The 72,089-nt window shown below is 53.5% G+C and overlaps 1 protein-coding gene across 2 annotated transcripts; it reads right to left on the reverse strand.

Annotated features, from left to right (window-relative positions):
- Positions 1 to 7,133: 7,133 nt before the first annotated feature.
- MUC1 (mucin 1, cell surface associated) lies at positions 7,134 to 40,667 on the reverse strand. Of its 2 annotated transcripts, none has more exons than XM_069949215.1 (7): positions 40,570 to 40,667; positions 16,545 to 18,385; positions 16,376 to 16,449; positions 16,005 to 16,141; positions 15,768 to 15,886; positions 15,418 to 15,549; positions 7,134 to 9,996 (listed from the first exon to the last, which is right to left on the reverse strand). In XM_069949215.1, the coding sequence occupies exons 1-7, from the start codon at positions 40,613 to 40,615 to the stop codon at positions 9,928 to 9,930; spliced, it is 2,418 nt and encodes an 805-aa protein (XP_069805316.1). In that variant the 5' UTR covers positions 40,616 to 40,667; the 3' UTR covers positions 7,134 to 9,927. The 2 variants fall into 2 exon arrangements, with proteins under 2 accessions (XP_069805316.1, XP_069805317.1); XM_069949216.1 differs by lacking the exon at positions 40,570 to 40,667 and adding an exon at positions 36,177 to 36,270.
- Between the last annotated feature and the right edge of the window lie 31,422 nt (positions 40,668 to 72,089).

Below are 72,089 nucleotides of genomic sequence, written 5' to 3' on the forward strand. Positions count from 1 at the left end.
CCCCCATGTTACCTCCTGACCTCACACATCACCCCCCCATGTTACCTCCTGACCTCACACATCACCCCCCCATGTTACCTCCTGACCTCACACATCACCCCCCCATGTTACCTCCTGACCTCACACATCACCCCCCCCATGTTACCTCCTGACCTCACACATCACCCCCCATGTTACCTCCTGACCTCACACATCACCTGCCCCATGTTACCTCCTGACCTCACACATCACCTGCCCCATGTTACCTCCTGACCTCACACATCACCCCCCCCCATGTTACCTCCTGACCTCACCCCCCCCCCATGTTACCTCCTGACCTCACACATCACCCCCCCATGTTACCTCCTGACCTCACACATCACCCCCCCATGTTACCTCCTGACCTCACACATCACCCCCCCATGTTACCTCCTGACCTCACACATCACCCCCCCATGTTACCTCCTGACCTCACACATCACCCCCCATGTTACCTCCTGACCTCACACCTCACCCCCCATGTTACCTCCTGACCTCACACATCACCCCCCATGTTACCTCCTGACCTCACACATCACCCCCCATGTTACCTCCTGACCTCACACATCACCTGCCCCATGTTACCTCCTGACCTCACACATCACCTGCCCCCATGTTACCTCCTGACCTCACACCCCCCCATGTTACCTCCTGACCTCACGCATCACCTGCCCCATGTTACCTCCTGACCTCACACCCCCCCATGTTACCTCCTGACCTCACACATCACCTGCCCCATGTTACCTCCTGACCTCACACATCACCCCCCCATGTTACCTCCTGACCTCACACATCACCCCCCCCATGTTACCTCCTGACCTCACACATCACCTGCCCCATGTTACCTCCTGACCTCACACCCCCCCATGTTACCTCCTGACCTCACACATCACCTGCCCCCATGTTACCTCCTGACCTCACACATCACCTGCCCCCATGTTACCTCCTGACCTCACACATCACCTGCCCCATGTTACCTCCTGACCTCACACCCCCCATGTTACCTCCTGACCTCACACATCACCTGCCCCATGTTACCTCCTGACCTCACACATCACCTGCCCCATGTTACCTCCTGACCTCACACATCACCCCCCCATGTTACCTTCTGACCTCACACATCACCCCCCCCCCATGTTACCTCCTGACCTCACACATCACCCCCCCCCCATGTTACCTCCTGACCTCACACATCACCTGCCCCATGTTACCTCCTGACCTCACACATCACCTGCCCCATGTTACCTCCTGACCTCACACATCACCCCCCCATGTTACCTCCTGACCTCACACATCACCTGCCCCATGTTACCTTCTGACCCCCCCCCCCCCCATGTTACCTCCTGACCTCACACATCACCTGCCCCATGTTACCTTCTGACCTCATACATCACCTGCCCCATGTTACCTTCTGACCTCATACATCAGAGGAGATGCTCGGCCGGCGCCCCCTGCAGGCTGGGAGGAGCACAGACTGAGGCAAAGCTCTCACCTCCTGTTTGGCGGGTCCCTGGCCACATGCAGCCCACTACTGCCCTAACGGTACGGCCTGGGGGAGGAGCCTGCGGGAGTGACCTGGGGGAGGAGCCTGCGGGAGTGACCTGGGGGAGGAGCCTGCGGGAGTGACCTGGGGGAGGAGCCTGCGGGGGTGGCCTGGGGAAGGAGCCTGCGGGAGTGACCTGGGGGAGGAGCCTGCGGGAGTGACCTGGGGAGGAGCCTGCTGGGGTGGCCTGGGGGAGGAGCCTGCGGGGGTTGCCTGGGGGAGGGGCCTGAAGGAGTGGCCTGGGGGAGAAGCCTGCGGGAAGGGCCAGGGGGAGGAGCCTGCGGGAAGGGCCGGGGGAGGAGCCTGTAGGAGGGGCCTGGGGGAGGAGCCTGTGGGGGTGACATGGGGGAAGAGCCTGTGGGGGTGACCTGGGGGAGGAGCGTGCGGGAGTGGCCTGGTGGAGGGGCCTGTAGGAGGGGCCAGGGGAAGGAGCCTGCGGGAAGGGCCAGGGGGAGGAGCCTGCATGAAGAGCCGGGGGAGGAGCCTGTAGGAGGGGCCTGGGGGAGGAGCCTGTGGGGGTGACCTGGGGGAGGAGCCTGTGGGGGTGACCTGGGGGAGGAGCCTGCGGGGGTGGCCTGGGGGAGGGGCCTGAAGGAGTGGCCTGGGGGAGAAGCCTGCGGGAAGGGCCAGGGGGAGGAGCCTGCGGGAAGGGCCGGGGGAGGAGCCTGTAGGAGGGGCCTGGGGGAGGAGCCTGTGGGGGTGACATGGGGGAGGAGCCTGTGGGGGTGACCTGGGGGAGGAGCGTGCGGGAGTGGCCTGGGGGAGGGGCCTGTAGGAGGGGCCAGGGGGAGGAGCCTGCGGGAAGGGCCAGGGGGAGGAGCCTGCATGAAGAGCCGGGGGAGGAGCCTGTAGGAGGGGCCTGGGGGAGGAGCCTGTGGGGGTGACCTGGGGGAGGAGCCTGTGGGGGTGACCTGGGGGAGGAGCCTGTGGGGGTGACCTGGGGCAGGAGCCTGCGGGAGTGGCCTGGGGGAGGAGCCTGCGGGAAGGGCTTAGGCCCTGCAGAGGGGAGATCAGTACATACAGTGGTCTGGAACTGGGCAAACCTCCGGGATAGAAACACAGACAGGTATACACAGGGGACAGGTGTACACAGGGGACGGGTGTACACAGGGGACGGGTGTACCCAGGGGACAGGTGTACGCAGGGGACAGGTATACGCATGAGACAGGTATACACAGGGAACAGGTCTATCACAGGGACAGATAAACCCAGGTAATAGGTATACACAGGAAACCCGTATACAGAGGGGACAGGTGTATACAGGGGTCTGATATACCCAGGGGACAGGTATACCCAGAGGACAGCCATACACAGGGGACAGGTATATGCTGGGGACAGATGTACACAGGGGAGAGGTATACGCAGGAGACAGGTGTATACAGGGGACAGGTGTGCTAAGAGGACATGTATACGCACCTCTGTTCCCCCACCTCTGAGGTCAGCAGCCGGTGTAATGTTGCTGCTGTTACCCCTCCTGCCGGTGTAATATTACTGCTGTTCTTTCTCTTCCTCCTGCAGGTGTAATATTACTGCTGTTACTCCTCCTCTTACCGGTGTAATGTTACTGCTGTTACCCCTCCTGCCAGGGTAATGTTACTGCTGTTACTCCTCCTCCTGCCGGTGTAATGTTACTGCTGTTACCCCTCCTGCCAGGGTAATGTTACTGCTGTTACTCCTCCTCCTGCCAGGGTAATGTTACTGCTGTTACCCCTCATGCCGGTGTAATGTTACTGCTGTTACCCCTCCTGCCGGTGTAATGTTACTGCTGTTACTCCTCCTGCCGGTGTAATGTTACTGCTGTTACTCCTCCTGCCGGTGTAATGTTACTGCTGTTACTCCTCCTGCCGGTGTAATGTTACTGCTGTTACCCCTCCTACCGGTGTAATATTACTGCTGTTACTCCTCCTCCTGCCGGTGTAATGTTACTGTTCTTTCTCTTCCTCCTTCCAGTATAATGTTACTGCTGTTACCCCTCCTGCCGGTGTAAAGTTACTGCTGTTACCCCTCCTGTCGGTGTAATGTTACTGCTGTTACTCCTCCTCCTGCTGGTGTAATGTTACTGATGTTACCCCTCCTGCCAGGGTAATGTTACTGCTGTTACTCCTCCTCCTGCTGACGGTATGTAACTGCTCTTACTCCTCCTGCTGGTGTAATGTTACTGCTGTTACTCCTCCTCCTGCCGGTGTAATATTACTGCTGTTACTCCTCCTCCTGCCAGTATAATGTTGCTGCTGTTACCCCTCCTGCCGGTGTAATGTTACTGCTGTTACCCCTCCTGCCGGTGTAATATTACTGCTGTTACTCCTCCTCCTGCCGGTGTAATATTACTGCTGTTACTCCTCCTGCCGGTGTAATGTTACTGCTGTTACTCCTCCTCCTGCCAGTATAATGTTACTGCTGTTACTCCTCCTCCTGCCGATGTAATGTTACTGCTGTTACTCCTCCTGCCGGTGTAATGTTACTGCTGTTACTCCTCCTGCCGGTGTAATATTACTGTTCTTTCTCTTCCTCCTGCCGGTGTAATGTTACTGCTGTTACTCCTCCTCCTGCCAGTATAATGTTACTGCTGTTACTCCTCCTCCTGCCAGTATAATGTTGCTGCTGTTACCCCTCCTGCCGGTGTAATATTACTGTTCTTTCTCTTCCTCCTGCCGGTGTAATGTTGCTGCTGTTACCCCTCCTCCTGCTGGTGTAATGTTACTGCTGTTACTCCTCCTCCTACCGGTGTAATGTTACTGCTGTTACCCCTCCTCCTGCTGGTGTAATGTTACTGCTGTTACTACTCCTCCTACCGGTGTAATGTTACTGCTGTTACTCCTCCTCCTGCTGGTGTAATATTACTGCTGTTACTCCTCCTCCTGCTGGTGTAATATTACTGCTGTTACTCCTGCCGGTGTAATGTTAATGCTGTTATTCCTGCTGGTGTAATATTACTGCTGTTACTCCTCCTGCCGGTGTAATGTTACTGTTCTTTCTCTTCCTCCTGCCGGTGTAATGTTGCTGCTGTTACCCCTCCTGCCGGTGTAATATTACTGCTGTTACTCCTCCTCCTGCTGGTGTAATGTTACTGATGTTCCCCTCCTGCTGGTGTAATGTTACTGCTGTTACTCCTCCTCCTGCTGACGGTATGTAACTGCTCTTACTCCTCCTCCTGCTGGTGTAATGTTACTGCTGTTACTCCTCCTCCTACCGGTGTAATGTTACTGCTGTTACTCCTCCTCCTGCTGGTGAAATATTACTGCTGTTACTCCTCCTCCTACCGGTGTAATGTTACTGCTGTTACTACTACTCCTACCGGTGTAATGTTACTGCTGTTACTCCTCCTCCTGCTGGTGTAATATTACTGCTGTTACTCCTCCTCCTGCCGGTGTAATATTACTGCTGTTACTCCTGCCGGTGTAATGTTAATGCTGTTACTCCTGCTGGTGTAATGTTACTGCTGTTACGCCTCCTACAGGTTAAATGTTACTACTGTTACTCCTCCTCCTTCTGCTGGTGTAATATTACTGCTGTTACTCCTCCTCCTGTCAATGTAATGTTACTGCTGTTACTTCTCCTCCTGCCGATGTAATGTTACTGCTGTTACTTTTTCTGCTGCCAGTGTAATGTTACTGCTGTTACTCCTTCTGCTGCCAGTGTAATGTTACTGCTGTTACTCCTTCTGCTGCCAGTGTAATGTTACTGATGTTACTCCTCCTCCTACCGGTGTAATGTTACTGCTGTTACTCCTCCTCCTCCTACCCGTGTAATGTTACTGATGTTACCCCTCCTGCCGGTGTAATGTTACTGCTGTTACTCCTCCTTCTGCTGGTGTAATATTACTGCTGTTACTCCTCCTCCTGCCGATGTATTGTTACTGCTGTTACTCCTCCTCCTGCCGATGTAATGTTAGTTCTGTTACTCCTCCTCCTGCCGGTGTAATGTTACTGCTGTTACTCCTCCTGCCGGTGTAATGTTACTGCTGTTACTTCTCCTCCTGTCGGCGTAATGTTACTGATGTTACCCCTCCTGCCGGTGTAATGTTACTGCTGTTACTCCTCCTCCTGCCGGTGTAATGTTACTGCTGTTACTCCTCCTCCTGCCGGTGTAATGTTACTGCTGTTACTTCTCCTCCTGTCGGTGTAATGTTACTGATGTTACCCCTCCTGCCAGTGTAATGTTACTGCTGTTACCCCTCCTGTCGGTGTAATGTTACTGATGTAACCCCTCCTGCCAGTGTAATGTTACTGCTGTTACTCCTCCTCCTGCCGGTGTAATGTTACTGCTGTTACTCCTCCTCCTGCCAGTATAATGTTACTGTGTAATGTTACTGCTGTTACCCCTCCTGTCGGTGTAATGTTTCTGCTGTTACCCCTTCCTTCTGCCAGGGTAATGTTACTGCTGTTACTCCTCCTGCTGGTGTAATGTTACTGCTGTTACCCCTCCTGCCAGGGTAATGTTACTGCTAGGTGTAATATTACTGCTGTTACCCCTCCTGCCAGGGTAATGTTACTGCTGTTACCCCTCCTGTCGGTGTAATGTTACTGCTGTTACTCCTCCTCCTGCCGGTGTAATGTTTCAGCTGTTACCCCTCCTGCCGGTGTAATATTACTGCTGTTACCCCTCCTGCCGGTGTAATGTTACTGCTGTTACCCCTCCTGCCAGGGTAATGTTACTGCTGTTACCCCTCCTGTCGGTGTAATGTTACTGCTGTTACTCCTCCTCCTGCCGGTGTAATGTTTCAGCTGTTACCCCTCCTGTCAGTGTAATGTTACTGCTGTTACTCCTTCTCCTGCCGGTGTAATGTTACTGCTGTTACCCCTCCTGTCAGTGTAATGTTACTGCTGTTACCCCTCCTGCCAGGGTAATGTTACTGCTGTTACCCCTCCTGCCAGGGTAATGTTACTGCTGTTACCCCTCCTGCCAGGGTAATGTTACTGCTGTTACCCCTCCTGTCGGTGTAATGTTTCTGCTGTTACCCCTCCTCCTGCCAGTATAATGTTACTGCTGTTACCCCTCCTGCCAGGGTAATGTTACTGCTGTTACCCCTCCTGTCGGTGTAATGTTACTGCTGTTACTCCTCCTCCTGCCGGTGTAATGTTACTGCTGTTACTCCTCCTCCTGCCGGTGTAATGTTTCTGCTGTTACCCCTCCTGCCAGGGTAATGTTACTGCTGTTACTCCTCCTCCTGCCGGTGTAATGTTTCAGCTGTTACCCCTCCTGTCAGTGTAATGTTACTGCTGTTACTCCTTCTCCTGCCGGTGTAATGTTACTGCTGTTACCCCTCCTCCTGCCAGGGTAATGTTACTGCTGTTACCCCTCCTGCCAGTATAATGTTACTGCTGTTACCCCTCCTGCCAGGGTAATGTTACTGCTGTTACCCCTCCTGTCGGTGTAATGTTACTGCTGTTACTCCTCCTCCTGCCGGTGTAATGTTACTGCTGTTACTCCTCCTCCTGCCGGTGTAATGTTACTGCTGTTACCCCTCCTGTCGGTGTAATGTTACTGGGGCCAGGTCAGAGGAAGGGGGGGAGGGGGACCAGGTCAGATGAGGGGCAGGGCCTGGAGCAGAAGGCATTATACACATGGAAGCTGGAGAGAGCAATATGCTTTATTATCACAAATCATAATTTACATATAAATAGATCATAGTATACATATCTGGAGCAGGCCTCGGCGTATACAGCCAGAGCAGACCTCGGTATATATAGCCAGAGCAGGTATCAGCGCATACAGCCAGAGCCATGTACAGCCGGCGCAGGCCATGTCATGTTTAGCATGTACAGCCGAAGCAGACCACGCTGTGTACAGCCGAAGCAGACCACGCTGTGTACAGCCGAAGCAGACCACGTTGTGTACAGCCGAAGCAGACCACGCCGTATTCAGCATGTACAGCCGGAGCAGACCACGCCGTATTCAGCATGTACAGCCATAGCAGACCACGCCGTGTTCAGCGTGCACAGCCGGAGCAGACCACGCGTGTTCAGCGTGTACAGCCGGAGCAGACCACGCCGTGTTCAGCGTGTACAGCCGGAGCAGACCACGCCGTGTTCAGCGTGTACAGCCGGAGCAGACCACGCCGTGTTCAGCGTGTACAGCCGGAGCAGACCACGCCGTGTTCAGCGTGTACAGCCGGAGCAGACCACGCCGTGTTCAGCGTGTACAGCCGGAGCAGACCACGGCGTGTTCAGCGTGTACAGCCGGAGCAGACCACGGCGTGTTCAGCGTGTACAGCCGGAGCAGACCACGGCGTGTTCAGCGTGTACAGCCGGAGCAGACCACGGCGTGTTCAGCGTGTACAGCCGGAGCAGACCACGGCGTGTTCAGCGTGTACAGCCGGAGCAGACCACGGCGTGTTCAGCGTGTACAGCCGGAGCAGATCTTGGCATGCACAGTCAGAGTAGACCTCTATATACGTACAGCCGGAGCAGACCTCGGTATATACAGCCGGAGCAGACCTTGGCGTGCACAGTCGGAAAGACTTCGGTGACTACAGTCAGAGCAGACCTCGGTGTGCTCTGTCGGAGCAGACCTTGGTGAATACAGTCGGAGCAGACCACTAGTCAGTGGAGTGTAAGTGGAGACTTTGGCACCTTGTAGTTGTCAGGGAGGCAAGGACCTTCATTCGCCCACCAGACCTGCAGTGTGGGATCGTCCAGAACCAGCCTCTCTAGTAGGATTTCCCGGGGGCCCTTGAGTATATATGGCTTGCAGTCAGAGTGTTGGCCCAGGTCATGTGACTACACCCTTCAGATGTAGAGGGTCCCATGGTCCCCCGCTCATCCTCTATATATACATATATAAATGGTAAGTGGAGAGGGGGGAGTCACAGAGCTCTTCAGTTGTAACGGAGGTCCACACAGAAGAAGACCACCATTCAGAGAGGAAAGGGCTGGCCTGAGTTGGATGAGAGTTGTAGTAGAATAGGCTTGGGGGGGGGGGGGTCTCCACCATGGTGTGGGGGAAACACTGTGAAGCCAATGACTGATCACACCGGAGGATCCAGAGTGAGCGAGTCAATGCACGTCTGTGAGGGTGTCACTAGACGGAGGGAACATTCCCACTGATCACCGGGGCAGAAGAGCGGTCATTGCACCATCCTCGATCTATATGTCTCCTGGGTAACACCAGTATACAACCCTGCTACACAACAAACCCTCTATATCCAACCCCTGTATACAACAACCCCTCTATATACAGCGTCACAGCCTGGGGGGGGCGCTGTCTGTAGTCAGGGGTCGATGGACCATCATCCAGGATCTGCATCTTATAGTGAGGGTGGGAGTAATGTCATCAGAAGAGTCCAACACTGGGGGGTCTGCACAGGAGACATCATAGGAAGACCAGGAGAGGAGCGGGAGGATGAAGGGCCCAAAACAATGTACAGCAATCAGGTGGGGTACAATGATGAGGAGGCACTGTTAGGTAGGGGCATTATGATGCAGAGGCACTGTTATGTAGGGGCACTATGATGCGGAGGCAATGTTATGTAGGGGCACTGTGATGCAGAGGCACTGTTATGTAGGGGCACTATGATGCAGAGGCACTGTTATGTAGGGGCACTATGATGCGGAGGCACTGTTATGTAGGGGCACTATGATGCAGAGGCACTGTTATGTAGGGGCACTATGATGCGGAGGCACTGTTATGTAGGGGCACTATGATGCGGAGGCACTGTTATGTAGGGGCACTATGATGCGGAGGCACTGTTATGTAGGGGCACTATGATGCGGAGGCACTGTTATGTAGGGGCACTGTGATGAGGAGGTGCTGTTATGTAGGGGCACTGTGATGCGGAGGCACTGTTATGTAGGGACACTGTGATGCGGAGGCACTGTTATGTAGGGGCACTGTGATGCGGAGGCACTGCTATGTAGGGGCACTATGATGCGGAGGCACTGTTATGTAGGGGCACTATGATGCGGAGGCACTGTTATGTAGGGGCACTGTGATGAGGAGGTGCTGTTATGTAGGGGCACTATGATGCGGAGGCACTGTTATGTAGGGGCACTGTGATGCGGAGGCACTGTTATGTAGGGGCACTATGATGCGGAGGCACTGTTATGTAGGGGCACTGTGATGAGGAGGCACTGTTATGTAGGGACACTATGATGCGGAGGCACTGTTATGTAGGGGCACTGTGATGAGGAGGCACTGTTATGTAGGGGCACTATGATGCGGAGGCACTGTTATGTAGGGGCACTACGATGCGGAGGCACTGTTATGTAGGGGCACTATGATGCGGAGGCACTGTTATGTAGGGGCACTGTGATGAGGAGGCACTGTTATGTAGGGGCACTGTGATGTTCGGGTATAACGTGTCCATGTTCATAGGTGGGTGGAGCTGATGTGGCCCACGTCCTGGAGCCCGGCCCCTGCGATACTCTTCACAAGTCGTTGGTCTCTAGGGCTTGGTTGGAGTAGGAGTACTGGTTCTTGGTGCCATTACCTGAGGACTGACCAAAGAAAGAAAAAGGTTAATGTTTGGCACTGATGACATGAGGAACAATGGAGGGTCTGACACTGATGACATGAGGAACAATGGAGGGTCTGATACTAATGACATGAGGAACAATGGAGGGAACTGACACTGATGACATGAGGAACAATGGAGGGAACTGATACTGATGACATGAGGAACAATGGAGGGTCTGACACTGATGACATGAGGAACAATGGAGGAACTGACACTGATGACATGAGGAACAATGGAGGGAACTGATACTGATGACATGAGGAACAATGGAGGCTCTGACAATCATGACATGAGGAACAATGGAGGCTCTGACAATCATGACATGAGGAACAATGGAGGGAACTGACACTGATATGAGGAACAATGGAGGGAACTGACACTGATAACATGAGGAACAATGGAGAGTCTTCACGCTGATGACATGAGGAACAATGGAGGGAACTGATACTAATGACATGAGGAACAATGGAGGGAACTGATACTAATGACATGAGGAACAATGGAGGGAACTGACACTGATGACATGAGGAACAATGGAGGGAACTGATACTGATGACATGAGGAACAATGGAGGGTCTGACACTGATGACATGAGGAACAATGGAGGAACTGACACTGATGACATGAGGAACAATGGAGGGAACTGATACTGATGACATGAGGAACAATGGAGGCTCTGACAATCATGACATGAGGAACAATGGAGGCTCTGACAATCATGACATGAGGAACAATGGAGGGAACTGACACTGATATGAGGAACAATGGAGGGAACTGACACTGATGACATGAGGAACAATGGAGAGTCTTCACGCTGATGACATGAGGAACAATGGAGGGAACTGATACTGATGACATGAGGAACAATGGAGAGTCTTCACGCTGATGACATGAGGAACAATGGAGGGAACTGATACTGATGACATGAGGAACAATGGAGGGAACTGACACTGATGACATGAGGAACAATGGAGGGAACTGACACTGATGACATGAGGAACAATGGAGAGTCTTCACGCTGATGACATGAGGAACAATGGAGGGAACTGATACTGATGACATGAGGAACAATGGAGGGAACTGACACTGATGACATGAGGAACAATGGAGGGAACTGACACTGATGACATGAGGAACAATGGAGGGAACTGACACTGATGACATGAGGAGCAATGGAGAGTCTGACGCTGATGACATGAGGAACAATGGAGGGAAGGGACAGTGATGACATGAGGAACAATGGAGGGAAGGGACAGTGATGACATGAGGAACAATGGAGGGTCTGACACTAATGACATGAGGAACAATGGAGGGTCTGACATGTGATGTTACTTTGGTTTCCACTGTCTTTTATGCTCACAACCTGTGGCTTTTCAGCTGTTAAAATACTATAACGCCGACATCCCACAATCTGTCAGGGCATGCTGGGAGTTGTAGTATTACAACAGCCAGAGAGCCACAGGTTTGGGGTCACTTCTCGCCATTATCTGTATGGGATTCCGTGCACAGGATTTATATTTGCAATGATACCTGGTGCCACTAGATGTCGCTGTGTAGCATAGACTATAATAGAGTGGTGAGACAGGAAGTGAGGCAGACTGTGGCTGAGGCCACATGGAGGCACCAGGACCCTGCTGACTCCCCTTAGAAGCCTTGTGGTGAGTACAGAGGGCCAGAAGCCAGTAAAGGGGCAGGAGCGGCTATAAAGACTGAACTGCTTCTCATCAGTGTGAATGCTAGCCAGCTGCCTGGGAAGCAATGGGAGGGGTGGCCGGTGTTACCCGATGTGGTGTCACTTTGGGGCAGGGGTGGCCGGTGTTACCCGGTGTGGTGTCACTTTGGGGCAGGGGTAGCTGATGTTACCCGGTGTGGTGTCACTTTGGGGCAGGGGTAGCTGATGTTACCTGGTGTGGTGTCACTTTGGGGCAGGGGTGGCTGATGTTACCTGGTGTGGTGTCACTTTGGGGCAGGGGTAGCTGATGTTACCTGGTGTGGTGTCACTTTGGGGCAGGGGTGGCTGATGTTACCTGGTGTGGTGTCACTTTGGGCAGGGGTGGCCGGTGTTACCTGGTGTGGTGTCACTTTGGGGCAGGGGTGGCCGGTGTTACCTGGTGTGGTGTCACTTTGGGGCAGGGGTAGCTGATGTTACCCGGTGTGGTGTCACTTTGGGGCAGGGGTGGCTGATGTTACCCGGTGTGGTGTCACTTTGGGGCAGGGGTAGCTGATGTTACCCGGTGTGGTGTCACTTTGGGGCAGGGGTAGCTGATGTTACCCGGTGTGGTGTCACTTTGGGGCAGGGGTGGCTGATGTTACCCGGTGTTTGCTGAGGTGTTTGCTCTGGAATAATGATACACCAGGCATGATGAGCAAGCATTCTGTGGGTGGTGTGGAGTAATGCTCCTCGGGTGGAGTAATGCTCTTCGGGTGGAGTAATGCTCTGCAGGTTGTGTAATGCTCTGCGGGTGGAGTACTGCTCTGCGGGTGGAGTAATGCTCTGCAGGTTGTGTAATGCTCTGCGGGTGGAGTAATGCTCTGCGGGTGGTGTAATGCTCTGCGGGTGGTGTAATGCTCTGCGGGTGGCTCAGGGATCCTGCTGGAACCAGTCACACTGCCATAAGTACGACCTGCAGGCGAGGAGGAGGGACGGCCCGCTAATAATGTACGACACGGAAATGTTTAGCTAATTGATCAGCGGTCAGGAGGATCTGCCAAGGAAGACGAGGAAAGAACGATGATGGTGCTGATCGCCAGCTCTGGATCAGCGGTATTACACATCAGCATCCCTTTTATCTTCTTCATAGAGGTTAGGGGTTCATCCAGGATGGTGAGGGTTATCATATCAGGTGTGATGAAGGTTGGCCCCACAGGGAGACATGTATGATGTCCGCACCCAGAGGACATGAGGAGAGATGAGGGGGTGAGCGCGGCGGAGAGGGGGTGAGCGCGGCGGGGAGGGGGTGAGCGCGGCGGGGAGGGGGTGAGCGCGGCGGGGAGGGGGTGAGTGCGGTGGAGAGGAGGTGAGTGCGGCGGAGAGGGGGTGAGTGCTGCGGAGAGGGGGTGAGTGCGGCGGAGAGGGGGTGAGCGCGGCGGAGAGGAGAGCTGCAGGACGTTCTAGTGACAAAGCCAACCATTACCCACCCTCACCTTGTTTATAAGCGCAATAAGTAATAGGAACCATAACCAGCGCTCCAGCCAGTGCCGGCCGCTTCACCTTGTCACCTGCCTGTTCTCATGTCCTCCGGGAGCCAAGTCAGAGAATCAATCATTAACCTGGAGCAACAAGCAGAAATGTCCACAGCCAAAAGCTGTCAATACCAGAGAAGACACAGCCCACGAGAGGAGACACAGGCCTAAGAGGAGCCATGGGCCCTGAGAGGAGCCACCTCAGTACATGGAGCCATGGGCCCTGAGAGGAGCCGTCTCTATACATACAGCCAGGGGCCCTGAGAGGAGCCACCTCAGTACATACAGCCATGGGCCCTGAGAGGAGCCACCTCAGTACATACAGCCATGGGCCCTGAGAGGAGCCACCTCAGTACATGGAGCCATGGGCCCTGAGAGGAGCCACCTCAGTATATACAGCCATGGGCCCTGAGAGGAGCCACCTCAGTATATACAGCCATGGGCCCTGAGAGGAGCCACCTCAGTACATGGAGCCATGGGCCCTGAGAGGAGCCACCTCAGTACATACAGCCAGGGGCCCTGAGAGGAGCCACCTCAGTACATGGAGCCATGGGCCCTGAGAGGAGCCGTCTCTATACATACAGCCAGGGGCCCTGAGAGGAGCCACCTCAGTACATGGAGACATGGGCCCTGAGAGGAGCCACCTCAGTACATACAGCCAGGGGCCCTGAGAGGAGCCACCTCAGTACATGGAGCCAGGGGCCCTGAGAGGAGCCGCCTCAGTACATACAGCCATGGGCCCTGAGAGGAGCCACCTCAGTACATGGAGCCAGGGGCCCTGAGAGGAGCCGCCTCAGTACATACAGCCATGGGCCCTGAGAGGAGCCACCTCAGTACATGGAGCCATGGGCCCTGAGAGGAGCCACCTCAGTACATACAGCCATGGGCCCTGAGAGGAGCCGCCTCAGTACATGGAGCCAGGGGCCCTGAGAGGAGCCACCTCTATACATACAGCCATGGGCCCTGAGAGGAGCCACCTCAGTACATGGAGCCATGGGCCCTGAGAGGAGCCGCCTCAGTACATACAGCCATGGGCCCTGAGAGGAGCCGCCTCAGTACATGGAGCCATGGGCCCTGAGAGGAGCCACCTCAGTACATACAGCCATGGGCCCTGAGAGGAGCCGCCTCAGTACATGGAGCCATGGGCCCTGAGAGGAGCCACCTCAGTACATACAGCCATGGGCCCTGAGAGGAGCCGCCTCAGTACATGGAGCCATGGGCCCTGAGAGGAGCCACCTCAGTACATGGAGCCATGGGCCCTGAGAGGAGCCACCTCAGTACATGGAGCCATGGGCCCTGAGAGGAGCCACCTCAGTACATACAGCCATGGGCCCTGAGAGGAGCCGCCTCAGTACATACAGCCATGGGCCCTGAGAGGAGCCACCTCAATACATACAGCCATGGGCCCTGAGAGGAGCCGCCTCAATACATACAGCCATGGGCCCTGAGAGGAGCCGCCTCAGTACATACAGCCATGGGCCCTGAGAGGAGCCACCTCAATACATACAGCCATGGGCCCTGAGAGGAGCCACCTCAATACATGGAGCCATGGGCCCTGAGAGGAGCCGCCTCAGTACATACAGCCATGGGCCCTGAGAGGAGCCACCTCAATACATACAGCCATGGGCCCTGAGAGGAGCCACCTCAATACATGGAGCCATGGGCCCTGAGAGGAGCCGCCTCAGTACATACAGCCATGGGCCCTGAGAGGAGCCACCTCAATACATACAGCCATGGGCCCTGAGAGGAGCCACCTCAGTACATGGAGCCATGGGCCCTGAGAGGAGCCGCCTCAGTACATACAGCCATGGGCCCTGAGAGGAGCCACCTCAGTACATACAGCCATGGGCCCTGAGAGGAGCCGCCTCAGTACATGGAGCCATGGGCCCTGAGAGGAGCCACCTCAGTATATACAGCCATGGGCCCTGAGAGGAGCCGCCTCAGTACATGGAGCCATGGGCCCTGAGAGGAGCCACCTCAGTACATACAGCCATGGGCCCTGAGAGGAGCCACCTCAATACATACAGCCATGGGCCCTGAGAGGAGCCGCCTCAATACATACAGCCATGGGCCCTGAGAGGAGCCACCTCAGTACATGGAGCCATGGGCCCTGAGAGGAGCCACCTCAGTACATACAGCCATGGGCCCTGAGAGGAGCCACCTAAAGCCTAGTCCCATTTCATAAGGAGCCCCAGGTAGGAGTTTTATGTACACCTACCTCAAATTTGGATGGTGCCACATAGCGGCCATGTGTTTGGTAGGATGAATAGTCGTTCATGGTGTGGTAAGAGCCACGTGTTGCAAAAACATCCATGTATCCTCTTGACCGTTTTCTGCATAGCATGATCGACTGAGGAGAAGAAAAACAGTAAGCCGCAGAAAAATGAAAAGTGAGAGGGACAACAGGAACAGTCAGGTGACGTCTGGAGAACCAGGACCGATGAATGATCAAGGCATGGAGTCCATTACTGATCTTTCATGGAGTTGACTGATCTGATGCTGTTCATAGGTCATGACGGTCCTGTCCCTCAGTGACAATCAGAGGGATATGATGTAGATTGAACTCACCATGATCAAAAGGAAAATGATGGCAACCAGTAAGATGATGGCAGCCAGAACCAACAGAGCGATGCCCCACCCCGGGACTGTGGCAGCTGAGGAGCTCGATGATATTGGAGTGCCACTGACTGTAAAGAGGAGAAGCCTAGTCACATCATGATAGTACAGCTATGATGGATATACTGGAGGTGCAGGGACTTTTCTAGAATCTGTACATAGCCCCCAGTTGTGACCCATGAATCTCACCTTGTACGCTGTCTATTGTGAGACCATTGATTTTATTCCCATCACTGGATAACTTGACATCTAGGATGGCTTTGGCTTGTTCTGCAGTTTGAGTTCCTGCAAATTCGACTTTGGTGTTGGCGATCACAGATCCAGGGCTGCCGGAAGAAAACATCACATGTAAAAACAAAAATACCGAAAACTAATAGGAGAGGTGCTTATGGTACAGCAACATACACGGTACAGGTGGCCACTGGTGGCTGGGGGCCAGGCTCATGCAGTGCCATGGTAGTCTCACAGCTGGTGAGCACTGGACTCTGTCCGTCATCAACAGTGTTATGGCCCCACCATCTTGAAACCAGATCCAGCCTTAAGACTCTCAGATTACTCACCTGAAGGACAAGATGGTTACCCCCAAATACGTATTATTAGTGGAGCAGGTGGAGCAGTTATAGACCTCATTGAACTGCAAGAGACCAAAGTGTCAAATAGAAATGTGTACAATTATAACCGACTCCCAATGTCCCCATGTATCAGCCATGGAGGCCACAGGATGCTTACCGCTTGTTTAATTCTTGTCTCCAGATTCTTAAATGGAGTAGAGGTGGGGTCATTCAGAAGGACAGTGTAGACCTCACTGGTAATATGCATTTGTATAAAGATGTTTGTGATCGCTTGCTGAGTAGATTTTGTTGTGGGTCCGGCAGCGCTGGTACCTCCAGCTGTACTATTTGTGGTGTTGAGAGGACTGGTTGTAGTGGTTACTGTAACAATGACGCTTCCAGTTGTACTGTTTGCAGTGTTGAGAGGACTGGCTGTAGTAACTATTGTAGCATTGATGTTTCCAGTTGTACTGTTTGTGGTGTTGAGAGGACTGGTTGTAGTGGTTACTGTAACAATGACTCCTCCAGTTGTACTATTTGTGGTGTTGAGAGGACTGGTTGTAGTAACTATTGTAGCATTGACTCCTCCTGTTGTACTGTTTGCAGTGTTGAGAGGACTGGTTGTAGTGGTTACTGTAACAATGACTCCTCCAGTTGTACTATTTGTGGTGTTGAGAGGACTGGTTGTAGTAACTATTGTAGCATTGACTCCTCCTGTTGTACTGTTTGCAGTGTTGAGAGGACTGGTTGTAGTGGTTACTGTAACAATGACGCTTCCAGTTGTACTATTTGTGGTGTTAAGAGGACTGATTGTAGTGGTTACTGTAGCATTGATGCTTCCAGTTGTACTATTTGTGGTGTTGAGAGGACTGGTTGTAGTAACTATTGTAGCATTGACTCCTCCAGTTGTAGTATTTGTGGTACTGAGAGGACTGGTTGTAGTAACTATTGTAGCATTGACTCCTCCAGTTGTAGTATTTGTGGTACTGAGAGGACTGGCTGTAGTAACTATTGTAGCATTGACTCCTCCAGTTGTAGTATTTGTGGTACTGAGAGGACTGGTTGTAGTAACTATTGTAGCATTGATGTTTCCAGTTGTACTATTTGTGGTGTTGAGAGGACTGGTTGTAGTGGTTACTGTAGCATTGATGCTTCCAGTTGTACTATTTGTGGTGTTGAGAGGACTGGTTGTAGTGGTTACTGTAGCATTGACTCCTCCAGTTGTACTATTTGTGGTGTTGAGAGGACTGGTTGTAGTGGTTACTGTAGCATTGACTCCTCCAGTTGTACTATTTGTGGTGTTGAGAGGACTGGTTGTAGTGGTTACTGTAGCATTGACTCCTCCAGTTGTACTATTTGTGGTATTAGGAGATCGGGTTGTAGTAGCTACTGTAGCATTGACTCCTCCAGTTGTACTATTTGTGGTGTTGAGAGGACTGGCTGTAGTGGTTACTGTAGCATTGACTCCTCCAGTTGCACTATTTGTGGTACTGAGAGGACTGGCTGTAGTGGTTACTGTAGCATTGACTCCTCCAGTTGTACTATTTGTGGTGTTGAGAGGACTGGCTGTAGTAACTATTGTAGCATTGACTCCTCCAGTTGTACTATTTGTGGTGTTGAGAGGACTGGCTGTAGTGGTTACTGTAGCATTGACTCCTCCAGTTGTACTATTTGTGGTGTTGAGAGGACTGGCTGTAGTAACTATTGTAGCATTGACTCCTCCAGTTGTACTACTTGTGGTGTTGAGAGGACTGGCTGTAGTAACTATTGTAGCATTGACTCCTCCAGTTGTACTATTTGTGGTGTTGAGAGGACTGGCTGTAGTAACTATTGTAGCATTGACTCCTCCAGTTGTACTATTCGTAGTGTTGAGAGGACTGGCTGTAGTAACTATTGTAGCATTGACTCCTCCAGTTGTACTATTTGTGGTGTTGAGAGGACTGGCTGTAGTAACTATTGTAGCATTGACTCCTCCAGTTGTACTATTTGTTGCACTACCCATTGATTGCGCATTTGTATCTGAAATAGAAACAAATATATTAAACCACTGATCCATAAATGTGCAGTATATGAAAGACCCCACTAAACGATTGACCACTATCGATCCCACCACCAGACCCCACCACTGGAATGTTCAGATACTTTCCCTGATGTTCCTACTTTATTGATAAAGGCCTGGATCCCTTAGTAGCTTGATATGCTCTAATTGGTTTTCTATAAGGTAGAGAGATCCAGGGCCGTATTTACCACTAGGCACTCGTGGTCCGGTGCCTAGGGCAGCACCTTGCAGGGGGGCAGCACCAGGGAGCAGGGGGAAGGAAACAACTTTTTTTTTTTTTTGTCTCCCACCTCCTGTTTAGACTTGCCAGTAAATCTGGTGTCTTTTCGAAGGGGGGTGTATGGTGGTATGTTGTGATGGTGTTATCCAGTCACAGTATGGCGGTATTGGTCAGGTGTGGTATAGCAGTGTTATCCAGTCACAGTATGGCGGTACTGGTCAGGTGTGGTATTGCGGTGTTATCCAGTCACAGTATGGTGGTATCAGGTCTTGTATGGCGGTGTTATCCAGTCATAGTATGGTGGTATTAGTCAGGTCTGGTATGGCAGTGTTATCCAGTCACAGTATGGCGGTATTTGTCAGGTCTGGTGTGGCAGTGTTATCCAGTCACAGTATAGTGGTATTGGTCATGTCTGGTATGGCGGTGTTATCCAGTCACAGTATGGCGGTATTGGTCAGGTCTGGTATGACAGTGTTATCCAGTCACAGTATGGCGGTATTGGTCAGGTCTGGTATGGTGGTGTTATCCAGTCACAGTATGGCGGTATTGGTCAGGTCTTGTATGACAGTGTTATCCAGTCACAGTATTGTGGTATTGATCAGGTCTGGTATGACAGTGTTATCCAGTCACAGTATGCGGTATTGGTCAGGTCTGTTGTCACGGTGGTCCAGAGTAGAATGATGACCCACCCAGACTATTGGCACTGCCACCCACAGAAAGAGGAGATGACCCAAGGAGTATGTGTGTACTGTGTTGGTGCTTGACGAGGAATCACAGAGTCTCTTTATCATAAATAAAATCTGTTTTACTTTGAAGATACTTGTATGCAGCAGAACATACAGCTTTGCATTGACATAAGACCTTTCACTTGATAGCTTAGGATCCAGATCTGTAGTGAGAGTATAGAGAGTGGTACAGTCGTGCTGACTGGGTTGCGTGCTGAAAGGTATATAGAAGAATCAGGAGAGTAGGGAGGAGGATGTTGTGAGAGTCCCAACCCAAGGATACTTCAGAAGAGAGAGAGAATACTTGTGCCCGTGTTTTGACTCTTTTGGTCTTCGCACCACCTATTGCCCTACCAGTGTTGGGGGACCTGTCCTAGTGGGTGACACAAGCCCCAGACCTTGTTACCTGAGATGAGCGGAATGCTGAGGGTTCCCTGCTTACACCCACGCTGCAAAATAGAGTTCATAGGCTTTTAGCCACTTTGCTCTATCCAGATCAGTTCCTAGCCTTGCTTTGTGGATACTATCCTGCACTGTGTCTCTTCTAGTCCACGGCGTGGGTTGAGATGATCTCTGACCTGTCCTCTCTGGTAAAGGGTTTAACACTGCATAGTGTTGAGTGGGGTTACTTGAGAAGAATCTGTAGGTTGCATGTGCCTGGGTCTGCTACTAGACTGCACACTGAGACCAGGGACCTGTCAGAAGGCCAGGGCCCAACTGGACCACTGTAAAGAGCGTTCTGGCTTGTGTCCTTGCTCTACAGAGTTTAGTGACAAAAGACCTTACAATTTCTCTACCCATCTGACTTCCTATCTACAGGCCCTGTAAAGTGTGCTGTGAGTGGGTGAGGAGTGCATATGTGAGAAGTAAAGAGAGAAATGATAGGATAGAAGAAAGTACTCTCATTGGTCTACAGATCCATGTGACATACAAATAAACAATAATCCTTTAAATACTACAGCTGTGCAACAACTAAGTACATACATATAGTGACATCTTGTGGCGAAACTTTAACACTACTACATCACCACTTACAAACAAAAAGTACAGGCTTTTACAAAGGGTGTACCTACTAGCAACACCTGTGGTGGCACACAACAGTTGGCTGACCATTGTTGTTTAAGCTAGCTTAATAACTATCCCCCGTGCATCGCTGCGTGTAATTTTGATGCATGGCCAATGGCTGAGGAATGTTAAGAGAAAATAATAAACTTAATACTTACCTGTCCAGTCTACCCCAGTGTCCCTCAAGCTTCTACCTGCTGTCTGCAGCCATTGCTGGCACTTCTGAGTTGAACTCACCCAAGCACTGTTCTGCCTCCACCAGTGATTGGCTGAGCTGCCTTTCTTTAAAGGGACCAGCTCAGAAGTGCCAGCGGCGGCTGCTGGGAGATCGGAGGAGACTGGACAGGTAAAAAAAAATATATATATATATATATATATATAATGTGTGTATACACAGCCCTTGCTGCACAATTGTCGAGTTGTGTAATAGACTCAGTACTAGTCTAGTAATCAGCGCTCCCTTAGACTAGTCATCGAGCCGTATGGCCTAAAGTGTGTTTGTAGGGGTTTGTCTAGACATTAGGGGAGGCCAATAAATGGAGGGCAGTAGAAAGAGGGTAATCTCTCGTAATTGCTCTTCTGGCTGAGGATATTTGGTCTTGTGCTGAGGTGATGGCACAGAGTTGGGTGAACATATACCTCTGTATGCCGGTGCCATCTTTTTATAGACAAGAAATGCATCTGGCTACCTATACCTATTCTGAAACCTTTCTTAATGTCAGAACTTCATCTAAACCTGAGGTTCAGGATCAATACACCTCAAGGCCATGTTTCCACTTAGCATAACACCGGCTGTTCTGTAAGGGAGAGATCTTGGAGTAGGGACAGTAAGGATTTAGATGATTTTAGGCAGGGAAGACCCCTTCTTAGGACTACTACACTACACAGCACAGCATATAGCTCTGTCTTTACAGTGAATGGGCTGGATACCTGTACATCAACTGCTAAGACAGGTAGGCAGCTGATAATTGTGCAGAATAGGCTTCAGTTGATTTATTTGCTCCAATATTCTAATTGTCACAGGACAAGTTGAGGGAGAGATCTTGGAGTAGGGACAGTAAAGATTTAAAGTGATTGTAGGCAGGCAAGAACCCAAAAGCCCTTCTTAGGGCTACTACACAGCACAGCATATAGTTCCGTCCATACAGTGAATGAGCTGCCTACCAGCACATCATCTACTTAGACAGGCAGGCAGCTGATTATTCTCCAGACCTTTTTGCTGTTACATTCTAATTGTACCGGGGCAAGTTTTGGCGGTCTACGCTACTTATGAAAAAAAATATAACAAAAACTGTCAGGCCTAGGCCGCTGCCATACATGAAAGCTGATAATTCTTCTGAATGCCTTTTGAAATGCTGAAGGCTAACGTAAGGGACAATGACGTGAGCGCAGAAATGATGGTGCAGGTACACGCCACCGGCAAGAAACAATGCCCGCTGCTGGGGGGCAGCCAGGATTTCACTTAGCCAGTATTCCTGGCTTCATCAGCCAGTTAAGCTGCTGTTGAAGCCAAAGCAGGTGGTCAAATGAATAGTGGTTAACACTTCGAGTAGTCACCTATCCACCACCCAGTCATCCACACAGTGAAGTCTTGATAGCGAAGAGTCTGGACTGCAGCAACTTCACTCTTACCCTCCTTCCTCCCACCTGGCCCAATGTTACCAAATGAGTGATTCTACTCTTCTCCGGTCCTTTTCCTGAATTTGACTCCTTGCAAGTACTGCAATCATCGCAGGAGGTACCTGAAGATTTTATTTGTACTGATGCCCAGGAAGACAGGAAAAGGTAGTGTGGTGGCAGGAGGGAGAGGACACTCCATTCGGAGAAGGCAGGACAGGGCCACAGCTCTTCCCAGTAGTTGCCCCTCGCACAAAGCTACCCCATCAAGGGCTCGTTCTTTGTTGGTGTGGAGATATTTTATGTGCACAGATGACAAATTGAGCGTGGTTTGCACACTGTGCCATTCCAAGTTGAGTAGGGGCTCCGAAAATAGCAACCCGACCACCTCAGGCTTGCAGGGTCACTTGGAAGCCAAGCACTTGACTGTGTGGGAGAGAGCAAACAAACAACCTGCACCAGTGGGTGCTGCCATTGCCTCTTCCCCTGTTTTAGGCGCTGCCACTAAAGTCCAGTCCACCAGCCAGGACACATGCACACATGCTGCATCTGCCCCTTCGCCTGCCGCGTCCACTTTCATGTCCCTTAAGTTGTCCATATCCCAGTCTTTTGAGCGCAAGCGGAAGTACCCGTCCACTCACCCACATGCCAAGCATTAAACAGCCACATTTCCAAACTGCTGGAGCTGGAGCTGTTGCCATTTAGGCTTGTTGAAACTGAATCTTTCAGCAACCTGATGGTGGAGGCCGTCCTTTGCTATTCGGTCCCTATCCATAAGTATTTTTCTCGCTCTGCCATCCCCGCCTTATACCAGCACGTGTCTTGTAACATCAGGCATGCCCTGAGCAATGCTGTAGCCACAAAGGTCCACTTGGACACTTACATGTGGTCAAGCTCTTCTGGCCAGGGACACTACATCTCCCTGACGTCACACTGGGTGAACGTTGTGGAGGCCAGGACCAGGTCACACCCTGTAACGGCCTACTTGCTGCCGACGCCCAAGATTGCAGACCTGGTTCTGTCAGGATTTCCGCAACTTTTTATGACAGTTCGTACAAACCCTAATCCAGCGTAATGTCGCCCTCAGCTGCAGCACTGGCGTGGGGAGACATCAACAGGTCGTGCTGAAACTCATCAGCTTGGGTAACAAAAAGCATAGCAACTCAGAGGTGCAGCGCGCCATAATGCAGCAGACCAAACTGTGACTCTCTCCACTGCACTTAGGACCAAGCATGGTCGTGTGTGATAATGGCTGTAACCTGGTAGCGGCTCTGGAGCTTGGAGAACACATGTACCTTGCCTGGCCCACATCTTTAACTTGGTTATACAACGATTTTTAAAAACGTAACCCAATTTGCTAAAGCTACTGGTGAAAGTGCGCCACTTGTGCGCCCACTTTCGCAAGTCAATAGTAGCTGTCGCCAGCCTGAGGAATCTGCAGCAGCGCTTACATTTGCTGGCTCACCAATAGTTGTGCAACGACAGCACGCACTGGAACTCAACATACTACATGTTGGCCAGGGTTTGTGAGCAGCAGAGAGCGTTGATGGAATGCCAACTTCAAAACCCCCATGTGCCTTCCACTCAGCTTCTGCAGTTCACTAGCCATGAGTGGCCATGGATGGTGCACATATGCCACGTGTTCTGCATTTTTGAGGAGTCAACAAAGAGGTTGGGCTACTATTACGCTCTTGTCAGCTTAACAATACCACTTCTCTGCATACAGCGTCCAGACCAAACTTATGTCAGTTTCTCAGCATCAATTTCAGGGGAAGGAAGATGACGAGGAGGAGGCAGTTGACTATACTGCACTCTAGTTGGGTCCATTCCACTTGTTCAGTGTGGATGGGGCAAAGAGGAGGCAGAGGAGGAGATGGAGAGTCATCCTTCTGGTGGGGGGCAAGGAAGTCATGCCTCTTCAGAGTCTGACATACATGGCTGACTTCACGTTTTGATGCTTTTCCCATTACAAATGCTGGATGTTCTCACTCCTCGGCCCCTGATATAAGGATGTCTTCTCTCTTATTCCGATAGAGGAAAGGAGCAATATGTTGGCGGAATACCACAAGAAACTGCTTTAAAACATGATGGTAGTCTTCCCACATAACATTGCTGGCGGCATAGAGCAGAGTTCTACCCAGAGTGTGGGAACATCCAGCAGGTTCCCGTCTAGCAGGGGGACAACCTCCAAGGTGTGGGGCACTATCATGGCACCCCCTTGGGAAAGTTCCACCAGTGCGGGGCCTATTGTCAGCAGGAGGGACAAGTATTGGTGGATTTCGAGGGTGGGATGCCACAAGACTCTCACCCACAATTTTTGAAAGGGCTCACCTCACTCAAGGACCTTAAACACAATTTTTGGAGGGTTCACTGACAGCGGTGGGTGCTGTTCCATTTCGCCTATGCCATCTGCGGTTGTCATAGGCAATGTGATATAAAGAAGTGCAGGAATTTTTTTTTCTTATAATTTGTCTTTCTGTCCATGCTAAGGTAGAGGATTGAAGGTTTCCTGGTGTATTTTCCACGTTAGGGTGCATGCACACTACGGAATATGCGCGTAAAGGTTGCTGCGGATTTCGTTGCTGACCCCAGCTCGCGGCAGCACGCATCTCCGCCTGTGCCATAGACTCCATTCTAGGCCCAGACTGATTCCACCGTCCGTCAAAAGAATTGACATGTAAATTCTTTCGGCGGACGGTGGAATCGGCTGGACCATAAAATCGTGTTTATGGCACGGGCTGAGATGCGTGCTGCTGCGAGCAGGGGCCAGCGACAGAATCCGCAATCGTAGTGTGCATGCACCCTTACATAGAGGTTATATTGTTTTTGGAGTGTATTGTAGACAGGCTGTGATAGTGGCGTAATACTGCCATTTGGGTGTGTTAGATGCAGCCAGGCATGCTTCCCCTGCTGTCCCAGTTGCATTCCAGAGGTATTTGCGTCATTTTCTGAGGTGTCATTGTGGACTTGATGACCTCCAGTTGGTTGAATTTAGGATTCCAAGAAATGAGCATGCAACTCCCATTGACTTCATTGGGATTTGGGATTGGGATATTCAATCAAATTTCGAGCATTACGAAGTATTCTAATTGAATTTCGAGCCTTTAAGTTTTTAACTACTTGCTCATCTCTAACTGAAACCATACCAGGCGATATGCACAAAGCCTAAGGGGCAACAAGGTAAGCAGCCTGTACTATTGCACTTGTAGTCCTCTCTCAGCCTTTTTTCTTTTCTTTTTTTGTCTCTAGATGAGACTGTAGACAAATAACAGAACTGACCATGAAAAGGGGATGACAATGTGGACGGAGAACAGACCTGTTCATGGAGAGAAGACGAAACTGTGGACAATGAACTGACCTGACCATGAAGAGAGGACAAGACTTTGGACAAAACAGAATTTATCATTGAGAGATGAAGAGACTTTGGAGACAGAATAGACCTGACCATGGATGGAGGACAGACCTGATATTGGGAGAGGACGAGACTGTGGACAAAGAACAGACCTGACCATTGGGAGAGGACGAGACTGTGGACAAAGAACAGACCTGACCATGGGGAGAGGACGAGACAGGAGAAAGAACAGACCTAATACTCCAAATGAACAGCACAGGCTGGCAATATACAAATATACTGGATATAGAGTGCTCGCCTCACCGGACAGGACCCCTCCGTCCGGATTCAAATCCAAATAAAGTAACTAAAGACAGCACCTCTCAGTGAAAAAATGTGAAGTCTTTATTCACATCCTACTTGCGCGACGTTTCGGCTGCTTCTCAGCCTTTCTCAAGCGTGACTAACACAGTGTCCAAACCACTCTTAAATGTGTTTCACATCAATTACACAGCAATTAAAAATTGATTAAATTCATACAGTGCGTTAATTCATAGAACAATATATCATAGTATTGTGACCATCATAGTGTACATCCCATCATAATGTAGTATGTGCCACATCATAGTAAAGTGTGTCTCTCATTATTCAAAAGTTTGTGCATATTAAACCTCTGGTATCATAATTCATAATTTCTCTGTTCTACTTTGTAGAAATTGTATGAATAGGACCATCATGCATCGACGAGTATCAGCCACATGATCCTGGATTTGACATGGCTTCACGTTTGGATTATTGAGTTTTTTTTATTTTTTTTTAATTTTTCTTTATATTTATCCTGGGTACCGTGATTTATATAAAATCTTTTTTGAGCCACCAATAAAACAGTTGGATGGAGCATTATTTAGTTTGATCATTCACTGCAGGCTGAAAATATGTGATAAGTAGGTTTACTTAATTCATGGGGTGAGCAACCCATTATATAGCACTAAGATTGGCAGATGCTACAATTTTGCCTCTGTGTCTACACAGCATGTTCTGTTGGAGAGGGCCCTGACACGTCATCAGATGAGGGAGAGCTCAGCCGTGAGTAGAGTTTCCTTTTATGATGCTGCGACCTAAGGTGGTTCACTCACACGTTAGTGTGGGGACCCCCGGGGACGTGAGGATGACAGGTGCCATCTCTTAGCTTGTGTAGTCACTCTCATCACTAGGGACGCAGTCCCCAATTTTTGTCACTAAGGGACGCAGTTCCCAGTTCTTGCCACAAGGGGTGCTATTTTTTATGGTTCACTATGGGGTAGCCATCCCCCCCTCCCCCCATTTCACAATGCCGGGCTATATAGCCAGTGATATGCTACTTATATAGAAAACAGCGCATCTACCTATGTATAGATCATTAATTGTAGATAAGACATTTATTGCCATCAATGCGCTTATACACATAGATTCAGCCTGCCAGGAATGTTCGTAGCTCTCCCTTTTCCATAATGGCGCCCGGGATGTTTGAACGTCACTGCGCATGCGCCGGTCTCACGCGGCACAGCGTGATGACGCAGTAGTATGACGCGGACGCAGTGACGTTCTCAGTACAGCGTTTACTGCACACGGATACGCCATGTTACAGGAGCATGTGGGTAAGATTGTCTGTATATACACTATGATATTTACACTTAATGGGTGTTATGACTTTGAATTATGATACCAGAGGTTTAATATGCACAAACTTTTGAATAATGAGAGACACACTTTACTATGATGTGGCACATACTACATTATGATGGGATGTACACTATGATGGTCACAATACTATGATATATTGTTCTATGAATTAATGCACTGTATGAAATTAATCAATTTTTAATTGCTGTGTAATTGATGTGAAACACATTTAAGAGTGGTTTGGACACTGTGTTAGTCACGCTTGAGAAAGGCTGAGAAGCAGCCGAAACGTCGCGCAAGTAGGATGTGAATAAAGACATCACATTTTTTCACTGAGAGGTGCTGTCTTCAAAGAACAGACCTGACCATTGGGAGAGGACGAGACTGTGGACAAAGAACAGACCTGGCCATTGGAAGAGGACGAGACTGTGGACAAAGAACAGACCTGACCATTGGGAGAGGACGAGACTGTGGACAAAGAACAGACCTGGCCTTTGGAAGAGGACGAGACTGTGGACAAAGAACAGACCTGACCATTGGAAGAGGACGAGACTGTGGACAAAGAACAGACCTGACCATGGGGAGAGGGCGAGACTGTGGACAAAGAACAGACCTGACCATTGGAAGAGGACGAGACTGTGGACAAAGAACAGACCTGACCATGGGGAGAGGACGAGACTGTGGACAAAGAACAGACCTGACCATGGGGAGAGGACGAGACTGTGGACAAAGAACAGACCTGACCATGGGGAGAGGACGAGACTGTGGACAAAGAACAGACCTGACCATGGGGAGAGGATGAGACTATGGACAAAGAACAGACCTGACCATTGGAAGAGGACGAGACTGTGGACAAAGAACAGACCTGACCATTGGAAGAGGACGAGACTGTGGACAAAGAACAGACCTGACCATTGGAAGAGGACGAGACTGTGGACAAAGAACAGACCTGACCATTGGAAGAGGACGAGACTGTGGACAAAGAACAGACCTGACCATGGGGAGAGGATGAGACTGTGGAGAGACAAACTCTAAAGGGAGGACAGACCTGAAAATGAACAGAGGAAGGGACAGTGGGAGGGAGGACAGACCTGACAATAGAAGACTGTGAAGAGAGAACAGACCTGATCATGGAGGAAAGATAAGACTGTGGAGGGAGGACAGGCATGACCATGAAAGGAAGACGAGACTGCGGCGATAGAACGGTCCTCATCATGGAGAGAGGACGAGCTGTGGATAGGGAACAGACATTACCACAGAGAAAGTACGAGACTGTGGAGGGAGGACAGACATGATCATGCAGAGGGGATGAGACTCTGGAAAGAACAGACCTCATCATGGAGAGAGGATGAGACTGTGGACAGAGAACAGACCTGATCATGGAGAGGATGAGACTGTGGAGGGAGGACAGATCTGACAATGAATGGTGAAGAGACTGTGGGAGGGAGGACAGACCTAATCATGGAGGGAGGAAAAGACTGTGGATGGAGGACACACATGATCATGGAGTGAAGAGGAAATAGGGATGGGCCTAGTTTCCTTACTAGACGTTGCTCCCACTAGACACAATCTTTCCCCACACTGATGAGGGGCAAACACCCCAAAACAGCTGTCTGTGGATGGATACCTTGCCTGGAGACATTCCTTAACTCGTTGTTTCTTCCCAGAGGAAGGTCTGGCTAGCTCAATGACGTTGAGAAAGATGTGATGGTGTCTCCGCAGTATGTTTTGCATATGGCTAGAGGATAGACCTGATCATGGAGGGAGGACAAATCTGACCATGGAGAGAGAACGATATTGTGGAGAGAGAGAAGACCTGATCATGAACAAAGGAACAGAGTGTGGATAGAGAAGAGACCTGACCATGGACGGAGGAAAAAAAAGAGTATGGCTAGAGCAGAGATCTGACCATGGACGGAGGAAGAGAGTATGGATAGAGAAGAGACCTGACCATGGACGGAGGAAGAGAGTATGGATAGCGAAGAGACCTGACCATGGACGGAGGAAGAGAGTATGGATAGAGAAGAGACCTGACCATGGACGGAGGAAGAGAGTATGGATAGAGAAGAGACCTGACCATGGACAGAGGAAGTGAGTGTGCATAGAGCAGAGATCTGACCATGGACGGAGGAAGAGAGTATGGATAGAGAAGAGACCTGACCATGGACGGAGGAAGAGAGTATGGATAGAGAAGAGACCTGACCATGGACGGAGGAAGAGAGTATGGATAGAGCAGAGATCTGACCATGGACGGAGGAAGAGAGTATGGATAGAGAAGAGACCTGACCATGGACGGAGGAAGTGAGTATGGATAGAGAAGAGACCTGACCATGGACAGAGGAAGTGAGTGTGCATAGAGCAGAGACCTGACCATGGACGGAGGAAGACAGTATGTATAGAGAAGAGACCTGACCATGGACGGAGGAAGAGAGTATGGATAGAGCACAGATCTGACCATGGACGGAGGAAGAGAGTGTGGACAGAGAAGAGACCTGACCATGGACGGAGGAAGAGAGTGTGGACAGAGAAGAGACCTGACCATGGACGGAGGAAGAGAGTATGGACAGAGAAGAGACCTGACCATTGACGGAGGAAGAGAGTATGGACAGAGAAGAGACCTGACCATGGACGGAGGAAGAGAGTGTGGACAGAGAAGAGACCTGACCATGGAGGGAGGAAGAGAGTATGGATAGAGCAGAGATCTGACCATGGACGGAGGAAGAGAGTATGGATAGAGAAGAGACCTGACCATGGACGGAGGAAGAGAGTATGGATAGAGCAGAGATCTGACCATGGACGGAGGAAGAGAGTATGGATAGAGAAGAGACCTGACCATGGACAGAGGAAGAGAGTATGGATAGCGAAGAGACCTGACCATGGACGGAGGAAGAGAGTATGGATAGCGAAGAGACCTGACCATGGACGGAGGAAAAGAGTATGGATAGAGAAGACACCTGACCATGGACGGAGGAAGAGAGTGTGGACAGAGAAGAGACCTGACCATGGACGGAGGAAGAGAGTATGGACAGAGAAGACACCTGACCATGGACGGAGGAAGAGAGTATGGACAGAGAAGAGACCTGACCATGGACGGAGGAAAAGAGTATGGATAGAGAAGAGACCTGACCATGGACGGAGGAAGAGAGTGTGGACAGAGAAGAGACCTGACCATGGACGGAGGAAGAGAGTGTGGACAGAGAAGAGACCTGACCATGGACGGAGGAAGAGAGTATGGATAGAGAAGAGACCTGACCATGGACGGAGGAAGAGAGTGTGGACAGAGAAGAGACCTGACCATGGACGGAGGAAAAGAGTATGGATAGAGAAGAGACCTGACCATGGACGGAGGAAGAGAGTATGGACAGAGAAGAGACCTGACCATGGACGGAGGAAGAGAGTATGGATAGAGAAGAGACCTGACCATGGACGGAGGAAGAGAGTATGGATAGAGAAGAGACCTGACCATGGACGGAGGAAGAGAGTATGGATAGAGTAGAGACCTGACCATGGACGGAGGAAGAGAGTGTGGACAGAGAACACTGGACTTCATAAAGAACCCAGAGTGCAGAGAGATGTGCCATATAAGTCAGAGTCTGTGGTGGATGCACCGTCTCCTCTCAGGCCTCAATACTTTGCTGATGTCCCGATATAACAGTTTATACTTCAGCATGTGCTGATTTGACAGATTCTAGCTGGAGGACTCAGACAGAGCCCTGGAGATACAGAGAAGGGCAGGTATGTACATGATGGGTTGAGGAGACGGCAGGGAATGCATCGCCCCGGGGAGTAAGCTGTACATAGAGGACTCATCCCGCCGTCACACAGAGTGGACTCATCCCGCCGTCACACAGAGTGGACTCATCCCGCCGTCATACAGAGTCATCTTACCCTATCAGATTGTACCTTCTACTGTGCCCCCACTGCAACGCCTGGAGGAATGCAGGACTACAACTAGGAAACTATGGTTCACCAGTGGTGCAGAGAAAAATGCGGCTATGACAAGAGCATGACATGGGGGTCACCAATGTCCCCCCAAAACCTGCCACACACATTACACACACATTGCTGGACCCATACAAGTTACTTAGGAGAGATCAAAAGTTAATCAAGTCAAGGCTTATCCAACAAACTATAGATATAATAGACCATACAAACAGGACGGGGTCCTCCAGCCTGACCTCTACCCCAGTCCCCCAGCACAGGGACCCCTACTCCACTATCTACATACAGCCTGACCTCTACCCCTGTCCCCCAGCACAGGGACCCCTACTCCACTATCTACATACAGCCTGACCTCTACCCCAGTCCCCCAGCACAGGGACCCCTACTCCATTATCTACATACAGCCTGACCTCTACCCCACTGCCCCCAGCACAGGGACCCCTACTCCACTGTCTGCATACAGCCTGACCTCTACCCCAGTCCCCCAGCACAGGGACCCCTACTCCACTGTCTGCATACAGCCTGACCTCTACCCCAGTCCCCCAGCACAGGGACCCCTACTCCATTATCTACATACAGCCTGACCTCTACCCCACTGCCCCCAGCACAGGGACCCCTACTCCACTATCTACATACAGCCTGACCTCTACCCCACTGCCCCCAGCACAGGGACCCCTACTCCACTGTCTGCATACAGCCTGACCTCTACCCCAGTCCCCCAGCACAGGGACCCCTACTCCACTGTCTGCATACAGCCTGACCTCTACCCCAGTCCCCCAGCACAGGGACCCCTACTCCACTATCTACATACAGCCTGACCTCTGCCCCCAGCACAGGGACCCCGACTCCACTGTCTGCATACAGCCTGACCTCTACCCCAGTCCCCCAGCACAGGGACCCCTACTCCACTATCTACATACAGCCTGACCTCTACCCCAGTCCCCCAGCACAGGGACCCCTACTCCACTATCTACATACAGCCTGACCTCTGCCCCCAGCACAGGGACCCCGACTCCACTGTCTGCATACAGCCTGACCTCTACCCCAGTCCCCCAGCACAGGGACCCCTACTCCACTATCTACATACAGCCCGACCTCTACCCCCGTCCCCCAGCACAGAGGCCCCTACTCCACTATCTACATACAGCCTGACCTCTACCCCAGTCCCCCAGCACAGGGACCCCTACTCCACTGTCTGCATACAGCCCGACCTCTACCCCCGTCCCCCAGCACAGAGGCCCCTACTCCACTATCTACATACAGCCTGACCTCTACCCCAGTCCCCCAGCACAGGGACCCCTACTCCACTATCTACATACAGCCTGACCTCTACCCCCGTCCCCCAGCACAGGGACCCCTACTCCACTATCTTCATCTCATTCTGTATTAGAAGGAAGATGATACGCACAGGAGACTGCACAGAGCGCTCCCCCCATATTCATCCCCTGTATACATCTGCTTTCTGCACCCTGTAATCTGTATACTCCCAATCCACCACTGTTCCCCCAAATACTCAGGGTAGGTAAAGAATAGATTCCCCCAAAGCTGCAGATCGGGAGGCCACAGCCTGTAACGCAGAGAGTTGTGGGACAGTAAAGCAGCCGCCCTGAGGGGTAAATACTGAAGAGAAGAGTCAACAAGAGGAAGGAGAGAAAGTCACCGAGGAGGAAATTAACGGAGGAAAATGCAATAAACAATACAGGCAGCGAGTGTCGTGCGTCATCGGGCGCTCAGCGGCCTAAAACCCTCCGGAGAAAGGAATTCACAACACAGGGCGTGCCGGACAGCGGCCATCACTTATCACCCAGCTCCAGAGGGGATCAGCTACAGACCAGGGGATCAGCTACAGACCGGGGGGGGGGGGGGGGGGGGGGGGGGTGATCAGCTACAGACCGGGGGGGGTCAGCTACAGACCGGGGGGGGGGGGGGGGGGATCAGCTACAGACCGGGGGGGGGGGGGGGGATCAGCTACAGACCGGGGGGGGGGGGGGGGGGATCAGCTACAGACCGGGGGGATCAGCTACAGACCGGGGGGGGGGGGGGGGGATCAGCTACAGACCGGGGGGGGGGGATCAGCTACAGACCGGGGGGATCAGCTACAGACCGGGGGATCAGCTACAGACCGGGGGGGGGATCAGCTACAGACCGGGGGATCAGCTACAGACCAGGGGATCAGCTACAGACTGGGGGGGATCAGCTACAGACCGGGGGGGGGGGGGGGGGGATCAGCTACAGACCGGGGGGGGGGGGGGATCAGCTACAGACCGGGGGGGGGGATCAGCTACAGACCAGGGGATCAGCTACAGACCGGGAGATCAGCTACAGACCAGGGGATCAGCTACAGACCGGGGGGATCAGCTACAGACCGGGGGGGGGGGGGGGGGATCAGCTACAGACCGGGGGGGGGATCAGCTACAGACCGGGGGGGGGGATCAGCTACAGACCGGGGGATCAGCTACAGACCAGGGGATCAGCTACAGACTGGGGGGGATCAGCTACAGACCGGGGGGGGATCAGCTACAGACCGGGGGGGGGGGGGGATCAGCTACAGACCGGGGGGGGGATCAGCTACAGACCGGGGGGGGGATCAGCTACAGACCAGTGGAATCAGCTACAGACCGGGGGGGGATCAGCTACAGACCAGGGGGATCAGCTACAGACCGGGGGGGGGGGGGGATCAGCTACAGACCGGGGGGGGGAAATCAGCTACAGACCGGGGGGGGGATCAGCTACAGACCGGGGGATCAGCTACAGACCGGGGGGGGGGATCAGCTACAGACCGGGGGGGTGGGGGGATCAGCTACAGACCGGGGGATCAGCTACAGACCGGGGGGGGGGGGGGGGATCAGCTACAGACCAGGGGGATCAGCTACAGACCGGGGGGATCAGCCACAGACCGGGGGGGATCAGCTACAGACTGGGGGGGGGGATCAGCCACAGACCAGGGGGATCAGTTACAGACCGGGGGGGGGGGGGGGATCAGCTACAGACCAGGGGATCAGCTACAGACCAGGGGGGATCAGTTACAGACCGGGGGGGGGGGGAAATCAGCTACAGACCAGGGGATCAGCTACAGACCAGGGGGGATCAGCTACAGACCGGGGGGATCAGCCACAGACCGGGGGGATCAGCTACAGACCAGGGAAATCAGCTGGAGGAGGGACAGAGGGGTCTGGGGGGGGGGGACAGAGGGGTCTGGGGGGGAGGACAGAGGGGTCTGGGGGGAGGGGGACAGAGGGGTCTGGGGGGGAGGACAGAGGGGTCTGGGGGGGACAGAGGGGTCTGGAGGAAGGACAGAGGGGTCTGGGGGAGAACTGAGGGGTCTGGAGAAGGGGCAGAAGGGTCTGGAGGAGGGACAGAGGGGTCTGGAGGAGGGACAGAGGGGTCTGGGGGGGGGGACAGAGGGGTCTGGAGGAGGGACAGAGGGGTCGGGGGGGGGACAGAGGGGTCTGGAGGAGGGATAGAGGGGTCTGGAGGAGGGACAGAGGGGTCTGGAGGAGGGACAGAGGGGTCTGGGGGGGGACAGAGGGGTCTGGGGGGGACAGAGGGGTCTGGGGGGGGGGGGACAGAGGGGTCTGGAGGAGGACAGAGGGGTCTGGAGGAGGGACAGAGGGGTCTGGGGGGGGGACAGAGGGGTCTGGAGGAGGACAGAGGGGTCTGGAGGAGGGACAGAGGGGTCTGGAGGAGGGACAGAGGGGTCTGGGGGAGGACAGAGGGGTCTGGGGGGGGGGGACAGAGGGGCCTGGAGGAGGGACAGAGGGGTCTGGGGGAGGACAGAGGGGTCTGGAGGAAGGACAGAGGGGTCTGGGGGGGACAGAGGGGCCTGGAGGAGGGACAGAGGGGTCTGGGGGAGGACAGAGGGGGTCTGGAGAAGGGGCAGAAGGGCCTGGAGGAGGGACAGAGGGGTCTGGAGGAGGACAGAGGGGTCTGGGGGGGGGGTCAGAGGGGTCTGGGGGGGGGGGGGACAGAGGGGTCTGGGGGGGGGGGACAGAGGGGCCTGGAGGAAGGACAGAGGGGCCTGGAGGAAGGACAGAGGGGTCTGGGGGGGACAGAGGGGCCTGGAGGAGGGACAGAGGGGTCTGGAGGAGGACAGAGGGGTCTGGGGGAGGACAGAGGGGTCTGGGGGAGGACAGAGGGGTCTGGGGGAGGACAGAGGGGGTCTGGAGAAGTGGCAGAAGGGTCTGGAGGAGGGGCAGAGGGGTATGGAGGAGGGACAGAGGGGTCTGGGGGGGACAGAGGGGTCTGGAGGAGGACAGAGGGGTCTGGGGGGGGACAGAGGGGTCTGGGGGGGGGACAGAGGGGCCTGGAGGAGGGACAGAGGGGCCTGGAGGAGGGACAGAAGGGTCTGGGGGGGGGGACAGAGGGGTCTGGAGAAGGGACAGAGGGGTCTGGAGGAGGGACAGAGGGGTCTGGAGAAGGGACAGAGGGGTCTGGAGGAGGACAGAGGGGTCTGGGGGGGGACAGAGGGGTCTGGAGGAGGGACAGAAGGGTCTGGGGGGGGGACAGAGGGGTCTGGAGAAGGGACAGAGGGGTCTGGAGGAGGGACAGAGGGGTCTGGAGAAGGGACAGAGGGGTCTGGAGAAGGGACAGAGGGGTCTGGGGGGGGGGACAGAGGGGTCTGGAGAAGGGACAGAGGGGTCTGGAGGAGGGACAGAGGGGTCTGGAGAAGGGACAGAGGGGTCTGGAGGAGGACAGAGGGGTCTGGGGGGGGACAGAGGGGTCTGGGGGGGGGACAGAGGGGCCTGGGGGGGGGGGGAACAGAGGGGCCTGGAGGAGGGACAGAGGGGTCTGGAGGAGGACAGAGGGGTCTGGAGGAGGACAGAGGGGTCTGGGGGGGGGCAGAGGGGCCTGGGGGGGGGGGGAACAGAGGGGCCTGGAGGAGGACAGAGGGGTCTCATATGGGGTGAGGAATCTGGAGAGAGGGATCAAAAGGTTTTTGAAGAGAGTATAGAGTCAAGGCGTGGGAGTATGGAGAGCGGCCGATGGATCTGGAGCAGAGGAGTCCGACAAGGATAGGTAATAAGGGGCAGACAGGGATCTAGAGAGAACGGAGGAGCTGACCTTGAGGCTGTCACTATCCTGTGGCCATGAGTGGCTCCACACCCCATCCCCCACACCCTCACTCATCTTATCCCACTTACTCATCTCCTTCCTCTTATGAAGCAATATCAGAAAAGTCGATTATTAACCTCATTGTTCTAGACCAGAACAATCGATTCCTCCACAAAGATGTCCCCGTGGTCAGGAACAGGTCAGGAGTCGGTCAGGAGCAGGTCAGGAGCACATCAGGAGCCGGTCAGGAGCAGGTCAGGAGCCGGTCAGGAGCAGGTCAGGAGCCGGTCAGGAACAGGTCAGGAGCACATCAGGAGCACATCAGGAGCCGGTCAGGAGCAGATCTGGAGCACGTCAGGAGCCGGTCAGGAGCAGGTCAGGAGCAGGTCAGGAGCACATCAGGAGCCGGTCAGGAACAGGTCAGGAGCAGGTCAGGAGCACATCAGGAGCCGGTCAGGAACAGGTCAGGAGCACATCAGGAACAGGTCAGGAGCACGTCAGGAGCACTTCAGGAGCCGGTCAGGAACAGGTCAGGAGCACATCAGGAGCCGGTCAGGAGCACATCAGGAGCCGGTCAGGAGCAGATCTGGAGCACGTCAGGAGCACATCAGGAGCCAGTCAGGAACAGGTCAGGAGCCGGTCAGGAGAGCAGGTCAGGAGCACATCAGGAGCCAGTCAGGAACAGGTCAGGAGCCGGTCAGGAGCACATCAGGAGCCGCTCAGGAACAGGTCAGGAGCACATCAGGAACAGGTCAGGAGCACGTCAGGAGCACTTCAGGAGCCGGTCAGGAACAGGTCAGGAGCACATCAGGAGCTGGTCAGGAACAGGTCAGGAGTCGGTCAGGAGCAGGTCAGGAGCACATCAGGAACAGGTCAGGAGCACATCAGGAGCCAGTCAGGAACAGGTCAGGAGCCGGTCAGGAGCACATCAGGAGCGCCGGTCAGGAGCAGGTCAGGAGCACATCAGGAGCAGGTCAGGAGCACATCAGGAGCCGGTCAGGAACAGGTCAGGAGCACATCAGGAGCACATCAGGAGCCAGTCAGGAACAGGTCAGGAGCCGGTCAGGAGCACATCAGGAGCGCAGGTCAGGAGCCGGTAAGAAGCAGGTCAGGAGCCAGTCCAGAGCAGGTCGGGGGCAGGTCAGGAGCACAGCAGGAGCCGGTCAGGAGCAGGTCAGGAGCACATCAGGAGCCGGTCAGGAGCACAGCAGGAGCCGGTCCGGAGCAGGTCGGGAGCACATCTGGAGCAGGTCAGGAGCACAGCAGGAGTCGGTCAGGAGCAGGTCAGGAGCTTGTCAGGAGCAGGTCAGGAGCTTGTCAGGAGCAGGTCAGGAGCACAGCAGGAGCCGGTCCGGAGCAGGTCAGGAGCACAGCAGGAGCTGGTCAGGAGCGCAGCAGGAGCCGGTCAGGAGCACAGCAGGAGCCGGTCAGGAGCACAGCAGGAGCCGGTCAGGAGCAGGTCAGGAGCACAGCAGGAGCCGGTCAGGAGCACAGCAGGAGCCGGTCAGGAGCACAGCAGGAGCAGGTCAGGGGCCGATCAGGAGCAGGTCAGGAGCACAGCAGGAGCAGGTCAGGGGCCGATTAGGAGCAGGTCAGGAGCACAGCAGGAGCAGGTCAGGGGCCGATCAGGAGCAGGTCAGGAGCACAGCAGGAGCAGGTCAGGGGCTGATCAGGAGCACAGCAGGAGCAGGTCAGGAGCACATCAGGAGCCGGTCAGGAGCACAGCAGGAGCCGGTCCGGAGCAGGTCGGGAGCACATCTGGAGCAGGTCAGGAGCACAGCAGGAGCAGGTCAGGAGCAGGTCAGGAGCACAGCAGGAGCCGGTCCGGAGCAGGTCAGGAGCTGGTCAGGAGCGCAGCAGGAGCCGGTCAGGAGCACAGCAGGAGCCGGTCAGGAGCACAGCAGGAGCCGGTCAGGAGCAGGTCAGGAGCACAGCAGGAGCCGGTCAGGAGCACAGCAGGAGCCGGTCAGGAGCACAGCAGGAGCAGGTCAGGGGCCGATCAGGAGCAGGTCAGGAGCACAGCAGGAGCAGGTCAGGGGCCGATCAGGAGCAGGTCAGGAGCACAGCAGGAGCAAGTCAGGAGCACAGCAGGAGCAGGTCAGGGGCCGATCAGGAGCAGGTCAGGAGCACAGCAGGAGCAGGTCAGGGGCTGATCAGGAGCACAGCAGGAGCCGCTCAGGAGCACATCAGGAGCCGGTCAGGAGCACAGCAGGAGCAGGTCGGGAGCACATCTGGAGCAGGTCAGGAGCACAGCAGGAGCCGGTCAGGAGCAGGTCAAGAGCACAGCAGGAGCAGGTCAGGAGCACAGCAGGAGCCAGTCCGGAGCAGGTCAGGAGCACAGCAGGAGCTGGTCAGGAGCGCAGCAGGAGCCGGTCAGGAGCACAGCAGGAGCCGGTCAGGAGCACAGCAGGAGCCGGTCAGGAGCAGGTCAGGAGCACAGCAGGAGCCGGTCAGGAGCACAGCAGGAGCAGGTCAGGGGCCGATCAGGAGCAGGTCAGGAGCACAGCAGGAGCAGGTCAGGGGCCGATCAGGAGCAGGTCAGGAGCAGGTCAGGAGCACAGCAGGAGCAGGTCAGGGGCCGATCAGGAGCAGGTCAGGAGCACAGCAGGAGCAGGTCAGGAGCACAGCAGGAGCAGGTCAGGGGCACAGCAGGAGCAGGTCGGGCCGATCAGGAGCAGGTCAGGAGCACAGCAGGAGCAGGTCAGGGGCTGATCAGGAGCACAGCAGGAGCAGGTCAGGGGCAGGTCGTCCTCAGAGGAAACAATAAACACCCCAGCACCTTTTTTTAAACAACACTACGCACCTCAAGGTCGAACCTAGAACCTGAGGGAAGAGTGAACCCGCGAATCATCAGATGTCGGGGTTCCCATTATATATATAGAGGACATACCCCATACACTGTAAGCAGAACCTTCCTCCAGAATCATCAGATGTCGGGGTTCCCATTATATATATATGTAAAGATGTTCCGCAGCACACCAGCATACGTGTAAAAGGTGATTTTTTCCAAAAAATACAGAGAAGTACAAAAAATGCGACGTTTCGACCTCCTCACGAGATCATGATGTCGTGAGGAGGTCGAAACGTCGCATCTTTGGTACTTCTCTGTATTTTTTGGAATAAATCACCTTTTACACGTATGCTGGTGTGCTGCGGAACATCTTTACATACTTTTGGGGATCCCCGAGCCAGGGGACTGACTCTGTACAGAGAGAGAGAGAGAGAGAGAGAGAGAGAGAGGACGTACCCCATACACTGCAAGCAGAACCTTCCTCCAGAATCATCAGATGTCGGGGTTCCCATTATATATATAGAGGACGTACCCCATACACTGCAAGCAGAACCTTCCTCCAGAATCATCAGATGTCGGGGTTCCCATTATATATATAGAGGACGTACCCCATACACTGCAAGCAGAACCTTCCTCCAGAATCATCAGATGTCGGGGTTCCCATTATATATATAGAGGACGTACCCATACACTGCAAGCAGAACCTTCCTCCAGAATCATCAGATGTCGGGGTTCCCATTATATATATAGAGGACGTACCCCATACACTGCAAGCAGAACCTTCCTCCAGAATCATCAGATGTCGGGGTTCCCATTATATATATATATATATATATATATATATATATATATATTTAGAGGACGTGCTTCGGATGGATCTAGAGCAGAATATGGCTGCTCCCCAGGATCTCTCCTTCTCACAGATGCCTCTGGACTATAATGGGGGGTTCCGGGCTGCGTGTGGCCCCCATTGCTGTGCCCTGCAGTCATCACTCCCATCATCCATTGCAGCCGGTGATGTACAGTATGGAGGTGTCCCCCCCAAAGCCGCACCCACCTGTTCTACCTGCTGATGTGTATATTGGGCACAGTATGTCTCTGTACACACTCAGCTCTGCTATATCACTGTATTTGTATACATTAGGTCTCCGTACACACTCAGCTCTACTATATCGCTGTATTCGTATACATTAGGTCTCCGTACACACTCAGCTCTGCTATATCACTGTATTCGTATATATTATGTCTCCGTACACACTCATTTCTGCTATATCACTGTATTCTTATATTAGGTCTCTGTACACGCTCAGCTCTGCTATATCACTGTATTCGTATATATTAGGTCTCCGTACACACTCAGCTGTGATATATGACTGTATTCGTATATATTAGGTCTCCGTACATGCTCAGCTCTGCTATATCACTGTATTTGTATATATTAGGTCTCCGTACACACTCAGCTCTGCTATATGACTGTATTCGTATATATTAGGTCTCCGTACACACTCAGCTCTGCTATATCACTGTATTCGTATATATTAGATCTCCGTACACACTCAGCTCTGCTATATCACTGTATTCATATATAATGTGTGAGGATATAGCAGAGCTGAGTTTGTCACCGACTAATCTCCTGCGCACAAACCCCTCTGCTGCATCTGTTGCTATACCCCCCCCCAACTGTCCGTGGTCTGGCCGTCCATATGGCACTGACACATCACATATACATCAGGACTTACGGAGAAGATGAGCGCAGGAGAGGATGATGAGGAGAGTAGTAGTCATGGTTCCCCTGTGTGCGGCTGTGCCCCAGTCTGAGCCGCTGTGCTGGGACTTTGTGCTTTATTGCTGGAGCCACCTGTAGGCAGGTGCAGAGCGGCCGCCCCCTCCCCCGGCTCCGCTCCATAGGCTGCTGCCCTGTGTCACTCACCGCGCCTGCCGCCGGCAGGTCACTAAGCTAATATGGCCACATCTATTCTTAGCTCCTACCTATCAGCCATGCACCCCTTCCTGACCAGGTGGGGCGCCGGCCACCGGACCTGCTGAGCATCGGACCAGGGCACCCAACCTGCCCGGCACTGGACCGGCCAGACACCGGACCAGGGCACTGAACCTGCCCGACACCGGACCAGGGCACCGAACCTGCCCGACACGGGACCAGGGCACCGAACCTGCCCGACACCGGACCAGGGCACCGAACCTGCCCGACACCGGACCAGGGCACCGAACCTGTCGGACACCGGACCAGGGCACCGAACCTGCCCGACACGGGACCAGGGCACCGAACCTGTCGGACACCGGACCAGGGGACCGGAATCTGTCGGACACCGGACCAGGGCACTGAACCTGTCGGACACCGGACCTGCAGGACACCGGACCAGGGCACTGAACCTGTCGGACACCGGACCAGGGCACTGAATCTGTCAGACACCAGACCAGGGCACCGAACCTGATCGACACCGGACCAGGGCACCGAACCTGCCAGACACCGGACCAGGGCACCGAACCTGATCGACTCCGGACCTGCAGGACACCGGACCAGGGAACTGAACCTGTCGGACACCAGACCAGGGCACAGAACCTGCCCCACACGGGACCAGGGCACTGAACCTGTCGGACACCAGACCAGGGCACAGAACCTGCCCCACACGGGACCAGGGCACCGAACCTGTCGGACACCGGACCAGGGCACAGAACCTGCCCCACACGGGACCAGGGCACTGAACCTGTCGGACACCGGACCAGGGCACCGAACCTGCCCGACACCGGACCAGGGCACCGAACCTGTCGGACACCGGACCAGGGCACAGAACCTGCCCCACACGGGACCAGGGCACTGAACCTGTCGGACACCGGACCAGGGCACCGAACCTGCCCGACACCGGACCAGGGCACCGAACCTGTCGGACACCGGACCAGGGCACAGAACCTGCCCCACACGGGACCAGGGCACCGAACCTGCCCGACACCGGACCAGGGCACTGAACCTGTCGGACACCGGACCAGGTAACTGAACCTGCCGGACACCGAACCTGCCAAGCTCCGGACCTGCCAGACACATGACCAGGGCACCGAAATTGCCGGGCAACAGGCCGCACACCCACCAGATCCAGAGCTAATAACTGTCTGCTAATCCCTGCACCAAATGACACACCAGAGGCTTAGATACACCGCTCAGGAGGCAGTATCACACACCAGAGGCTTAGATATACCACTCAGCAGACAGTATCACACAGCAGATACACACACAGTCCAGAGACCACCTGGATCCTATGTTTAGTCTTAACTCTCTGCTAATCCCTGCACAGTATCACACAGTGAAGGCTTAGATACACGCTCAGCAGACAGTATCACACAGAAGAGGCTTAGATACACAGCTATGCAGACAATATCACACGTCAATAGACTGGATACAAGGCTCAGCAGACTATCACACAAATACATCCCAGTATCAGTATCACACATCAATGGCTTAGATACAGGGCTTAACAGTCAATCTCACATATTAATGGCTTAGATACGTGGTTCAGAAAGCAGTATCAGACATGATAGGATAAGCAGATGATATCATACATACATGGTTCAACAGGCAGTATCACTCAAAAAAGGCTTAGATACAGGGCTCAGCTGGAAATATGTTGGATAAGCTTAGATACATAGCTCCACAGACGGTATCACAAAGGATAAGATTAGATTCACAGCTCGGTACATGATAAGATTAAATTCACACTCCTCGGACAGTATCACACATGATAAGATTAGATACACATGCTCAGCTGCAGCACACTGCATCATGGGACTGCTCAGACCTGGGTGTCCACCCTTCTTATCCAGTTTCTGTCAGGATATGATGATGGGGGTTACTATACAGGGGCGGGGGCGTTACAGTGTGCCAGCTCTCTGGGGCCTATGATGGCCAATGGGGGTGCGGATGAAGAGCCGCTCTGGGGTTAATGCTGCCACTACTGGTGCTCTACAATAGGGGTTATAGCACCTCTGCTGGTGGTCCGGACACTGTACTATCAGCCAATCCCAGAGCGGCTCACACACCGATCACTGTACTATCAGCCAATCCCAGAGCGTCACACACCGGTCACTGTACTATCAGCCAATCCCAGAGCGGCTCACACACCGGTCACTGTACTATCAGCCAATCCCAGAGCGGCTCACACACCGGTCACTGTACTATTAGCCAATCCCAGAGCGGCTCACACACCGGTCACTGTACTATCAGCCAATCCCAGAGCGGCTCACACACAGATCACTGTACTATCAGCCAATCCCAGAGCGGCTCACACACCGGTCACTGTACTATCAGCCATTTCCAGAGCGGCTCACACACCGGTCACTGTACTATCAGCCAATCCCAGAGCGGCTCACACACCGGTCACTGTACTATCAGCCAATCCCAGAGCGGCTCACACACCGGTCACTGTACTATCAGCCAATCCCAGAGCGACTCACACACCGGTCACTGTACTATCAGCCAATCCCAGAGCGTCTCACACACCGGTCACTGTACTATCAGCCAATCCCAGAGAGGCTCACACACCGGTCACTGTACTATCAGCCAATCCCAGAGCGGCTCACACACCGGTCACTGTACTATCAGCCAATCCCAGAGCGGCTCACACACCGGTCACTGTACTATCAGCCAATCCCAGAGCGTCACACACCGGTCACTGTACTATCAGCCAATCCCAGAGAGGCTCACACACCGGTCACTGTACTATCAGCCAATCCCAAAGCGGCTCACACACCGGTCACTGTACTATCAGCCAATCCCAGAGCGGCTCACACACCGGTCACTGTACTATCAGCCAATCCCAGAGAGGCTCTCACACCGGTCACTGTACTATCAGCCAATCCCAGAGAGGCTCACACACTGGTCACTGTACTATCAGCCAATCCCAGAGCGGCTCACACACCGGTCACTGTACTATCAGCCAATCCCAGAGCGGCTCACACACCGGTCACTGTACTATCAGCCAATCCCAGAGCGGCTCCCACACCGGTCACTGTACTATCAGCCAATCCCAGAGAGGCTCACACACCGGTCACTGTACTATCAGCCAATCCAAGAGAGGTTCACACACCGGTCACTGTACTATCAGCCAATCCCAGAGAGGCTCACACACCGGTCACTGTACTATCAGCCAATCCCAGAGAGGCTCACACACCGGTCACTGTAGGAGGATGATCTTATAGGGGAGGTTCCAGCAGCACAGAGGATGTCAGGAGAGGAGGGGGCTGATCTTATAGGGGAGGTTCCAGCAGCACAGAGGATGTCAGGAGAGGAGGGGGCTGATCTTATAGGGGAGGACACAGCAGCACAGAGGATGTCAGGAGAGGAGGGGGCTGATCTTATAGGAGAGGTTCCAGCAGCACAGAGGATGTCAGGAGAGGAGGGGGCTGATCTTATAGGAGAGGTCCCAGCAGCACAGAGGATGTCAGGAGAGGAGGGGCTGATGTTATAGGAGAGGTCCCAGCAGCACAGAGGATGTCAGGAGAGGAGGGGCTGATCTATAGGAGAGGTCACAGTAGCACAGAGGATGTCAGGAGAGGAGGGGGCTGATACTATAAGAGAGGACACAGCAGCACAGAGGATGTCAGGAGAGGAGGGGGCTGATGTTATAGGAGAGGTCCCAGCAGCACAGAGGATGTCAGGAGAGGAGGGGCTGATGTTATAGGGGAGGTCCCCAGCAGCACAGAGGATGTCAGGAGAGGAGGGGGCTGATCTTATAGGAGAGGTCCCAGCAGCACAGAGGATGTCAGGAGAGGAGGGGCTGATGTTATAGGGGAGGTCCCAGCAGCACAGAGGATGTCAGGAGAGGAGGGGCTGATCTATAGGAGAGGTCACAGTAGCACAGAGGATGTCAGGAGAGGAGGGGGCTGATACTATAAGAGAGGACACAGCAGCACAGAGGATGTCAGGAGAGGAGGGGGCTGATGTTATAGGAGAGGTCCCAGCAGCACAGAGGATGTCAGGAGAGGAGGGGCTGATGTTATAGGGGAGGTCCCAGCAGCACAGAGGATGTCAGGAGAGGAGGGGGCTGATCTTATAGGAGAGGTCCCAGCAGCACAGAGGATGTCAGGAGAGGAGGGGCTGATGTTATAGGGGAGGTCCCAGCAGCACAGAGGATGTCAGGAGAGGAGGGGGCTGATACTATAAGAGAGGACACAGCAGCACAGAGGATGTCAGGAGAGGAGGGGGCTGATCCTATAGGAGAAGTCACAGCAGCACAGAGGATGTCAGGAAAGGAGGGGGCTGATCTTATAGGAGAAGTCACAGCAGCACAGAGGATGTCAGGAGAGGAGGGGGCTGATCTTATAGGAGAAGTCACAGCAGCACAGAGGATGTCAGGAGAGGAGGGGGTGATCTTATAGGGGAGGTCCCAGCAGCACAGAGGATGTCAGGAGAGGAGGGGGCTGTTCTATAGGAGAGGACACAGCAGCACAGAGGATGTCAGGAGAGGAGGGGGCTGATCTATAGAAGAGGTCACAGCAGCACAGAGGATGTCAGGAGAGGAGGGGGCTGATCCTATAGGAGAGGACACAGCAGCACAGAGTGTTTCAGGTGCTGTGTGGGGCCCCTCCCCCTCGGTGTGATGTTTGGCCTCATGGGTGGATTAGGTTCCATGCGTTGCTGTAGAGGATTGCTGGGATGTGACACACGTGTTGATGGAGCATGACGCCGGTGTGTGAGGTGTGATGACAGGGATGGAAGTTAGGAAACCATCATCCCCATCAGTCCACTTCTCTTCCTCCCCCATGATGGTACCCCACTGCCCCCACTTGTCTCCACTACATTATTGTCCCACCTTCCTGACTGCAGTCACGCTATCAGCACTTCAATAAAATGGAGTCACGCTATCAGCACTAGGAATTGCAGTGCTCTTATATATCATGTATTACGGTAATAGCCAGGACTATTTTCAAACTATATGTAGAACAATCCTAAAAATTTCAATATACATCTATAGGACAAGAAATCTTTTTAGCTTCATTCATAAAATTTTAACCCCTTTAGTACAAGCCCTTTTTTTATTTGTTTAGTTTATTGCCTTTGGCTTCTGATCTGACTAATTCTTTCATGTTCTGGTCAGTACGGCGATCGGAGAGCTCGTTATTTACCTGATTACTTGCACTTTCTTGTCATGCATTCAATTTCACCACATCATTTTTAACACCAGAAAACCCGGCTCATTTCCATTTATTTCTCTCATTTGTCTTAGATATAGAAAAATCATTTTTACTGTAGGGATTCGGAGTAATGTGGGATTTTATTGGACTTGCGACATATAGCCCTGGAGCAGCTGGAGTCCATCCCAACCCGATCGTTCAGCATTTGATTAGCTGGGGCTGCTGAACTTGGATAAAGCCCTAAGGTTGTCTGGAAAACATGGATACAGCCAGTAGCGGTCTTTGGCACCAAGCACCCCAACATCCAGGGGGGCCCCACGTCCTGCTCTTGTGCTCAAGACTGCTGGACAGGGCCGCTGCCCCACTTGCTGCTGCGATCTGAACTGTAACTATGAGCACTCGTAATGAGCACTCATAGTTACATACAGCAGCAGCAGAACTTACAGGGCAGGAGCCATTGGCTCCCTTCCTGTCAGTCACTTTTGTGGCCACAGAAAGTGGTTTCCCTGCGATCACAAGTGGCCGCTTTGTCCTTGTGGTGCCGGCGCTTCGGTGACATCACTGGAGCATCGGCGCCAGGACAAGGGGAGTGCAGCCTCTTGTGACCGCAGGGAAAGTGAAGAGAAGAGGAGACGCCCGGAACCAGGTGAGTATAAGTGTTTGTTTTATTGTGTTATATACTATATGGGAGGGGGAGCACACAGGGGTCTGTTTAACTGGGGGAGAGCACAGCGGGGGAATATATAAATGGGGGGAGCACACAGGGGGGTCTATATAAATGGGGGGAGCACACAGGGGGGCTATATAACAGGGGGAGCACACAGGGGGACTATATATAACTGGGAGAGCACACAGGGGGGCTATAGACTACTGGGGCTTCACAGAGGGGTCTATATACAACTGGGGGAGCACACAGGAGGTCTATATTCAAGTGGAGGAGCACACAGGGGGGCTATATACTACTGGGGGAGCACACAGGGGGGCTATATACTACTGGGGGAGCACACATGGGTCTATATACTACTGGGGGAGCACACATGGGTCTATATACTACTGGTGGGGTACACAGGGGGTCTATATACTACTGGGGGAATATACAGGGGGTCTATATACTAATGGTGAGGCACAAAGGGGGCCTATATACTGCTGGGAGCAGCACACAGGGAGTCTATATATAACTGGGGGAGCACACAGGGGTCTGTATACTACTGGGGGCAGCACACAAGGGGTCTATATACTGCTGGAGGAGCACACAGGAGTCTATATACTACTGAAAGAGCACACAGGAGTCTATATAATACTGGTGGGGCAAACAGGGGGTCTATATACTACTGGGGGAACCATACAGGGGGTCTATATCCAAGTGGGGGAGCACACAGGAGGTCTATATACAAGTGGGGGAGCACAGAGGGGGGCTAAATACCACTGAGGGAGCACACAGGGGGGCTATATACTAGTAGGGGAGCACACAGTGGGTATATACGACTGGGGGCAGCACACAGGGGGTCTATATACAACTGGGGCAGCCCACAGGAGGTCCATATACTTCTGGGGGAGCACTCCCTGCCGACGGGAGCCTCACATGCAGCCGCAGTGTCAAGCAGGTAATGGATGCTCCGGGTGGCGGGCTGCGGGGGTGTTAAATAAATGAAAATTCCTCTGCGGGTATGTAACCCCATTGAACTTCACAGTACAAGGATTCACAGTGAATTTCGCTGCAAACTCGCAGCGTGAAATCCGCTGCGAATCGGGTACATGTGAAGCGTCCCTAAGGCAGTTAAAAGTGCATGAGTGAAGCAAAACACATTTATTTTCTTATAGATATAAATTAAAATTTTAGGATTGTTCTACATATAGTTAGAAAAAATAAAATAATCCCAGAGCTGAAGGGGTTAACAGTGTAAGAATTGTGGTGGATGTGAAGGGGTTAAGTGGATGAATTAAAGTGTTGTGGATCTAAAGGGGTTAACAGTGGATGAATTAGATTGTAGTAGGTGTGAAGGGGTTAACAGTGGGGGAATTAAACCGTTGTGGATCTGAAGGGGTTAACAGTGGGTGAATGGATCTGAAGGGGTTAAGAGTTGACATTCTTTAGTCTTAAGGTCCTATTCCACGATATGGGCCGCTACGGACGATAATCGTCCCGTGGAATAGAGTGCAATGATCGTTCATGTCGGCTGATCGTTACAGTCGCTTGTTGTACAACATGTTGAAAAACAAGCGACTGATACAGCAGCGATCTGCTGACGTCGCTCCGCTGAATAGGAGAATCGGCAGCAGACGCTGCTGTATCCTATGGGCTGCCCGGACGATCAGCGATCACCCGGGCAGCCCCCCCCCCGCAGCTCCCCGCCGCCCCTCCCCCACTCACCCGCTCGCTGCAGCCGCATTGAATAGTAGCGGCAGCGAGCGGGGAACGAGGAGAGAGCGCTCTAGACGGCCCGTGGAATAGGAGCTTTAGGGAACGATAATTATCGCTCCATGTAATAAATACAACGATCAGCCGATGACAACGATCATCAGCTGATCGTTGCTATAGGTTTGGACCTATTTTCGTAGGGCGCCGACCGCGCACCACTACATGTAATAGCTGTGCACGGCCGGCGACTGACGATATTCATTACCTATCCACGTTCCAGGGCTGCTGCTGCGGTCTTCTTCTCCACTTCTTCTGTCAGCTGACAGGCCACTCTGAAGTTAGAGCACGCGGGACCGGTGGAGGAGAAGACCGCTGCAGCAGCCCTGGAACGTGGATAGGTAATGCATGTACTTAAGCAAGGACTGCAAGGACATCGGTAACAATGTCCCTGCAGCCCTTGTTTAATGATTATCGGGCCGTGTAATAGGCGCCGATCTAACAGATCGCTGCTCGTTTAAAGGTATTATCGGGCCCGTGTATAATCGCCACCCCTTACATTGTAGCTGGCCATCCCTGCCCCCCCCCCCCGCCGCCCGCGCCCCTCCCCCCCCCCCCCCCCCCCCCCCCCCCCCCCCCCCCCCCCCCCCCCCCCCCCCCCCCCCCCCCCCCCCCCCCCCCCCCCCCCCCCCCATGATCTTGCTGGCACATTTCGAAGCCTGGAACTAACTAGTCCTGGCTATTACCTTAACACATGGTATAAAAGAGCACTGCTAGTCCTAGTGCTGATGACTGCAGTCCTTCCTGTGGCAGTATACACAGCCCTGTCCTCACCACTGATGGTTGGCCTCACAGCCCTGTCCTCACCACTGATGGTCGGCCTCACAGCCCTGTCCTCACCACTGATGGTCGGCCTCACAACCCTGTCCTCACCACTGATGGTCGGCCTCACAACCCTGTCCTCACCGCTGATGGTTGGCCTCACAACCCTGTCCTCACCGCTGATGGTTGGCCTCACAGCCCTGTCCTCACCACTGATGGTCGGCCTCACAGCCCTGTCCTCACCACTGATGGTCGGCCTCACAACCCTGTCCTCACCACTGATGGTCGGCCTCACAACCCTGTCCTCAGCGCTGATGGTCGGCCTCACAGCCCTGTCCTCACCGCTGATGGTCGGCCTCACAACCCTGTCCTCACCGCTGATGGTCGGCCTCACAGCCCTGTCCTCACCACTGATGGTCAGCCTCACAGCCCTGTCCTTACCGCGCTGATGGTTGGCCTCACAGCCCTGTCCTCACCGCGCTGATGGTCGGCCTCACAGCCCTGTCCTCACCACTGATGGTCAGCCTCACAGCCCTGTCCTCACCGCGCTGATGGTTGGCCTCACAGCCCTGTCCTCACAGCGCTGATGGTCGGCCTCACAGCCCTGTCCTCACCGCGCTGATGGTCGGCCTCACAGCCCTGTCCTCACCGCTGATGGTCGGCCTCACAGCCCTGTCCTCACCCCTGATGGTCAGCCTCACAGCCCTGTCCTCACCACTGATGGTCGGCCTCACAGCCCTGTCCTCACCACTGATGGTCAGCCTCACAGCCCTGTCCTCAACGCGCTGATGGTCAGCCTCACAGCCCTGTCCTCACCGCGCTGATGGTCGGCCTCACAGCTCTGTCCTCACCGCGCTGATGGTCGGCCTCACAGCCCTGTCCTCACCCCTGATGGTCAGCCTCACAGCCCTGTCCTCACCACTGATGGTCGGCCTCACAGCCCTGTCCTCACCACTGATGGTCGGCCTCACAGCCCTGTCCTCAGCGCTGATGGTCGGCCTCACAGCCCTGTCCTCACCACTGATGGTCGGCCTCACAGCCCTGTCCTCACCGCGCTGATGGTCGGCCTCACAGCCCTATCCTCACCGCTGATGGTCAGCCTCACAACCCTGTCCTCAGCGCTGATGGTCAGCCTCACAGCCCTGTCCTCACCACTGATGGTCAGCCTCACAGCCCTGTCCTCACCGCGCTGATGGTCAGCCTCACAGCCCTGTCCTCACCGCGCTGATGGTCAGCCTCACAGCCCTGTCCTCACCGCGCTGATGGTCGGCCTCACAGCCCTGTCCTCACCGCGCTGATGGTCGGCCTCACCGCTGATGGTCAGCCTCACAGCCTCACAATTTATAGCAGTGGTTTTCGACCAATTCTAGAGACAGACCCCAGACCACTCCCTGACCAATGCCTGCAGCTTCTCCAGAAGCTACCACCCTCCCCCACCTCTCCAGCTCCTTTCAGACAGAACTTGTAAAATTGACCATAGTAAAATGCTAGAGGTGGCCAATGTTCCTCCCGCTCCGGTCCCTGTAACTTCCTCCCATTTTATGAGCTTTATTCGTTTGTTCACCTTTCTCCTTGTTCTCTCCGGCACACGTACACACTCTCAGCTTCACGGACACAGACAGCATGGCCCAATCCCCGCCTTTACCCCCCCCCCCCCCATGATCTTGCTGGCACATTTCGAAGCCTGGAACTAACTAGTCCTGGCTATTACCTTAACACATGGTATAAAAGAGCACTGCTAGTCCTAGTGCTGATGACTGCAGTCCTTCCTGTGGCAGTATACACAGCCCTGTCCTCACCACTGATGGTTGGCCTCACAGCCCTGTCCTCACCACTGATGGTCGGCCTCACAGCCCTGTCCTCACCACTGATGGTCGGCCTCACAACCCTGTCCTCACCACTGATGGTCGGCCTCACAACCCTGTCCTCACCGCTGATGGTTGGCCTCACAACCCTGTCCTCACCGCTGATGGTTGGCCTCACAACCCTGTCCTCAGCGCTGATGGTCGGCCTCACAGCCCTGTCCTCACCACTGATGGTCGGCCTCACAACCCTGTCCTCACCACTGATGGTCGGCCTCACAACCCTGTCCTCAGCGCTGATGGTCGGCCTCACAGCCCTGTCCTCACCGCTGATGGTCGGCCTCACAACCCTGTCCTCACCGCTGATGGTCGGCCTCACAGCCCTGTCCTCACCACTGATGGTCAGCCTCACAGCCCTGTCCTTACCGCGCTGATGGTTGGCCTCACAGCCCTGTCCTCACCGCGCTGATGGTCGGCCTCACAGCCCTGTCCTCACCACTGATGGTCAGCCTCACAGCCCTGTCCTCACCGCGCTGATGGTTGGCCTCACAGCCCTGTCCTCACAGCGCTGATGGTCGGCCTCACAGCCCTGTCCTCACCGCGCTGATGGTCGGCCTCACAGCCCTGTCCTCACCGCTGATGGTCGGCCTCACAGCCCTGTCCTCACCCCTGATGGTCAGCCTCACAGCCCTGTCCTCACCACTGATGGTCAGCCTCACAGCCCTGTCCTCACCACTGATGGTCGGCCTCACAGCCCTGTCCTCACCACTGATGGTCAGCCTCACAGCCCTGTCCTCAACGCGCTGATGGTCAGCCTCACAGCCCTGTCCTCACCGCGCTGATGGTCGGCCTCACAGCTCTGTCCTCACCGCGCTGATGGTCGGCCTCACAGCCCTGTCCTCACTGCTGATGGTCGGCCTCACAGCCCTGTCCTCAGCGCTGATGGTCGGCCTCACAGCCCTGTCCTCACCACTGATGGTCGGCCTCACAGCCCTGTCCTCAGCGCTGATGGTCGGCCTCACAGCCCTGTCCTCACCACTGATGGTCGGCCTCACAGCCCTGTCCTCACCGCGCTGATGGTCGGCCTCACAGCCCTATCCTCACCGCTGATGGTCAGCCTCACAACCCTGTCCTCAGCGCTGATGGTCAGCCTCACAGCCCTGTCCTCACCACTGATGGTCAGCCTCACAGCCCTGTCCTCACCGCGCTGATGGTCAGCCTCACAGCCCTGTCCTCACCGCGCTGATGGTCAGCCTCACAGCCCTGTCCTCACCGCGCTGATGGTCGGCCTCACAGCCCTGTCCTCACCGCGCTGATGGTCGGCCTCACCGCTGATGGTCAGCCTCACAGCCTCACAATTTATAGCAGTGGTTTTCGACCAATTCTAGAGACAGACCCCAGACCACTCCCTGACCAATGCCTGCAGCTTCTCCAGAAGCTACCACCCTCCCCCACCTCTCCAGCTCCTTTCAGACAGAACTTGTAAAATTGACCATAGTAAAATGCTAGAGGTGGCCAATGTTCCTCCCGCTCCGGTCCCTGTAACTTCCTCCCATTTTATGAGCTTTATTCGTTTGTTCACCTTTCTCCTTGTTCTCTCCGGCACACGTACACACTCTCAGCTTCACGGACACAGACAGCATGGCCCAATCCCCGCCTTTACCTCAGCGCCACCATGAGAGAGGGCCACTAATGTTCAGCCGACTATCCAGACCTGCAGATACAGCGCACAATGATATGGAAGTCTAGAATGTTCCCCCATTGCTCCTGCCACCAATATGTTGTGGTGGCCAAGATACCTCCAGGGTCATTACATATGAGCTTCTGCCTGTTACTATGGGCTCTCGCCTGTTACTATGGGCTCTCGCCTGTTACTATGGGCTCTCGCCTGTTACTATGGGCTCTCGTCAGTTACTATGGACTCTCGCCTGTTACTATGGGCTCTCGCCTGTTACTATGGGCTCTCGCCTGTTACTATGGGCTCTCGTCAGTTACTATGGGCTCTCGTCAGTTACTATGGACTCTCGCCTGTTACTATGGGCTCTCGCCTGTTACTTTGGGCTCTCGCCTGTTACTATGGGCTCTCGCCTGTTACTATGGGCTCTCGTCAGTTACTATGGGCTCTCGCCTGTTACTATGGGCTTTCGCCTGTTACTATGGGCTCTCGCCTGTTACTATGGGCTCTCGTCAGTTACTATGGGCTCTCGCCTGTTACTATGGGCTCTCGCCTGTTACTATGGGCTCTCGCCTGTTACTATGGGCTCTCGCCTGTTACTATGGGCTCTCGCCTGTTACTATGGGCTCTCGTCAGTTACTATGGACTCTCGTCAGTTACTATGGGCTCTCGTCAGTTACTATGGGCTCTCGCCTGTTACTATGGGCTCTCGCCTGTTACTATGGACTCTCGTCAGTTACTATGGGCTCTCGCCTGTTACTATGGGCTCTCGCCTGTTACTATGGACTCTCGTCAGTTACTATGGACTCTCGTCAGATACTATGGGCTCTCGCCTGTTACTATGGGCTCTCGCCTGTTACTATGGGCTCTCGCCTGTTACTATGGACTCTCGTCAGTTACTATGGGCTCTCGACAGTTACTATGGGCTCTCGTCAGTTACTATGGGCTCTCGCCTGTTACTATGGGCTCTCGCCTGTTACTATGGGCTCTCGTCTGTTACTATGGGCTCTCGTCAGTTACTATGGGCTCTCGTCAGTTACTTTGGGCTCTCGCCTGTTACTATGGGCTCTCGCCTGTTACTATGGGCTCTCGCCTATTACTATGGGCTCTCGTCTGTTACTATGGGCTCTCGTCAGTTACTATGGACTCTCGCCTGTTACTATGGGCTCTCGCCTGTTACTATGGGCTCTCGCCTGTTACTATGGGCTCTCGTCAGTTACTATGGGCTCTCGTCAGTTACTATGGACTCTCGCCTGTTACTATGGGCTCTCGCCTGTTACTTTGGGCTCTCGCCTGTTACTATGGGCTCTCGCCTGTTACTATGGGCTCTCGTCAGTTACTATGGGCTCTCGTCAGTTACTATGGGCTCTCGCCTGTTACTATGGGCTCTCGCCTGTTATTATGGGCTCTCGCCTGTTACTATGGGCTCTCGCCTGTTACTATGGGCTCTCGTCAGTTACTATGGACTCTCGTCAGTTACTATGGGCTCTCGTCAGTTACTATGGGCTCTCGCCTGTTACTATGGGCTCTCGCCTGTTACTATGGACTCTCGTCAGTTACTATGGGCTCTCGCCTGTTACTATGGGCTCTCGCCTGTTACTATGGACTCTCGTCAGTTACTATGGACTCTCGTCAGATACTATGGGCTCTCGCCTGTTACTAAGGGCTCTCGCCTGTTACTATGGGCTCTCGCCTGTTACTATGGACTCTCGTCAGTTACTATGGGCTCTCGTCAGTTACTATGGGCTCTCGCCTGTTACTATGGGCTCTCGCCTGTTACTATGGGCTCTCGTCTGTTACTATGGACTCTCGTCAGTTACTATGGGCTCTCGTCAGTTACTTTGGGCTCTCGCCTGTTACTATGGGCTCTCGCCTGTTACTATGGGCTCTCGTCAGTTACTATGGGCTCTCGTCAGTTACTATGGGCTCTCGCCTGTTACTATGGGCTTTCGCCTGTTACTATGGGCTCTCGTCTGTTACTATGGGCTCTCGCCTGTTATTATGGGCTCTCGCCTGTTACTATGGGCCCAGTTACTATGTTACTATGAGCCCAGTTACTATGGGCTCTCGCCTGTTAATATGGGCTCTCGCCTGTTAATATGGACTCTCGCCTGTTACTATGGGCTCTCACCTGTCCTCCCCTGACTGGACAATGGGGAGCACACCTGATGGGGACCCAGAGCTGCCCCCCATCAGGCTGAGGGTTCGGACAGCAGCCTCATGGCTCCAGATGGCTGGGTTGCTGACCATTACACCACAGGAGGTTGCAGAGTCCTCTGTATACAGCAGTGACGCGGCAGTCACAGCGGCAGGAGGGCGAGGCGGCAGCGGGACACTTTAGCTCGAAGACACATAATACCTTTCAGCCTTTGTAGTTTATCCTCTAAGATACAGGATGCGGTAATGAGGGGATTATTGCTAAGTACAGGAGAGGCTGTGACCTCAGAGCTGACAATCACTGCCCCCTGCTGATGGACAGATGCCCAATGCTACACAGAGTGGGGAGGGGAAACTTACTTATAATAGGGGCAGTACAACTCTATAAGAGCCATGCCAATCAGGTAAAAGACATTGATGTATGAGGATCTGGTTCTATTGCCAGGGTACATTTAGGATAGATGGTAGGGTTACTGGTAGGGATGGTCCGAACCTGCCGAGGTTCGGGTTCGTATGAACCTGAACTCTCGGCGTCAGATTCCCGCTGTCTGCCCGCTCCGTACAGCAGGTGGATACAGCGGGAGTACCGCCTGGAAAACTGGGATACAGCCTATGGCTATGGCTGTATCCCAGTTTTCCAAGTAGTCCTCCCGCTGTATCCACCCTCTCCACGGAGCGAGCAGACAACAGGAATCATTGCCAAGAGTTTGGGTTCGTACGAACCCAAACCTCGGCAGGTTCGGACCATCCCTAGTTACTGGAATGGGGTCAAATCTACGTCTACACAGAGCAGGGCAGTATCCGGAAACAAGAGGAACTAGCCTCGATAGGACAAAGCAGCCAGTGCTGAAGGCCTACGTATACTATCGCTCAGTGCAGGTAACTGGTACACCCCCGGACATTTAGCTACACCCAGATAACCACAGCTGGAGCTTGTAGTACCCTGACAGGGCGGGGAGCCCAACACAGTAGGGCAAAAGGTGGTCAGACCAAAGTCTAAATATAACTACAAGTGAACTATTCACTACAAAGTATTTCTCCAGGTTCCAGCAGAGCTACATTGGGTTGGGGCTCCTCTGACAAACTCCTCTACTCTACTCTAGCACCGCTATAACAAAGTTGTTTCCCTAATTGTACGTATGTCTTATAGTGATTGTACATGAATGGTTTATCTTCACTATCAGTATTCAATCTAGGTCAGGATTAGAGACCAAATAATGTAGGTCAAGGGACCCGAGTACACTCCAGTCAAGTAATGGGTTGGGTGGTATGTAGGTTTTCTGGCGTTTTTATTCCTTTTTATCTGGTTATAAGTGATATTTTAATTTGTGATATAGTTACATATCCCTGCCAGGGTTGGTTTTTCTGTTATAAGCACCGCTACAACTACCTCTACTCTATTGTCAAGCACCTCCTGAAGCACAACAAGTTTCAGCACTAAAGTCTGTGTGAAGATTTATCTATTCTGTAAAAGTGTATTGTTATATTGAAGACCTTGACAGTTAAGCTGTTCTTTTTTAACTTCACTGGGACTCAGTCATCTTCTATAATCACCAGCACCTATACACACTAGCCGCACACCTTGGGTTATTTTTCCTCTTTCTGTTGGTGGTGGCACCCGTGGTCCGGGTGGGTCAGTTGCCACTCAGGACTACCGTGACAAGAGCCCAAGGGACCCATCACAGCCCGGCAGGTCACCGACCATTTGGGAAACACAGCCAGCCACCGAAACAAGCAGGTACCAAGATCATACCTGTGTGCTGGACTAGCACTGGCATCACTATATTAACACCACTGGCGGAGCTGACAGAGGCAAACAAGACCAGTCTTAGCATACCACATGTGGATGGGGTCAGGGTTGGTAGTCCTGGCATGGGTCAAGGCTGGTGGTCCTGGGATAGGTCAGGGTTGGCGGTCCTGGGATGGGGTCAGAACTGGTGGTCCTGATATGGTTTTATGTCTGGTCATCCTGGGATGGGTCACGGTTGGTGGTCTGTGGATGGGGTCAGGGTTGGTAGTTCTGGGATAGGTCAAGGCTGGTGTTCTTGGGATGGGTCAGGGTTGGCGGTCCTGGGATGGGTCAGGGTTGGTGATCCTGAGATGGGGTCAGGCATGGTGGTCTTGGAATGGGTCAAGGTTGGTAGTCCTGGGATGGGTTTATGGCTGATGGTCCTAAGATGGATCAAGGTTGGTGGTCCTAAGGTGGGTTTATGAATGATGGTTCTGAGATGGGTCAAGGTTTGTGGTCCTGGGACAGCATAAGGGTTGGTAATCCTAGAATGAGTAGGAGCAGGAGGTCCTGGGATAGGGATCAGGTCTGATGGTACTGTGATTGGACAAAGTTGGTGGTCCTGGGATCAATCAGAGCTGGTGGTCCTGGGATCGTTTTATTGCTGGTGGTCCTTGGATAGGGTCAGGGTTGGTGGTCCTGAAATCTCCTGATACCTCCCCTCATGTAATCTCCATCCATACCTCGTCGTCTCTATACATCCATCACCTGATCTCATGATACTGGTCCTCATGTAATCTCCATCCATTCCCTGTCATCTCCATACATCAATGGCCTGATCTCCTGATACTGCTCCTCATGTAATCCCCATCCATACCCTGTCATCTCCATACATTAATGGCCTGATCTCATGATACTGCTCCTCATATAATGTCCATCTATACCCTGGCATCTCTATACATCAATGGCCTGATCTCCTGATACTGGTCCTCATGTAATCTCCATCCATACCCTGGCATCTCTATACATCAATGGCCTGATCTCCTGATACTGGTCCTCATGTAATCTCCATCCATACCCTGGCATCTCCATACATAAATGGCCTGGTCTCCTGATACCGCTCCTCATGTAATCTCCATCCATACCCTGTCATCTCCATACATCAATGGCCTGATCTCATGATACTGCTCCTCATATAATGTCCATCCATACCCTGGCATCTCTATACATCAATGGCCTGATCTCATGATACTGGTCCTCATGTAATCTCCATCCATACCCGGTCATTCTTATACATCAATGGCCTGATCTCCTGATACTGGTCCTCATGTAATCTCCATCCATACCCTGTCATCTCCATACATCAATGGCCTGATCTCCTGATACTGTTCCTCATGTAATCTCCATCCATACCCGGTCATCTCCATACATCAATGGCCTAATCTCCTGATACTGCTCCTCATGTAATCTCCATCCATACCCTGTCATCTCCATACATCAATGGCCTGATCTCATGATACTGGTCCTCATGTAATCTCCATCCATACCCTGGCATCTCCATACATCAATGGCCTGATCTCCTGATACCGCTCCTCATGTAATCTCCATCCATACCCTGTCATCTCCATACATCAATGGCCTGATCTCATGATACTGCTCCTCATATAATGTCCATCCATACCCTGTCATCTCCATACATCAATGGCCTGATCTCCTGATACTGCTCCTCATATAATGTCCATCCATACCCTGGCATCTCTATACATCAATGGCCTGATCTCCTGATACTGCTCCTCATGTAATCTCCATCCATACATCAATGGCCTGATCTCCTGATACCGCTCCTCATGTAATCTCCATCCATACCCTGTCATCTCCATACATCAATGGCCTGGTCTCCTGATACTGGTCCTCATGTAATCTCCATCCATACCCTGGCATCTCTATACATCAATGGCCTGATCTCCTGATACTGCTCCTCATGTAATCTCCATCCATACCCTGGCATCTCTATACATCAATGGCCTGGTCTCATGATACTGCTCCTCATATAATGTCCATCCATACCCTGTCATCTCCATACATCAATGGCCGGATCTCCTGATACCGCTCCTCATGTAATCTCCATCCATACCCTGTCATCTCCATACATCAATGGCCTGATCTCCTGATACCTCCCCTCATGTAATCTCCATCCATACCCTGTCATCTCCATACATCAATGGCCTGATCTCCTGATACCGCTCCTCATATAATGTCCATCCATACCCTGTCATCTCCATACATCAATGGCCTGATCTCCTGATACCTCCCCTCATGTAATCTCCATCCATACCCTGGCATCTCTATACATCAATGGCCTGATCTCCTGATACTGCTCCTCATGTAATCTCCATCCATACCCGGTCATCTCCATACATCAATGGCCTGATCTCCTGATACTGTTCCTCATGTAATCTCCATCCATACCCGGTCATCTCCATACATCAATGGCCTAATCTCCTGATACTGCTCCTCATGTAATCTCCATCCATACCCTGTCATCTCCATACATCAATGGCCTGATCTCCTGATACCGCTCCTCATGTAATCCCCATCCATACCCGGTCATCTCCATACATCAATGGCCTGATCTCCTGATACTGCTCCTCATGTAATCTCCATCCATACCCTGGCATCTCTATACATCAATGGCCTGATCTCCTGATACTGCTCCTCATGTAATCTCCATCCATACCCTGGCATCTCTATACATCAATGGCCTGGTCTCATGATACTGCTCCTCATATAATGTCCATCCATACCCTGTCATCTCCATACATCAATGGCCGGATCTCCTGATACCGCTCCTCATGTAATCTCCATCCATACCCTGTCATCTCCATACATCAATGGCCTGATCTCCTGATACCTCCCCTCATGTAATCTCCATCCATACCCTGGCATCTCTATACATCAATGGCCTAATCTCATGATACTGGTCCTCATGTAATCTCCATGCATACCCGGTCATCTCCATACATCAATGGCCTGATCTCCTGATACCGCTCCTCATGTAATCTCCATCCATACCCTGTCATCTCCATACATCAATGGCCTGGTCTCATGATACTGCTCCTCATGTAATCTCCATCCATACCTGGTCATCTCCATACATCAATGGCCTAATCTCCTGATACTGTTCCTCATGTAATCTCCATCCATACCTGGTCATCTCCATACATCAATGGCCTAATCTCCTGATACTGCTCCTCATGTAATCTCCATCCATACCCTGTCATCTCCATACATCAATGGCCTGATCTCATGATACTGGTCCTCATGTAATCTCCATCCATACCCTGTCATCTCCATACATCAATGGCCTGATCTCCTGATACTGGTCCTCATGTAATCTCCATCCATACCCTGTCATCTCCATACATCAATGGCCTGATCTCCTGATACCGCTCCTCATGTAATCTCCATCCATACCCTGTCATCTCCATACATCAATGGCCTGATCTCCTGATACTGCTCCTCATATAATGTCCATCCATACCCTGGCATCTCTATACATCAATGGCCTGATCTCCTGATACTGCTCCTCATGTAATCTCCATCCATACCCTGGCCAGTCTAAACATCAATGGCCTGATCTCCTGATAACGCTCCTCATGTAATCTCCATCCATACCCTGTCATCTCCATACATCAATGGCCTGGTCTCCTGATACTGGTCCTCATGTAATCTCCATCCATACCCTGTCATCTCCATACATCAATGGCCTGATCTCCTAATACTGGTCCTCATGTAATCTCCATCCATACCCTGGCATCTCCATACATCAATGGCCTGATCTCCTGATACCGCTCCTCATATAATGTCCATCCATACCCTGTCATCTCCATACATCAATGGCCTGATCTCCTGATACCGCTCCTCATATAATGTCCATCCATACCCTGTCATCTCCATACATCAATGGCCTGATCTCCTGATACCTCCCCTCATGTAATCTCCATCCATACCCTGGCATCTCTATACATCAATGGCCTAATCTCATGATACTGCTCCTCATGTAATCTCCATCCATACCCTGGCATCTCTATACATCAATGGCCTGATCTCATGATACTGCTCCTCACAAAATTTCTGACCCTCACAATGTCCCCGTCTGTCACATAACCCTCTCACATATTTCTCCTGAGCTTCTCGTAGTCATTGGCTCTCACCCACCATCATGAGGAACCTGAACACACTTTTCTTCAAGAAAGCCTTCAACCTAGAATAATTTTCTGCTTCCTCCACATTGAAGCATGACGGCGCCTTTCTCAGCTATTGTTTCCTCTTCCTGCCATGTAGACTGTAGCTCCTCGTGGGCAGGGTCTTCTCTGTATCAGTGCACCATTCATTGTGTTATGTTCCTTGTACTTGTCTTAGTCTTTTGCTATATATTTTATCTCCTTATCATGTATACAGAGCTAAGAAACGTAAAAATAAACTATAATAAAAGAACTATAATCCATGTTGCCGATATTATATTACACCACAAATTTTCTGGCCAAAAACCTTTACTAGCAGGCTTTTGGGGGAGGCCGGGGAGGGACAGATACCATTTCAGTTTTTACCTCAGGCAGCAGAAAAGCAAGAATCAGCCTTGGGTTTAGGGTTGGTGGTCCAGGGTGGCGTTGGTATTGGTGGTTGAGGTGCTGGGTTCAGGGTTGATTGGGAATGGGTTTAGAGGTGGGTCTACAGGGATTATGCTTAAAGGGTGGGTTTGGTGGTAGGTGACCGGTTAGGGGTTGGTGGTGACCAGTTTAGGGCAGTGATTAGGTAACCAGTTTGGAGTTGGTTTGGGGTCGGTGATTAGTTAACCAGTTTGGAGTTGGTTTGGGGTCGGTGATTAGGTAACCAGTTTGGGGTGTTTGTTAGGTGATTGGTTTATGGTTGGTCGATAGGTGACCAGTATGGGGTGGTGGTTAGATAAGTGGGGTGAGGTTGCCAGATAGGAGTTTGGCTTTCATTTTTTAGGGTTTATGGGTAAGGTAATGATTAGGCAATACATGTAAGGTTCCTGGTTATGGGAAGAGACCCTATCTCCTATACCATCTTATCCATCCCAGCACCATTCCCTGAGCCCTAGGCCTTGTTCTATCCCCAGCCCAATTGCCTAGCCCCAGCCTATATCCTGACCGTAACACCATCTTGTGGCCATTTGCCTCCACCAGGGCTACCTTGCGTGTCAGTGGCTGATACACAGGAAAGTCTGGGACCTGAGAAAACCTGATCTCTAGAGTTCTCAGCAGATTTGTTCCTGGACACTAGATATGGAGATATCAATCTTCACTCCACTTGTAAGTGCTGGGTAAATATGTACAAGAGATTACACAAAGAGACTGAGGCCCGACCTCTCACCTGCCCGCAACTCCACATATCAGGGGAAAGAAGAGGCTGGAGGGAGGAGACAGAAGAGGCTGGAGGGAGGAGACAGAAGGGGCTGGAGGGAGGAGACAGAAGGGGCTGGAGGGAGGAGACAGAAGAGGCTGGAGGGAGGAGAAAGAAGGGGCTGGAGGGAGGAGACAGAAGAGGCTGGAGGGAGGAGACAGAAGAGGCTGGAGGGAGGAGACAGAAGGGGCTGGAGGAAGGAGACAGAAGAGGCTGGAGGGAGGAGACAGAAGAGGCTGGAGGAAGGAGACAGAAGGGGCTGGAGGAAGGAGAAAGAAGGGGCTGTAGGAAGGAGACAGAAGAGGCTGGAGGGAGGAGACAGAAGAGGCTGGAGGGAGGAGACAGAAGAGGATGGAGGGAGGAGACAGAAGAGGCTGGAGGAGGAGACAGAAGAGGCTGGAGGAAGGAGACAGAAGGGGCTGGAGGAAGGAGGAAGGAGGCAGAAGAGGCTGGAGGGAGGAGACAGAAGAGGCTGGAGGGAGGAGACAGAAGACGCTAGAGGAAGGAGACAGAAGCGGCTGGAGGAAGGAGACAGAAGAGGATGGAGGGAGGAGACAGAAGAGGCTGGAGGAGGAGACAGAAGAGGCTGGAGGAAGGAGGCAGAAGGGGCTGGAGGGAGGAGACAGAAGAGGCTGGAGGGAGGAGACAGAAGAGGCTGGAGGAAGGAGACAGAAGAGGCTGGAGGAAGGAGACAGAAGAGGCTGGAGGAAGGAGACAGAAGGGGCTGGAGGAAGGAGACAGAAGAGGCTGGAGGGAGGAGACAGAAGAGGCTGGAGGGAGGAGACAGAAGGGGCTGGAGGAAGGAGACAGAAAAGGCTGGAGGGAGGAGACAGAAGAGGCTGGAGGAAGGAGACAGAAGGGGCTGGAGGAAGGAGAAAGAAGGGGCTGTAGGAAGGAGACAGAAGAGGCTGGAGGGAGGAGACAGAAGAGGCTGGAGGGAGGAGACAGAAGAGGATGGAGGGAGGAGACAGAAGAGGCTGGAGGAGGAGACAGAAGAGGCTGGAGGAAGGAGACAGAAGGGGCTGGAGGAAGGAGGAAGGAGGCAGAAGAGGCTGGAGGGAGGAGACAGAAGAGGCTGGAGGGAGGAGACAGAAGACGCTAGAGGAAGGAGACAGAAGCGGCTGGAGGAAGGAGACAGAAGAGGATGGAGGGAGGAGACAGAAGAGGCTGGAGGAGGAGACAGAAGAGGCTGGAGGAAGGAGGCAGAAGGGGCTGGAGGGAGGAGACAGAAGAGGCTGGAGGAAGGAGACAGAAGAGGCTGGAGGAAGGAGACAGAAGAGGCTGGAGGAAGGAGACAGAAGGGGCTGGAGGAAGGAGACAGAAGAGGCTGGAGGGAGGAGACAGAAGAGGCTGGAGGGAGGAGACAGAAGGGGCTGGAGGAAGGAGACAGAAGGGGCTGGAGGGAGGAAAAAGAAGGGGCTGGAGGGAGGAGACAGAAGAGGCTGGAGAAAGGAGACAGAAGAGGCTGGAGGAAGGAGACAGAAGAGGCTGGAGGGAGGAGACAGAAGAGGCTGGAGGAAGGAGACAGAAGAGGCTGGAGGGAGGAGACAGAAGGGGCTGGAGGAAGGAGACAGAAGGGGCTGGAGGGAGGAGAAAGAAGGGACTGGAGGGAGGAGACAGAAGAGGCTGGAGGGAGGAGACAGAAGAGGCTGGAGGGAGGAGACAGAAGGGGCTGGAGGAAGGAGACAGGAGAGGCTGGAGGAAAGAGACAGAAGAGGCTGGAGGAAGGAGACAGAAGAGGCTGGAGGAAGGAGACAGAAGGGGCTGGAGGAAGGAGGCAGTAGAGGCTGGAGGGAGGAGGAAGGAGACAGAAGAGGCTGGAGGGAGGCGACAGAAGAGGCTGGAGGAAGGAGACAGAAGAGGCTGGAGGAAGGAGACAGGAGAGGCTGGAGGGAGGAGGAAGGAGGCCGAAGAAAGGAGACAGAAGAGGCTGGAGGAAGGAGACAGAAGAGGACGGAGACAGAAGAGGCTGGAGGGAGGAGACAGAAGAGGCTGGAGGAAGGAGACAGAAGAGGCTGGAGGAAGGAGACAGAAGAGGCCGGAGGAAGGAGGCAGAAGAGGCTGGAGGGAGGAGACAGAAGAGGCTGGAGGGAGGAGACAGAAGAGGCTGGAGGGAGGAGACAGAAGAGGCTGGAGGGAGGAGACAGAAGAGGATGGAGGGAGGAGACAGAAGAGGATGGAGGGAGGAGACAGAAGGGGCTGGAGGGAGAAGACAGAAGAGGCTGGAGGAAGGAGACAGAAGAGTCTGGAGGGAGGAGACAGAAGAGGCTGGAGGAAGGAGACAGAAGGGGCTGGAGGGAGGAGGAAGGAGACAGAAGAGGCTGGAGGGAGGCGACAGAAGAGGCTGGAGGAAGGAGACAGAAGAGGCTGGAGGGAGGAGACAGAAGAGGCTGGAGGGAGGAGACAGAAGAGGCTGGAGGGAGGAGACAGAAGAGGCTGGAGGAAGGAGAAAGAAGGAGACAGAAGAGGCTGGAGGGAGAAGACAGAAGGGACTGGAGGAAGGAGACAGAAGAGGCTGGAGGAAGGAGACAGAAGAGGCTGGAGGAAGGAGACAGAAAAGGCTGGAGGAAGGAGACAGAAGAGGCTGGAGGAAGGAGACAGGAGAGGCTGGAGGAAAGAGACAGAAGAGGCTGGAGGAAGGAGACAGAAGAGGCTGGAGGAAGGAGACAGAAGGGGCTGGAGGAAGGAGGCAGTAGAGGCTGGAGGGAGGAGGAAGGAGACAGAAGAGGCTGGAGGGAGGCGACAGAAGAGGCTGGAGGAAGGAGACAGAAGAGGCTGGAGGAAGGAGACAGGAGAGGCTGGAGGGAGGAGGAAGGAGGCCGAAGAAAGGAGACAGAAGAGGCTGGAGGAAGGAGACAGAAGAGGACGGAGACAGAAGAGGCTGGAGGGAGGAGACAGAAGAGGCTGGAGGAAGGAGACAGAAGAGGCTGGAGGAAGGAGACAGAAGAGGCCGGAGGAAGGAGGCAGAAGAGGCTGGAGGGAGGAGACAGAAGAGGCTGGAGGAAGGAGACAGAAGAGGCCGGAGGAAGGAGGCAGAAGAGGCCGGAGGAAGGAGACAGAAGAGGCCGGAGGAAGGAGACAGAAGAGGCTGGAGGAAGGAGACAGAAGAGGCTGGAGGGAGGAGACAGAAGAGGCTGGAGGAAGGAGACAGAAGAGGCTGGAGGAAGGAGACAAGAGGCTGGAGGGAGGAGACAGAAGGGGCTGGAGGGAGGAGACAGAAGAGGCTGGAGGGAGGAGACAGAAGAGGCTGGAGGAAGGAGACAGAAGAGGATGGAGGGAGAAGACAGAAGAGGCTGGAGGGAGGAGACAGAAGAGGCTAGAGGAAGGTGACAGAAGAGGCTGGAGGAAGGAGGCAGAAGAGGCTGGAGGGAGAAGACAGAAGAGGCTGGAGGGAGGAGACAGAAGAGGCTAGAGGAAGGTGACAGAAGAGGCTGGAGGAAGGAGGCAGAAGAGGCTGGAGGGACGAGGCAGAAGAGGCTGGAGGGAGGAGACAGAAGGGGCTGGAGGGAGGAGACAGAAGAGGCTGGAGGAAGGAGACAGAAGAGGCTGGAGGAAGGAGACAGAAGGGGCTGGAGGGAGGAGACAGAAGAGGCTGGAGGAAGGAGACAGAAGAGGCTGGAGGAAGGAGACAGAAGGGGCTGGAGGGAGGAGACAGAAGAGACTGGAGGAAGGAGACAGAAGAGGCTGTAGGGAGGAGAAAGAAGAGGCTGTAGGAAGGAGACAGAAGAGGCTGGAGGAAGGAGACAGAAGAGGCTGGAGGGAGGAGACAGAAGGGGCTGTAGGGAGGAGAAAGAAGAGGCTGTAGGAAGGAGACAGAAGAGGCTGGAGGAAGGAGAAAGAAGAGGCTGTAGGAAGGAGACAGAAGAGGCTGGAGGAAGGAGACAGAAGAGGCTGGAGGGAGGAGACAGAAGAGGTTGGAGGGAGGAGAAAGAAGGGGCTGGAGGAAGGAGACAGAAGAGGATGGAGGGAGGAGACAGAAGAGGCTGGAGGAGGAGACAGAAGAGGCTGGAGGAAGGAGGCAGAAGAGGCTGGAGGAAGGAGACAGAAGGGGCTGGAGGAAGGAGACAGAAGGGGCTGGAGGAAGGAGGAAGGAGGCAGAAGAGGCTGGAGGGACGAGGCAGAAGAGGCTGGAGGGAGGAGACAGAAGACGCTAGAGGAAGGAGACAGAAGCGGCTGGAGGAAGGAGACATAAGAGGCTGGAGGAAGGAGACAGAAGGGGCTGGAGGAAGGAGACAGAAGGGGCTGGAGGGAGGAGACAGAAGAGGCTGGAGGAAGGAGAAAGAAGAGGCTGGAGGAAGGAGACAGAAGAGGCTGGAGGGAGGAGACAGAAGAGGCTGGAGGAAGGAGAAAGAAGAGGCTGGAGGGAGGAGACAGAAGAGGCTGGAGGGAGGAGACAGAAGAGGCCGGAGGGAGGAGACAGAAGAGGCTGGAGGAAGGAGACAGAAGAGGCTGGAGGAAGGAGGCAGAAGAGGCTGGAGGGAGGAGACAGAAGAGGCTGGAGGAAGGAGACAGAAGAGGCTGGAGGGAGGAGACAGAGGAGGCTGGAGGAGGAGACAGAAGAGGCTGGAGGGAGGAGACAGAAGAGGCTGGAGGGAGGAGACAGAAGAGGCTGGAGGAAGGAGGCAGAAGAGGCCGGAGGAAGGAGACAGAAGAGGCTGGAGGGAGGAGACAGAAGAGGCTGGAGGAAGGAGACAGAAGAGGCCGGAGGAAGGAGACAGAAGAGGCTGGGGGGAGGAGACAGAAGAGGCCCGAGGGAGGAGACAAAAGAGGCTGGAGGGAGGAGACAGAAGAGGCTGGAGGGAGGAGACAGAAGAGGCTGGAGGAAGGAGACAGAAGAGGCCGGAGGAAGGAGACAGAGGGGTCTGGAGGAAGGAGACAGAAGAGGCTGGAGGGAGGAGACAGAAGAGGCTGGAGGAAGGAGACAGAAGAGGCTGGAGGGAGGAGACAGAAGAGACTGGAGGGAGGAGACAGAAGAGGCTGTAGGGAGGAGAAAGAAGAGGCGGTAGGAAGGAGACAGAAGAGGCTGGAGGAAGGAGACAGAAGAGGCTGGAGGAAGGAGACAGAAGAGGCTGGAGGAAGGAGACAGAAGAGGCTGGAGGGAGGAGAAAGAAGAGGCTGTAGGAAGGAGACAGAAGAGGCTGGAGGAAGGAGACAGAAGAGGCTGGAGGAAGGAGACAGAAGAGGTTGGAGGGAGGAGAAAGAAGGGGCTGGAGGAAGGAGACAGAAGAGGATGGAGGGAGGAGACAGAAGAGGCTGGAGGAGGAGACAGAAGAGGCTGGAGGAAGGAGACAGAAGGGGCTGGAGGAAGGAGGAAGGAGGCAGAAGAGGCTGGAGGAAGGAGACAGAAGGGGCTGGAGGAAGGAGACAGAAGGGGCTGGAGGAAGGAGGAAGGAGGCAGAAGAGGCTGGAGGGACGAGGCAGAAGAGGCTGGAGGGAGGAGACAGAAGGGGCTGGAGGGAGGAGACAGAAGAGGCTGGAGGAAGGAGACAGAAGAGGCTGGAGGAAGGAGACAGAAGAGGCTGGAGGAAGGAGACAGAAGGGGCTGGAGGAAGGAGACAGAAGGGGCTGGAGGAAGGAGACAGAAGGGGCTGGAGGGAGGAGACAGAAGAGGCTGGAGGAAGGAGACAGAAGAGGCTGGAGGAAGGAGACAGAAGAGGCTGGAGGAAGGAGACAGAAGAGGCTGGAGGGAGGAGACAGAAGAGGCCGGAGGAAGGAGAAAGAAGGGGCTGGAGGAAGGAGACAGAAGAGGATGGAGGGAGGAGACAGAAGAGGCTGTAGGGAGGAGGCAGAAGAGGCTGGAGGAAGGAGGCAGAAGAGGCTGGAGGAAGGAGACAGAAGGGGCTGGAGGAAGGAGACAGAAGGGGCTGGAGGAAGGAGGAAGGAGGCAGAAGAGGCTGGAGGGACGAGGCAGAAGAGGCTGGAGGGAGGAGACAGAAGACGCTAGAGGAAGGAGACAGAAGCGGCTGGAGGAAGGAGACATAAGAGGCTGGAGGAAGGAGACAGAAGGGGCTGGAGGAAGGAGACAGAAGGGGCTGGAGGGAGGAGACAGAAGAGGCTGGAGGAAGGAGAAAGAAGAGGCTGGAGGAAGGAGACAGAAGAGGCTGGAGGGAGGAGACAGAAGAGGCTGGAGGAAGGAGAAAGAAGAGGCTGTAGGAAGGAGACAGAAGAGGCTGGAGGAAGGAGGCAGAAGAGGCTGGAGGGAGGAGACAGAAGAGGCTGGAGGGAGGAGACAGAAGAGGCTGGAGGGAGGAGACAGAAGAGGCTGGAGAAGGAGGCAGAAGAGGCCGAGGAAGGAGACAGAAGAGGCTGGAGGGAGGAGACAGAAGAGGCTGGAGGAAGGAGACAGAAGAGGCCGGAGGAAGGAGACAGAAGAGGCTGGGGGGAGGAGACAGAAGAGGCCCGAGGGAGGAGACAAAAGAGGCTGGAGGGAGGAGACAGAAGAGGCTGGAGGGAGGAGACAGAAGAGGCTGGAGGAAGGAGACAGAAGAGGCCGGAGGAAGGAGACAGAAGAGGCTGGAGGAAGGAGACAGAAGAGGACGGAGACAGAAGAGGCTGGAGGGAGGAGACAGAAGAGGCTGGAGGAAGGAGACAGAAGAGGCTGGAGGAAGGAGACAGAAGAGGCTGGAGGGAGGAGACAGAAGAGGCTGGAGGAAGGAGAAAGAAGAGGCCGGAGGAAGGAGACAGAAGAGGCTGGAGGAAGGAGGCAGAAGAGGCTGGAGGGAGGAGACAGAAGAGGCTGGAGGGAGGAGACAGAAGAGGCTGGAGGGAGGAGACAGAAGAGGCTGGAGGAAGGAGGCAGAAGAGGCCGGAGGAAGGAGACAGAAGAGGCTGGAGGGAGGAGACAGAAGAGGCTGGAGGAAGGAGACAGAAGAGGCCGGAGGAAGGAGACAGAAGAGGCTGGGGGGAGGAGACAGAAGAGGCCCGAGGGAGGAGACAAAAGAGGCTGGAGGGAGGAGACAGAAGAGGCTGGAGGGAGGAGACAGAAGAGGCTGGAGGAAGGAGACAGAAGAGGCCGGAGGAAGGAGACAGAGGGGTCTGGAGGAAGGAGACAGAAGAGGCTGGAGGGAGGAGACAGAAGAGGCTGGAGGAAGGAGACAGAATTGTCTGGAGGGAGGAGACAGAAGAGGCTGGAGGAAGGAGACAGAAGAAGCCGGAGGAAGGAGACAGAGGGGTCTGGAGGAAAGTAACGGCTCAGGTTCCCACAGTGGGATATGGTCAGAGTGTATTCTGTGTTTCCCCCACTAGGTGTCACTACTATGTTTTCTGTATTTCTTATGTTATGCACAGCTGAAGGAAGCAAAGAGTTAACTGTGTTTGTCACATGTTTGTTGTCCTCCTATCACAGGTGCTGGCTTGTTTTCCATCACTTTATTACCTATCCTCTTCCTTCTCTTTTGCACCACACAGCGTCACCAATCAGAAGGAAGCTAGTTGGCCCCTATAAAAGGAGGTTAGTTCCTGCTGGTGGTGGTGGGGGGTGTCTTTCCTAGTCAGTGGAGAGAGTGAGACAGTGTGAGAGAGTCTTTCTTCTGAGCTGTTAACCATGGCTATCATGCAGTGCTAGACCCCTCAGGAGGGAGGACGTCCTCTGAGAATCTCCTTGTCCATGCCGGGGATACTCTCTACACAGTACAAGGCAGTATACCTGAGTATGGTACTGACCCCAGCAGGACAAAGCTGCCACTTGCCTACGTATTCTGTTGTAACGCATACCTGTTCTGAAAGGGTTTGGGAAGTCTGCTACACCCAGCGCATACTATACAGGATGTGGGGAGGGGTCCGGGGTACAGGTGATTATACTATACAGGATGTGGGGAGGGGTACAGGTGATTATACTATACAGGATGTGGGGAGGGGTCCGGGGTACAGGTGATTATACTATACAGGATGTGGGGAGGGGTACAGGTGATTATACTATACAGGATGTGGGGAGGGGTCCGGGGGACAGGTGATTATACTATACAGGAGGTGGGGAGGGGTAGAGGTGATTATACTATACAGGATGTGGGAGGGGTCCGGGGTACAGGTGATTATACTATACAGGAGGTGGGGAGGGGTCCGGGGTACAGGTGATTATACTATACAGGGTGTGGGGAGGGGTCCGGGGTACAGGTGATTATACTATACAGGATGTGGGGAGGGGTCCGGGGTACAGGTGATTATACTATACAGGATGTGGGGAGGGGTCCGGGGTACAGGTGATTATACTATACAGGATGTGGGGAGGGGTCCGGGGTACAGGTGATTATACTATACAGGATGTGGGGAGGGGTACAGGTGATTATACTATACAGCATGTGGGGAGGGGTACAGGTGATTATACTATACAGGATGTGGGGAGGGGTACAGGTGATTATACTATACAGGATGTGGGGAGGGGTACAGGTGATTATACTATACAGGATGTGGGGAGGGGTACAGGTGATTATACTATACAGGATGTGGGGAGGGGTACAGGTGATTATACTATACAGGATGTGGGGAGGGGTACAGGTGATTATACTATACAGGAGGTGGGGAGGGGTACAGGTGATTATACTATAACAGGATGTGGGGAGGGGTCCGGGGTACAGGTGATATATACTATACAGGATGTGGGGAGGGGTCCGGGGTACAGGTGATTATACTATACAGGATGTGGGGAGGGGTACAGGTGATTATACTATACAGGATGTGGGGAGGGGTACAGGTGATTATACTATACAGGATGTGGGGAGGGGTCCGGGGTACAGGTGATTATACTATACAGGATGTGGGGAGGGGTCCAGGGTACAGGTGATTATACTATACAGGATGTGGGGAGGGGTCCGGGGTACAGGTGATTATACTATACAGGATGTGGGTAGGGGTCCGGGGTACAGGTGATTATACTATACAGGATGTGGGGAGGGGTACAGGTGATTATACTATACAGGATGTGGGGAGGGGTACAGGTGATTATACTATACAGGATGTGGGGAGGGGTACAGGTGATTATACTATACAGGATGTGGGGAGGGGTCCGGGGTACAGGTGATTATACTATACAGGATGTGGGGAGGGGTACAGGTGATTATACTATACAGGATGTGGGGAGGGGTACAGGTGATTATACTATACAGGATGTGGGGAGGGGTCCGGGGTACAGGTGATTATACTATACAGGATGTGGGGAGGGGTACAGGTGATTATACTATACAGGAGGTGGGGAGGGGTCGGGTGATTATACTATACAGGATGTGGGGAGGGGTCCGGGGTACAGGTGATTATACTATACAGGATGTGGGGAGGGGTACAGGTGATTATACTATACAGGATGTGGGGAGGGGTCCGGGGTACAGGTGATTATACTATACAGGATGTGGGGAGGGGTACAGGTGATTATACTATACAGGAGGTGGGGAGGGGTCGGGTGATTATACTATACAGGATGTGGGGAGGGGTACAGGTGATTATACTATACAGGAGGTGGGGAGGGGTCGGGTGATTATACTATACAGGATGTGGGGAGGGGTACAGGTGATTATACTATACAGGATGTGGGGAGGGGTACAGGTGATTATACTATACAGGATGTGGGGAGGGGTACAGGTGATTATTCTATACAGGATGTGGGGAGGGGTACAGGTGATTATACTATACAGGATGTGGGGAGGGGTCCGGGGTACAGGTGATTATACTATACAGGATGTGGGGATGGGTACAGGTGATTATACTATACAGGATGTGGGGAGGGGTCCGGGTACAGGTGATTATACTATACAGGATGTGGGGAGGGGTACAGGTGATTATACTATACAGGATGTGGGGAGGGGTCCGGGGTACAGGTGATTATACTATACAGGATGTGGGGAGGGGTCCGGGGTACAGGTGATTATACTATACAGGATGTGGGGAGGGGTCTGGGGTACAGGTGATTATACTATACAGGATGTGGGGAGGGGTCCGGGTACAGGTGATTATACTATACAGGATGTGGGGAGGGGTACAGGTGATTATACTATACAGGATGTGGGGAGGGGTACAGGTGATTATACTATACAGGATGTGGGGAGGGGTCCGGGGTACAGGTGATTATACTATACAGGATGTGGGAGGGGTACAGGTGATTATACTATACAGGATGTGGGGAGGGGTACAGGTGATTATACTATACAGGATGTGGGGAG

Source organism: Dendropsophus ebraccatus, chromosome 13 (assembly GCF_027789765.1).
Source record: "Dendropsophus ebraccatus isolate aDenEbr1 chromosome 13, aDenEbr1.pat, whole genome shotgun sequence".
NCBI classification, from domain to species: domain Eukaryota; kingdom Metazoa; phylum Chordata; class Amphibia; order Anura; family Hylidae; genus Dendropsophus; species Dendropsophus ebraccatus.

Bases quoted from the DNA above. Each gene is read 5' to 3' on its own strand.
- MUC1 (XM_069949215.1), bottom strand. From the start codon at position 40,615: ATGACTACTACTCTCCTCATCATCCTCTCCTGCGCTCATCTTCTCC. The intron at 16,450-16,544 runs GTAAGCATCCTG...GGTCTCTTGCAG, and splicing joins AGACAAGAATTAAACAAGCG to TTCAATGAGGTCTATAACTG. The intron at 16,142-16,375 runs GTGAGTAATCTG...TTCTTCCGGCAG, and splicing joins GTAACCATCTTGTCCTTCAG to CCCTGGATCTGTGATCGCCA.